At 43.5% G+C, this 60,948-nt stretch overlaps 2 protein-coding genes across 2 annotated transcripts; one reads left to right on the forward strand and one right to left on the reverse strand.

Moving 5' to 3' along the window:
- Positions 1 to 19,245: 19,245 nt before the first annotated feature.
- Positions 19,246 to 51,696, reverse strand: LOC136561850 (uncharacterized). The gene is made up of 12 exons (XM_066558357.1): positions 51,648 to 51,696; positions 47,993 to 48,152; positions 46,255 to 46,346; positions 45,004 to 45,236; positions 37,798 to 38,034; positions 37,113 to 37,175; positions 35,935 to 35,946; positions 35,667 to 35,883; positions 30,785 to 30,993; positions 30,200 to 30,272; positions 25,450 to 25,567; positions 19,246 to 19,441 (listed from the first exon to the last, which is right to left on the reverse strand). Exons 1-12 carry the CDS (start codon positions 51,694 to 51,696, stop codon positions 19,246 to 19,248), a joined length of 1,659 nt encoding a protein of 552 aa, XP_066414454.1.
- A 2,160-nt stretch (positions 51,697 to 53,856) lies between these two features.
- LOC136561487 (2-epi-5-epi-valiolone synthase-like) lies at positions 53,857 to 60,662 on the forward strand. The gene is made up of 5 exons (XM_066557787.1): positions 53,857 to 54,032; positions 56,305 to 56,938; positions 58,336 to 58,569; positions 59,224 to 59,476; positions 60,523 to 60,662. Exons 1-5 carry the CDS (start codon positions 53,857 to 53,859, stop codon positions 60,660 to 60,662), a joined length of 1,437 nt encoding a protein of 478 aa, XP_066413884.1.
- The last annotated feature ends 286 nt before the right edge of the window (positions 60,663 to 60,948 follow it).

Genomic DNA, 60,948 nt, shown 5'->3' on the forward strand with positions numbered 1-60,948 from the left:
CCTTTTGCCACCTTTCTACCTGGCTGACAATGTATAAAAAACATTTTTCCAGATCCTTCACTCACTACTGTTAATAACACCAGCTGATGGCAGAGGACCACTGAAATTAATGAGGCTATTCCCACTGATGTTTTTCAGGGTGGGTAGAAGATTCAGGAATTTGGTTAAAATGGGGCCAGCACAGCAGATTTTATATCCCAGCCAATGTAGTGAGAAAAAAATCCTGTTTGTGGAAGCAAAATGGGTGTGGAGGTTCAAGGAACCAACGAAGAGTTGCAAACTTGGTGGACAATATACAGCTTTTGGGAAATGTAAGCACAGAGAAACAATGAAGGGAGGACAAAGTGAAAGACCTGGTTGGTCCAGCACCTCTTGCACCCACGGGTCTTCTCTGGAAGGCAGCTGCCCTGTACTCTGTCTTCTTCAGCTGCTCCTTGGATATCTCCTTCAGCTACCTGCAAAGTCATCTTTGTGCAAAACAAATGTATTTAAACACACATGCAGCTACCCCAAGGGAGTCTTCGTTTGGGCATTTTTAAATATCAAAATCAATTCTATCATCCATTCAGTGCCTAATTTTATATCCTAAATCATATCTGCAGTAGTATTTATTTTGTTGGGTTTAGGCAAATTTCATGTAATATTTGACAATACAGAATAGAGGAGAGGGAGAAGCCTCTTTTCCAGAAATAATGGTTACTAGTCACATACCAGAATATATTCCAAAAACATTGAGCCTGAAATTATATATTTGATTTAAAACATGTCCTCTGTACCATTCATTAGTGTTCTCTCCACCTCTTGTTTTTAATTATAACCAATTTCACTGTGTTGATGCTTTCTTTGTAACCAAAACATGTCCACATAAAATTTCAGATGGGGCCATCTTTCTCTTTCAGTCATTTAAGCATTGTCTCCTCATTTGCAGCTTTGTGTCCCACCAGAATTTGGAATAAAGACTCTTGCTAGGCAGAAGTGCTTCACTCACTGATGTTTGCAGAGCAGTTGGATGTACCAAGGATCTAAGGTCCAGAGGATGTCTCCTGCATATATTCCTGCTTTCTTTATACCCAAGAGGAGCCCAGAACAGTTTTTTGTGTCTCCTGGAGGATGTAATATTGGTAACTTTAGTAAATCATTCAAAATACTGCCTAGCCCACAACATGAGTGAGTCTGCTGGACTCACTCCTCTCCTCCCAGGGCTCCACCCTCTCATTCTTCCAACCCATCTGGTTTAATGATGACTGATTTCCACTGCACATAAATCACCAGCTCCCCCTTGTTTTCCTTATTCTGTGGTACATACCTCCTTATCTGTTCCTGTAACCAGCTGTCCTTCCTTTGATGGTTTCTTCCAGAGCTGCTACACAAATCCCCAGACCATATAAATCCCATCCTGTGGAAATGCGGTGGTTTTGCCACCGGGGTGTCCAGCCCACTCCTGAGATGACAGAACTTGAGGAAGGGTCTGTAACAAGCCCTGGCTTTGATGTTGTCTTCCCACACACTCTGTCGCCTCGTGTCTGAGGCTGTTTGTCCCACAGGAGGGTACAGCAAGGGCAGCCTGAGGAGAGCTTGTCTGGTGGGGCTCATTCCAGGAAGATTCGTGTTTCTGGTCTCCATTATCTGCAGGAGTCAAACAGAGGACATGTCAGAGCAAGCTGCTGGGGAGTGCTGAGCTAGGGAGAACACAGCTGCCTCTGAACAAACACAGCTCCTGTGTGCCTTTAACAGCTTACACTTCACAGGCAAGGTCTGGCTAAGACAGGAAATTTCCCCAGCAGAGGCTGTAGCCCCTACCTGCACCACAGACCACACAGGGGATGAGAGCAGCTCTGGGTGAAGAACAGAGGGAGGCAAGGATGGGGTCACAGCTCCCCTCCTGCCTCCTGGCACTGCTGGGACAGTGACATCTCCTCTTCCTTCCCACCAACGTGTGACACATCCTCTTGCTTAAGGTACAAAGTGTAGCTCTGAGGTACAGAGGCACAAGGATGCTCTGAACTGCTGTACAATAAAAACAAGGGTGAACAAGAGAAATAGGAGCAATTCAGAGTTTGCAACTGTGCCTACTGTAGTGCCACAGGGCTGACAGAAATCCTGGAGGAAGCTTACATCCCTGCTAATCCCAACTGCTTTCTCTGGTCTTACTCAGGAGACAGCTCATGAGAACAGGCACTCAAAACCAGAACTTCCTGTAAGATTTAACATTTCCAGATTTTAGCACAGGTTTGAAACCTTGCTCAGACTAGGACAGGATGCCTGGAATATGCTCTCCTGAGTTAGCCCATTCTCTGCTCATCTGACTCCTTACTTGAGCACTGCCTAATAGCCATGAAGTAGGAGAGAGCATCCCAAGTTTTGTGCTACACTGCTGAACTGGTGGGTGAAGCATGAGCAATTAAAAATGCAGTCAGAAATAAGTTTTCAGTCGCAATAGATAAGATAAATGATATGCAAAGCAGCTACTTGTCCTTAATATTTACCTTGGTTTAGAAGCTGATGGCAACTCTCCAAAGAAATAAGTTTAAACTGAACACTGAACTCAGTTTAATTAGTTTTAAGGTATTGACACCACAGCAAGAACCATCAGACAAAAGTTCAGTGCTGGATCAAACATATGGCTTTATCTGTGTCCAATGTGAAGCTTTTGCTGCCTAAATCTGAAAACTTCTTATCACTTAATGGCTTGGCTCAAAAGAAAGCTGATTTGGGATGGTAAGTGGATTGACTGACCAGTTTGTGTTTTAAGACTAATCCACATGTGCTGTACTTCACAGTGCTCCTTGGTGAACTACTCACCTTGTTCTGAAGCTTTCAGTATAAGCTATCTTCTGTGACAAGTGCAGGGAGATGCAGTGAAGAGTTAAAAGTGAATCTCCTGCCTCTTTGAACTGTTTTCTCAGTACTTCATGTACACAGATACACTTTTGATGTGTTAACTAGAAAATCTGACTGAAAAAGAACAAAGCAGCTGTCACTGAAAGGAAGACACTGACGAAGAACCACACAGCCTTTTATTGAAGAACTGTCAAGATTGATCCTACAGCACTCAGTTTGTCTGTAGTATTTATCAAAGACCTAGATCAGATGAAGGAAATTAAAAAAAATAATAAAATTCTATCCACTGGACATTTATAAATGGTATCTGAAAATGCATCACCTATAAAACACCTATGAGAATGGTTTTTTTAACAGTTCAGGGACTGGAATGTAAGTGCACTGGCATTTTTCATTAGTTTTGGAAAACAATAATTTGCCATTGTTGAGCAAACCCCCTTAACTGCTTCCAAAGTTTTAAGCAGCAAACTTGATTAAAAATCATTCTGTGCTAGGAAATAAATTAACTCATAGAAAGTTCAAAATCTCTTGAAAAGAGAAGCAAAGCAAGAAATGCACTCTTTTAAGTACTGATATTCACATCACAGTTGCACGGCAAGAGCTGAAAACAAGATCAAGGCACAAGAGTGCCAGAACCCTCCCAAACATCTGGGCAGGGGGCAGATGGCCACATGAGCAGAGGGATTAAGGTGTTTGCCCAAGGTCACACAGGGAGCCCTTTGGACAGTGAAACCTGCATCCCTGAGGGTTTCAATCCAACATTCCACCACAAGGCCAGCTGCTAATTGAACACCCTTGCTGGCCTAGGGATGAAGCATGTGATGCATTTCTCACAGGACTGTCAATGAATGGCATTGAAAGGATATTGAAAGCCAAAACCCTCTCTGGATCAATACCACAAATCCTGATTCTGAGCTCCTGGAGAAGCCAACACTCCATGGTGGGTAGCACAGCAAAATCTGTGGTTACTGCTTGATGTCTCTTGGCAAATGCTGACAGTTTAATGGTGTCAGCTCTCGAGTTAGCTCCAACACAGAGAAAGACCTCTACTTAAAAGTAACAAAAATACCTTCTTTTCTTTCAAAAAAAGCAGTTGCTACACAAGGTGCTCTGAAGTATTATTCAAATGTTAATTAACACTCAGATTCTACTCATCTACACTCACATGCACTTCAGGAGAGCAGGACAGATTAGGGCTTCTGTCAGCCATGGGTAGAAATTGCACTGAATGGAAGTTGCACTAAGGAGATATGGAAACCTGCATTAAAAGAAAAAGTGTTTTGTGCCCTTGCCCTTTGTGAGTATGTACTCCTGGAAATTCTGGTGTGGAATTCCGCTTCCTGGGCTTTCTCTGGCACTGTTTCTCATGGACTACAAGAGGGGTTACTGGCCTTTCTTTAGCTAAGGATCACCTGAAGAAGTCAGTACAAATCTGCACCTCATTGAGTCCAGGTCCCTACACCACCCTCACAGATTTTCACTCATGATGGTTAACACCTCCTAGCTGCCAAGGCTGCCAAAATTCCCACCTCTCCTCCAGAACAGTAAACCCACATCCCCGAGCAGGGTAGGGCATATGGCCAAGAGAGGCAGATATGAGGTACATCTGAGAGCTGCCCACAGTGGGGTCAGGCACTTTCCTTGCACTGCCAGGAGGGATGTTTGCTAATAAGGAAGTCAGGCCTTCATCGTTAATTCATGTGCCTAGGGATGAGCACAGCTCTGGCCTGCCTCTCCCTTGAGAAGGGGCCCTGGGAGACGTGGCAGTGGGTTAGGCAAAGCAGGGGTTAAGGAGTTGGATTGGGAAGAGACGTGTGTCTCAGTTTGACAGTCATACGCTAACTGGGGATGGGTGAACAGATGCTCTCCGAATGCTAATGTCACTCATGGTGTTCTACTTTGGGCAGACTTTCTCCACCAGCACAAGTCATTTGGGAAGCAGCTGAGCTTGGAGGAGCTGGTGGCCATCCTCCTGGGGCACTGGGGCTCTGCCCAGCCAGAACTCAGCCCAGCACCTGTGGCCAGACTAAAACATTTTGCTCAAACATTGCTTAAGTGCCTTAAGCCAGCATTGCCCCTTTTTGCCAGCCCTTGGCAGGGGGGGTAATTTCTCTAAATCACCTGGGAATGTGGCCTAAGCCATTCAGATACTCTTGGAGGAATTAAAAAATACATTGGACTTGCCATGTACCTTGCAAAAGACATTTACAAGTCCTTAGCCAGCATATCGTCATCGATTTAGACACCAGTTCTGTATTCAGACCAGCTCCTACTCAGACTCCACTTCTGAAGCACCTTTTGAAGCTGAAGTGTCTGTGCTATCAAAGCCAGTGCACGGTCAAGACCTCAAATAAGAGGCTGCTTAGATCCAGGATGTACCACAGTGACCTGTGACATTGGATAGTGATCATTAACGAGGCTGGCTTAAACTGCACTGGGAGAAAATAGATATTTATATAAACTTTGAGCAGAAGACCCCGAAATTTTAAGATCACATTGGAGCTGTCCATAATAAACAAAATAGCAGAGCTCTTCCCTAGCTCTACCCATGTAAGAAGCAGGCAGAGGCTTTCTCACATATGATGCTGTCAGTGCAGTAACACTGATTTACACCACTGAGAATCTGTCCCAGAAATTTGACTTTTTCTGAAAAACACTTCCCGCTGTGGCAGACATAACGCCATATCAAAGGCATGTGCTGTAATACACAATAAAGATATAGCTTTCATAATTTTCAATTACACTTCCTCTGCAATGATGTTAGTGAATCTCACCCAAAAGTAAATTATTCAGTGCAGATGATATAGAAATCGTATGATGAGTGTCACTTTTCCATTTAAAGTTTTACTAAGATCTTCTTGGATAAAGGGTCTCTTTTTTTTTTTTCATATGACACATTTTATATTTTGTTTCTCTCCCTTACCTTCATTCAGCAGGCTTTTTCAACTTTTTAATGTACTTTTCTTACAAAACATTGAGTAGCCATTCAAATAGGTCTATTCAGGAGAAGTGCTCTTTCATTCTGGCAGAAATACTAATATATATGTTTTATTTAGTTTTAAGAATACTATTTTTTTCATTTTGAGAACTTTGAAAGCTGGAGCCAAATATGAAAAGGCAACCTTCTTTCAAGGCAGGCTTGGAGGGAGAAGTATTGTGGGCTGCACTGGAAATCCTTTTCTTTCATGTAAATAAATAGTTCATTTACAAGAGCTTTTTGAATGGAAAAAACATATCCAGTACACCAATACATTTAAACTCAATCATATGGTAAAATATAGCAAACCGAAAAGCTGAATTCCAGAATGTTTTTATCTTTCCTTTCATGAAGTTACAGATACATTGAAATCTAATTCCAAAAAAATTCAATGTCCCTTCAACTTCACAGGGTTTTTTCCTACTTGCTGTGCTTCAGAGATGTACAACAATTAATCATTTCTTTTTTTAACCATTTCATGTTTCAATCTAGTTTTTCTCTTTTACCAAGCTATTCAGAATCCTGCCTATGCGACATGACCAGTAAAGGATATCCGAGTAAACTTTTTATATGATTCAAACTCCTACTTTTATGTCTAGATGACTAAAACATTCCTTATTGCCTCAGTTATCCAGGTCAAGAAACAGGTACCAGTCCTGTAAAGGGTTCTGTCAATTATTCCTGGTTGGAAATGGGTGGGTAACCCTTTATTCCAGCCATAACTATTTTTTCAAGCATGGAAGCAAGGGAAGGGGCTGGAGGAAGAAAAGGAGTCTTATACATTATTACAGTGTTTAACCAACAGACAAGGAAGCCTCTGTTCCATTGTAGTAAGTCAGAAAAAAAAAGCTCCATCTCTATTTACTGGTGGAATGGTGGAATTCCACTGATGAACACAAGGTCAAGAGAGACCGAGAAGAGCCTTGAATAGGAAGAGCAGCAGCTTGTGTCTAACACCAAAAGGGGTAATGACAAAAGAAATAAAAAGGTGATGGATGTCTGGACAAGAGAGATTTAGCTTGTGTTGATGTACAGGAAAGGCTGCATCAGCCATGAGGTGAGGAGAGAGGACTTTATTCACTGTTTTCCTCCTTCTGCCTTGAGCACTGTGCCTGCCTGCATTTCCCTGACTCTAAAAAGGGCCTGGATCTATCTGCAGCTCATGACAGGTGACACATACCCATGAAAACCTCCAGGCTGCAGCATCTGTCACTGAACACATCCAAAGCTTAGCAAAGTGTACCTGTTCATCCTGGCATTTATCCTGTACTTGCCTTATTTTTGCTCTGCTCAGGCAGTGCAGTGCCAGTCTGGTTCCAGCTTCTTGTAAATAGCCCACAAGCAAAGGTCAAAAGCAGACTTTAATCTTGTGCCTTATACTAATGGTGTTTTTCTTGATGCTTGAGAAAAGCTTCCTGAAGATTAAGAATTCTCACTAGTGTGCAGATACGTACAAAATTTTATCCTCTACAGTGATAGTCTGGCAACAGAGACATGCAACGCCTTTTGAAAAAAAATCAGGGAGTTTTTCAGTAGGAAAATATACCATTAACTTCTGTAAGTCCTACTGAAGTTTTGCATATGCAAATGATGCACAACTTTTCCATAAGAAACCACAAAATTTGATGAATCGTTCCAGTGTATGGATCAGAACCTGTGCTATGGGCTAACACAGAGGTATTACTCAAAAGTAATTTATAGGTGAGTGATAGAATGATCAGACCTGTGCAAAAATCTTTATGGGAAAAGCTAGAAATGAGTTGAATTATTTACCTAAAAGGAAAGGACATACAAGAGAAGTAGGTAATAGAGATCAGCTAGGACTTTTGGTCTCCCTCAGTCAAAACATTAAAGGAACATAAAAATGGGAAATTAAAAACTGATGGTTACTTGTATTTTCCCAATTCCTTCAAGTGCAACAGAAAGCTCTTGAAACCTACAACCCTGTGAGATTCAAGAAGGGACTGGACATCTTGACAAACTTCACTATGCAGAGAAGCTTTAGCTCTGCTTAGCAGCCCTCTGGTAAACACAAAACATCATCATTTTAGCCATTCTCCGATTTTAAATGGCAGATCAGTGTGAAAATTGTAAATGGCAGATCAGTCTCCCTATTGCTGAGCTTTACAACACAAATGTGAGAGGTTCCAGACTCCTGGGGCCCATGGACCACCACAAAACCACTGATGTCCCTACAGATTGCCACCCTAGCAGTGGAGAACTGATAGACTTGCTAGTCCTGCCATCCAACTCAGACCCATCCATCAGCTACAGATCACATCCCCTTGCCATACAACCAGATTGACAGCCCATGCTGGGAAACCTGGTACAAACTTTGACTACTGTTGGCGTGCTCCTTGTGCAGACTTTGATTCAAATGTGCGCAGTACTCAGAGAAATAAGGCCGCAGCCCAAAAGACAACAGGACACCCCTTTCTGCAAGCCGGCTTATCTCCCTAAGCCAGTGATCTATCAGGAACATGATTCCTCTCTACCACAACCCCTCATCTCTGAAAGAGGATTTGTAATTCCCATTCTTGATTTCCTTTCAACCTGTTTCTCTAAAACAATCTTCCCCTCAGGCAACGTGAGTCTCCAGCCTTTGTTTGGCTGAAGATGTAAATATTTGGGCACTCACTGATTTGATATATATACATATTTGTTGGAACATTTACCACCTGCTATTCAAAGTTAAACCCATAGATTACAGAAAACAAGTTCTTTATCACTTTTTGTCTAATGTAAAATTAAAGACAGCTGAAAGCCTACAAGCTTTCTCTTGCTTGTGAATCACTTGTAGCATAATTACCCCTCCAAGGCTTGAATAGCAGTGAAGAGCCAGATCTCTGCAAAGGCCCATCATCCCAGCAAGAGCTTCAGGAGTTTCTCTGCTCCTCAGGATATTAAAGTAGAGGTCATTAAAGCAGAGGTCACAGACTAATGAAAACTCCTCGGCTGTGCTGTGTGTGAGCTCTCATCTGCCAGTGCTAAAAGCTCCCTTGTGTCCTGAAGCAGGGAGACCCAGGATCTCCACAGAGCATCATGTGCCTCCTTCTGAGATCAGTGCTGATACCACTGTAGTGTTGCTTTGCACAGGGTTTTCTCAGCCCCATTCCCAAAGCTGAAAGGAGTTTATAGAGGTCCATTAGATCTTTACACAGCTAAATCCTGCCTACATGTGAGGTCAGGTCTACCAAACCTGCATTGCTTTCCCAGGGTTGTTTTTCTTCCATAAGGCACTGAAGCAGTTCTAGGAACAAGGCCCACCCCTTGCTATGGGCAGTTTCTCCTCTCTCCAGGTTTTTTGGAAACTTCTCTAACTCAAAATTATCTGGAGACATTGCAGCGAAGTTCGGCCAGTGCTCAAAATCAAACTAACAAAACAACACCAATCAAAAATCCAAGGACATGTGTTTTCCAGGAAAATTTTGCTGTGTTCTTGTGCTTCTTGTTTACAGTAGGGTTTCAGATGGTGATCTGGGGTGGTATGAGCAGAGGAGAGCAAACTGCATGGGAGCAGGGTGTGTGTGGAGAGCAGGGTAAACTGGTACAAACTGCATCAATGGCATGACCTCCAGCATCAAACTTGGCTTGATGGTCAGTGCTACACACAGGCCTCTTTAGGCTTATTTCACTCTGGAAGGTTTCAAAATATGCTTGAATAAAAAAAAACTATGTCCCTAAAAGACACTAGACTTACTTCAGACATTTCAGAATTTCCCAGTCCCTTGTGACTCCTCCTAGCAAACAGGTACCAGCTCTGTTTCAATGCCCACATCCATCCAGACTCCAAGCACAAAACAAACTGGTCACCTGGTAACTCCTGGTTTGCACTTAATTTTATGTGTGACAATATTTTGGAATACCCAGCTCTGTGTATGGGATTGACACCACACACACCTTACGGGACACACAACAGCATAAGCAATATCCTTCAACCTGGAAGGTTTAGAAATCTGAGAAGCAGAAGAGCTGAAGGTTGGTCATTAAACTGACTGTTATAGGAGAGGAAGGGAACGTCTCTGCTCCCTAATGAAAAGGATAGACAGATATTGAAGTGGAGTAAGTTGGACTTTAATTACTGGTTTTGATGTCTGATCTATAACTCCCTAAAAGTTTTGTACGGGAGTAATAGGGAAGCATCAGAAAATTCCACTGGGATAGAGATGAGGTCCAGTTTGCAAAAATATCCTCTTCATAAAGAAGCTCAATGCCCTCTTTTACTTGGCAAACCATCATGAATTTATGATGCATTGCATTTGGAAGGCAACACGGCGCACAGCTGAGGCAAAGTAACTGAAACGCCGGGAGAGTAAAAGCAAAATGTTCTGAGAGTGAGGGTGCATATGGGGATGTATTTGGAAAAAAAAATTATATCTATATAAATATACACACACATTTGCTAGAGAAAATGTATATGTATTTATAAAAAAATCTAAACTTCTCACCAGTCAAAAGTTAGAAATGATGCAAAACGCATCTGCTTTGATAAGTCTGTTATAAATCTCTTAGCTTGAAGCTTTTAACTGACCCTTTCCAGTTCATGAATATTTTAAGGGAACCCAGTTTAATTTAAAACAACCCTGGATCAATATATGCATTTTTTCTGGCACTGTCCAAATTCCAGATCCTTGTATTATCAAAAATTGTATCATACATCTCAAGTTTGGCTCCAAATATAGGGTTCATTCAAGGCTGGATCTCAAATTGGGGGTAAACCTAATTGGACTGAAACCTAAAAATGTCTGTATGGAACCTGGGCTAAGAAGACAATTTGATGAACTATATTTAGAGCAATCCTGTGACAGCCTCCCCTATTGCCCTATGCTGACATTCAGAGAAGAACAGAAATGTCATGGGGAATGGGTCATTTCCATTACCACTTTGAGATGGCATTCAGCATTTCTGCATGCAGAGGAAGGCCACACTCCCCAGCTTCAGAAACTTCTCTGCTTGTTCCCCAGAGCAGTAATGGGGAGGGGAAACACCTGCCCCACCAAGAACTGGCATCTCCAACCTCACTGGGAGCACCTCCCATGTGAAAACCATTTCAACAGCCCAAAACTGCAACTTCCCTGTCCACCCTTTGGAAGAAGCCCAACATCAAGAACTGCAAGAAGGAGGCTGAGAGCAGCAAGGCTGATCTTCTAAAAATCTTCTTTGAAGATTTTTAGGCTCTTGGAGCACAGGCATGACTTTGCAAAGCTTGCAAAAAGCAGCTATTTATAAGAAGAACCCCAAACGTACTGCCCACTTTAAATATTAATGGCATTAACAACTCTTCACTGTCCCACAGATCAGTGTTCTCCACCTCTGATCTTCACATAAGTAAGAGGCATTTCTTAATAACTACAGTGAAAATTAAATCCTGCCTTCCTCTGAAAGTCAATGAGAGTTTTGCTCTGAGTCATGATTTATTGTGTACTTATGTTTTTCCTTCCTAGCACTGTTCGTTTTTTTAAAAGTTCTCTTGAAAGACACTAGCAAATATCCTACTGAAATAAATATGTTTTTAATTTTAGAACCTCTCTTTCCATACAACTCCATCCACTACAAAATTCATTTGGCGCTGCTAATACAACACAGATCCTGTATTAATCCAAGCAGGATACTTCTATCACCATTAGCTTTTATAGCAGTGATGGCTGCCTGGCAGTCACCCTCTTACCTGGAGACAGCTCCTGCACTGGGTCATCCTTCTGGGCACAGCATCCTTCAGAGGCTTCCCAAAGTCACGGGCACAGATTTACAGGTGACTCCGGGAAGGGCTGTGGTGTTTTTTTTTTCCTCAGGCATCATTTTGATGCCTGAAAAACATCGATTTCCACAGGAAGGGGAGCCTGAATCAGTTTCCAGATGCCTTGGTAAAAACAAAAGCTATTGGTCATTTTAAATGCAATGAATAACAGATATTAAGTCAAGACTGCATCACAACACCAACATCTCCACCTTATCACACATGCTACCCGTGATAAAAATGCAGAAACATGCACTGATTTTGCATTTGAGGTGTATCTGTGGGGGTTTATTCTGTGCACAGATTGTGTAACCAACCTCTAAGGAAATACCTACATAAACATCCAGCCTGTGACTTCATTAAGCTGCTCCCTGACTCCATGGGAAGTCCGGAATAATCTCTATAGAAAGAACACGATCAATATGTTATCGAGAAGATAAGTCAGTGTCAATGCTAATGTTTAAATATTCATCTACTTGTACCAACATCTTGTCTGTTACTGAAACAACAGGAATATTCAAAGATTAACTCTACATAAAAGATTCGGTAATTTTTTTCTCCAATTCCTTGTTTTTCTCTCGTCAGTTCCACGAACAGTTGTTAAGTAGAACAGGTTGGCATTTTTTCATCAAAACGTTACTTATTTGAAAAATGGGTCTTGGAACAAACCAAGACTTTTGCAGGAAATTTTCATTTGGGGAAATTTTTCAGCTTGTTGTCAAGAAAAGTGAAAACTGAAAAGAATTCCTTTTCCAGGATACACAATAGTTCTGAATATATAATCAAAAGAGCTAAAAGAACCAGACGGTATTTGTTTTAATCCAAAGAACTTGAAGGGAGAGAATATAAAAGGACTCATATTAACTGCAAGCACATTTATGAGGAGCTTCGGAAGAGAGAAGATTTGCTTCTTCATTCAGGACTACTTAGACTAACTCCAGAAAGTACCGGAGGAGAGAAGGAGGGAGGATGACTCCCGAGCATCTGCGACCCACTCAAGCCATTTCTAGCACTGAGAAGAGACTTTCCAACATTTCTGCAGTGAAAGATCTGTTTAAAATTAGAAATTTAGAAAAAAAAAAAATCTATGTAGACGATTCAGGAGCATGTGAAATGCTTGGACAGAAAGATGCTGAAGTTCATTGAAGCTTGTGTTCTGCGTGGTACTGCTTGGAGGATCTAAATATAACCAAAGTTTCTGCCACCAGAGGCAACAGTCCCCTGCAAAGGAGGAGAAAAGTGATCTCCCAGATGAACAACACACTGCCCTGAGAATTCCTGCTGAAAGGCATTGACGTGGTTTCATGCAAGATGATGAGTACATCTACCAGAGGTCTGGAAAAAGTAATATATAGTGGTGAACCAAGCCCCACATCTAATTCCTGTTACAGCATAGGCACTTTGCAGCATGCCAAAAGTAAACCAACACTTCCAACATCTTATTCACAGGTAAGCATTAAAGTAGAGCCTCTTACCATTTCTTAGTGGGATTTGAACATCAGAATTGGATGAGTGAAATGACAATAAGAGGAGTAACAGAGACAAACCACACTGTCATCAAAGAAAGACTTTTAATGAAACGGTGTAGTTTTGCCATTTTGCTATTTACCAAAAGCCTTGTTTCAATCAGGGTTGTAATTAAAGCCCTTAATCATTCTGAACAGTTTCAAGTGAATGGCTTCTCTCATGCGTTAACATATCATTTATGCAACAACTGTACATGTAAGGTAGCATCAGAAGTGTGTCTGGACATAAGAAGTAGCCTATGGAAACATAAATCTTTTCAATATTTTAATACAAATCTGAAAATGCCAGTTTACACATCTAAGAAGCTGTTACAAACTGTTGAGAAAAAAAAAATGTATCTTGTGAATTAATGAGGCTTCCTAAAGACACAAAGTGTGTCTGTACACAGCCTGCTACGCCGGAGAGAGAGGGGAGCAAATAGAGCATGGCAGAGAGCACTTGCAGCTGCAGTGTGGGGTTGTGTCCCAGAGGACATCTCCCAGGGGAGGGAATATCATCCCCACACCCAGCATATATTCAACAGCACCTTCATGTTTTCAAATAGGAAGGAACTGAAGTGGAGTTATTTGCACTCACTCATCAACAAGAGCCTTCCTGCTTTTACTACCACAGGAGTCCCAGTCGCAGGATACAACATGATAGAGTGGTTTAGGGGGAAAGTAAATGAAGATTAAATCCAGGCCTTGGTATTGAGAGGCATTTCTGGGCAACCTGCACTCTGCTTGGCCCCTCTACAGTGTTCTTTTCCCTGGTGTGACAGGGCGGCAGCAGCAGCACTGACAGCAGAGCAGAGGAAAGAGGTCAGGTAGGGAAGGTGGGGAAAGGAGAGCTCTAGAGAACAAGGAGACAGGTATGAATGGACAAAAGACACAAGGTAGATGAGAATCTAGCAGCAAACACTCACTGTTATTCAGGAATTTTGAAGAATTCCAATCTATTGTGGTGAGAAGGCATATGCTGTAGGACTGCATTAGGGTTCTCCAAGGAAGAGCGTTTCCTTCCCTGCTTTACAGAATTGAAACAGTGTGGAAATTAGTATATAATCAGATTTATAATTACAGTGTAAAACACTTATGATATTAGGCAAGGCTGGGAAAGTTATCTAATTTTCAGTCCTCAGCTCCTTGTGTTTTCCCTCCCAACAACTGTTTAACTCTCTTGAAGTTCATAACTTCCTTGTAACTGGGTACTACTGCTCCATTTTGTTCCTCTGAAAAGTTGCTGGAAAGGCAGCAAGAGCCTCCCAGAGCTTCCTGCTCCCTAAAGCAGTGAGAAGGGCAATCCCTTTCTAACTTGCTAGTCAAAGGTGTGGGATTTGCCAAAAAACCTTTTGACCTAATAAAGGCACTGCTGATTTCTTTAAGAAAATGTTCCAAAATAGGTTTTGCTGAACTTCCAGTAAAACACTGGCATGTTTCTGAGGAAGAACCAGTAGACTCACAGTGCTGTGCTGGACTTCACAGGGAAGCGCTGGCAAGGAGATGGACTCCACAGGGTGGGCGTGTCAGAGCCTGGGCCTCCCAAAAGCAGAAAACCGTGAGGACTTGTGTCCTCACAGCCCCTGGAAGGTCCAGTGTTCTTCACACACAGCAGCAAGCCCTGAGAGCCACATCTCACAGTGAAATGTCCCCTCTCCTGCTTCACACGGGAAATTTGAATGGTTCCCGCCACATGTGCTCCAGTCCTGTGCTAGAGCAGAAATCTGAAATGCACCTGGATGAAACACTTTACTGACCTGCTGCCCTTGGCCTTCCACACCCACATCCTTGAGACATCCTTCTCCCAGATGTTGTCCAGCACCAGAAACATCGTGTTGCACTCCGGGGCTGCAGCAGGGGGCACAATCAGCAGGTACTGCAGGTCACTGTTCTTGGGTCACCAGATGTCCCCCACAGCACCTCTGCCTTCAGAGGTACAACCTTAAAACTTTTCTTTCCATGTGAGCAATGATGGATGGACGAGCTAAAGGTACAAAATCCCCCTTTTTCTCACAGAGACCACAGTAACATTCAGCCCCACTTCCACGTCAAGCTCAGGTCTGCATTTTAACATATACATTAAGGAGACTGTATTTAAAAAAAAAAATCTAATATTATGCTTTTGAATAGAGAATTTACCTAAGTAAATAATTATTTTTAAACCCAAGATTTAAGCAGCTTTAGTAGTCCACATTATGCTAATGTTTGACAATTACTAAGTGTGGGTATCAGCCAGCATTTTTTTTAAGTTTAATTTAAAGCAATTTGACATGGAAAGGTTATTACTTTAGTTGCCAATAAAAGCTGTACTTTTAACATAAGTGTACACCAAGCCCTAGGGTATGTGACTATTATCTTTTCTGCAATTATGTGGTGTTCTACATAAATGTTTAAAAAAAAAAAAAAACTTAGAAATATCAAAAGTACTAACTTAGCTGCAGTATGAAAGTTGAATAGCAGAGCTGGGAAGCCCGGCTCCCGCAGACACAACACAGGTTGAGGTTTCCTCCTAGAGGTACCGCCGGGAACGGCGCCTCCGCCTGCACAGCATCGCATCCCCCGCTCTGCATCCCCCGCTCTGCATCCCCCGCTCTGCATCCCCCGCACAGCATCCCCCCTGCACCGCATCCCCGCACTGCATCCCCCCTGCACCGCATCCCCCGGCTCTGCATGCCCCCACACCGCATCCCCTGCACCCTGCTGGAGGGAGGAAGGCTTTCTCACATTCTTCACAGAATCACCACTGCAAGCTCTTCAGCCAACAGAACTGTATCAATATCACTTGAGCTGGCCTTGGTTTGCACCCAAGAGTTGTCTTCAGAATTTTACAAGTGGAAAAAGAAATTATTTGGAAGATGACCTTTGCTTACTTCTGTCTATCATGGAAAGCAAAGACCCAGTTGTATCAACACTTAAACATGCATTTAACTTAAAGTATATGAGCAGTCCCTTCTGTGGAAGGGACCACAGTGTGTCTCCTGGTCCCACCTCCATGATCAAGCAGGGTTATTCTAGAATACATAATACAGTGTTGAAGCCAGATAGTTCTGGAATATCCCCAATGAGGGAGAATCCACATCCTCTCCAGGTAGTCTGTTCCCATATTCCATCACTGCACAGCAAAGTTCTTCCTTGTGTTCAGGTGGAACTTCCTGGGAATCATTTTGTGCCCATTGTCTTTTGTCCTTTGACTTGGCATCACCACTATCCTCTCAATACCTTCCTTTTGGATACTTCTAGACATTGACATGAACTTCTTGAACTTTGCTTTTCCCTTTAAAGTGGAAACTGATGCTTCCACTTGGCCTTAGGGCTGCATCCCAGGAAGAGACCCCATGGCTGTAGCAATGAGGCTCCCCCACAGCACAAGGCAGAGTGTGGGGAGCCCCATGCCCAAGGAGCAGCCACCCCACAGCTCCCAACCCACATGCCAAGTTTGGTGCTACTAGACAGAAGCAGCACTGCATGGTCACAGCCCTGCCTTTGAGTGGAAATCAGCCATTTTCCTCAGGAAATTCTGTGGGAGAGGGTGGGGAGCCACACTGCCATTGCCAGAGCTCCCAAATGGATGAAGCCCTGGGTTCAAGGCCAGGTTGGATGGGGTTTTGAGCAACCTGGTCTCGGGCAAGGTGTCCCTGTCCATGGCAGGGGGGTTGGAACTAGAAGATCTTTAAGATCCCTTCAAACCCAAATCATTTGATGACTCAACAGGCCTGTGGAGGAGAGAGATGAAAGTGTTTGCTTAGGAAGAGACAGACCAGCTCATACATACAGAGAGAAAGACACTTCCCTTCTGACACCTGGTCTCCTCCAGGATGTTTCCTTGGCCAAAGCGAGGGTGCCATGAAAAACAAAAGTACTGTGAGGGTATTTGCCAATTAGCTTGGGGACTTGGCACCAAGTACCACATCCCCTTGGGCTGCTTAGTCCTGTGTCATGGAGGGAGAGACAGCCCCTTCCACCAGCCTCTCTGGGCCAACATGGGGCAGGGCCAGGGCCCACATGGGCACACAGCAATGCCCCCAGACAGGAGCCAAGCCCCACACCAGCCTGTGCAGGTAAGCTCATTCCTCTGCTCTGCCCACTCAGCCCTTCAAAGGCAGAGCCTGGGGGCAAACAGAGCAGGCGAGACAAGCTCTCATCCAAACACTGGAGGCTGCTTAGTTAAGAGATAATTTTGATTTTTTTTTTAAGTCTAGGTGATTTTTTTTTAATGTCTGGGTTTTGTTTTTAACTTGAAACTTGTGAAAATCACAGCATGACCTTTGCTGGCTGAAAGTCTTCCCGAAACCAGGGCAGTGAAGTTCAGCTTCCTTAAGTTCCCTGACAGTGCCTTTTGGTGCTGAACTTCAACCGTCTCCAGGCAAGGAATGGAAGTTCAGCCTTAGCAGTCCATTCAGTCTTTTGTCTTTCTGCTGAGAAAGTGAAAACACTGCTCATAGTTCCAGTGCCAACTGTAGTTCATGTTTCAAATTAACTAAAGTTCATTATTTTACACTTTAGGTAGAAGCTGCAACAAACTGTTCACCAGCAGTCCAAGCAATAGTATACAAGCCCCTCTAGGATCGCTTGGAAGAGCTCCTGATGAGTTCACCAATGTTTGCACATTAACCTCTGGGTGAAAAGCCAGCAAGAGGGATGTGAGAACTCCATCGAGCCCTCCAGAGCATGACACAAAATGATGCAAGTGTGGGAGCTAGGAGAGAAAAGGTTTTGTGAGCCCAGAAAAATAATAAAACATTTAAATCCTTAATTGTTTTTCTTGAAGATTTATCCAAAATCAAGCTCTGCTTAAGCCTGTGAGTTTGCAGAGCATTGTCAATAAATTAGATCATACACACAAGGCAAGGATTTCATCCAAAAATCTCTAGCCCTGAGTCGCTTAACAGCAGCACTCCCCAGAAAAACTACTCAAGATGAAACATGAGATATGTATTAATTATCAATGGTCTAATAGAAAATTTAATGAAGACAAGTATCTTCTTGCACTTTATCCACGATAACGATGATAGTACGTCAGCAAGGCGCATACCTTACAACGTAGCAGTGAATGTCAAGTCTGAAGCCATTACAGCAATTCCCCACAATAATGGCCAGCCAATGCATGGGCTTGTAGCACTTAATCAAAGTAATGACATCCATCCACAATTATTTATGTTATGGTAACAAAGAGCTGCCAAATGCAAAACAAATGACATGAGGATTTGCAAGTGAATTTCTTCCCGTAAATTCTCCTTAGGTTATGCTTTAGGGCCCTCAGGATGGAAGTCTGTCTTTATCCAGAGCAATATCAGAACCATGGGGTTATTGTGCCACATTTTACTGCCTGTAAGCAATGAACCCAAAGCTATCACTAAAACAAGTTCTTCAGCCAACAGAACTGTATCAATATCACTTGAGCTGGCCTTGGTTTGCACCCAAGAGTTGTCTTCAGAATTTTACAAGTGGAAAAAGAAATTATTTGGAAGATGACCTTTGCTTACTTCTGTCTACATGGAAAACAAAGACTCAGTTGTATCAACACTTAAACGCACATTTAACTTAAAGTATATGAGCAGTCCCTACTTACCTCAATAGGTTTGGATTAGAGCCATTATAATTACCAACCATGAATCTCTATTAAGTGCAGCACTGTTCTTTCAGGGGCATTTATGTGGGTGTTTGTATAAAAACACTGTCAAAAACTAAAGAACACCAGAAAATATTAAATGGCAACATTCAGGTTCAAATGTAATGAACTAATTTATTTTTTTTAACACTACATCCAACTGTTTTTCACCACTCACAGATGTCACTGGAACAACTTGAATACAAAAAAATTGCCTAAGAACAATAAACTACACAGACCAGCTAATATTGATTGCTTTTAAAATGCCCCCTGTTAAACTTAAATAATAGGCAAATCTCACTGCAGTAAATGTACTTTTATATCATTAAATACTAATTTAACAGAAATGTGACTGTGCAGTGAAAAACACGAAAATGCTGAAAAACTGAAAGATTGCCCTTTTTTTTTGCCTTATTCTTCCTGTGCATTATACAAGTCTCCAAATTAACACCTGAAAGAAGAAAACAATAATTTCATATTAGCTGGCTATGTAGTCACACAAGGCAAAGCTGAGGCTAAGCTTAACTTTAATACTCACTTTCCAAGGCCCATGAGAAGGGAGACTGCAGGACGCCTCTCACCACAGGCTCTGGCCACCCTCAATGACCAGGTTGTGGCCTGTCATGTAGTCGGAGGCTTCGGAGGCCAGGTAGACCACAGCAGCCTGCAGGTCCGTGGGCTGGGCCAGCCTTCCAGCAGGAATGTCAGCCAGCCAGCGCCGCACCAGCGGCCGCAGCTCCTGCGAGCGGATCAGCGGCGTGTCAACGATGCCCCTGCAGCGAGCACACCGACCAAGGGTTTAGCAACGAGTCCTGCCCAGAAGGAAAGGCAGCACCTAGAGGTGTTTTATGTTAATTCAGAATGTTAATTCAGAAGGAAAGCAGGGTAACAGCACAAAGGAGATGAGCACATCCAGCCTGCTCTGTCCTCGCTGAAAGTCACAGTGCAAACTTCCATAGCGCTCCTTTCCTATCATCGCCTTCCGCTGCTGATGGGCAGCTCAGGAGTTTCATTTCAAGTACGCATACACTCACACGATCTTCTCAGCTAATAGCACAACCCCCTTACTTTCAGGTTACCCATAATCACCAGTTTAAATTTCTTTTCCAGAAAACAAGTACAGCATTGGAAGTGAAAGTGCCTTGAATTGGGTCTGTCATGGCTCTTGGGAACTGTTGTCCTTCCACCAATTTCTCATCACTCTACAACTAATGTCATACAGCGTGCTTGTGTACAGCCCAGAAAGTGAAAACAGGCCAACACCCCATATGTTAAACAACAAGGGGAAAAAAAGCCAGCACCCTTCTGGGCACCAGAGCCTTTCCACACAAAAAAAGGAGGGGCAGAGATAAGCACAACACACCCAGTGTGATGCCCCTTAAACCAACAACTGACAAATCACACTGATTTACTTGTCATGCCTCTTTTACATTAATGACTGATTCCACTATTTACTAAAACTCTGCTAAGTTTGGTTTTTTTCCAGGTGCCCTAAAATGCTGCAGGAAGCACAATGCAGGGCAAAGATTTGGCTGGCTTTTATGACTTTAACTGCAACTGATTTGTCATACTCCTCCTTAACAACATATTTGTATTTTGCAAAATGTATAATTTTTTCAGCCCCTGAACAAATATATTTACATAACTGTGTCTAACGAGAAATTACATTTAACTTCTCAGAAATGACAATAACTAAAACCTGAACTGCCAATTCCACTTCATTAGTGTGGTAGAAATGCATTCCAAATGTTAATAAAAATTCCAACATGCTGATAAATTAGCGCTTCTAAGGAGCATGTGACACCTTGGTTAACATATTCAACCTCAATTATATTTCTCTTCAGCACCCTGTTATCTGGAACCTTTGCTGGCAATCAGAGGTGCTGTTTTTCAGCGGCCAATTTTCTAGATAATGTAGCTTATCAACACTGTGGGTAAACTTGCCAATGAAATCAGGCTGCACTGAACCACACACACGCTAATTGCATCTCTTTTTTATGCATATTTACAGACTGTCACTTCAAAGAAATCAGTGGCCCATTGAGGCAGCCAGTTAGCTGGAAGAATTGCCTCTTGCAAATGAAAATTAGCAAACAAGCTAGTGATAAATATGAAATGAACAAAGTATAAAAATACCCGTTTTGTTCTGAAACTTCATCGGCATCCCAATTTAGACTTCCAAGGAAATAATTTTTTGAGACAGACTGGATTCTGGGTATGAGATTTACCTTTTGTTTTAAATGAAGGCTGAAATCCACTATTTACTCTGTTATGAAGTGGAACTAATTCAGATTTTCCCCCAAACATTTCTGTTCGCACTAATCAGGCAGGATTTAAATATCAGCTTTATATTTTATTGTAATTGTCAATAAAGAGCAGAGCAGTTCAGAAACACTGAGCGATGCAGCTCACTTAAGTTCTGGCAATGTAGCAAAATCAAGCACATTCCAGTATAGGACTGTGAATGCTTTACTTATTTCCTTCAAGCAGAACCCCATAGTCTCCTTTGCTTTTCTAAACTCCTCAAGAACTGGTTTTCCTCAGAGAGAAACCTGCTCTGAGCAGCAGACATGAAATATATTGAACTCCTTTCCCTTACGTGCCTCTCACTGAGCTTACAAAACCATCACCATCGTCATCATCATTCTGGCTTTACACTAGCAGAGACCAGAATAAGATCCATATGATTTTCTTGTTTTTTTCATTTACAGATACATTTTAACCTCAAGGGAATGCAGATTAGGGAATAAAACACATAGTCCTCCAGCACAACAGATTTTGCTAAAAAGAGGACGTTTTTCAATCTGTTATGAAAAATGATCTTTGGTCTGATCACTGCAGTCTGTGAATCACCATGCTGTGCCTCTTGCTGGACCTTTCTTTAGGTTCACTCAACGTAGCAAAAATTTAGATGTGAAACCAAACTTCACTACAAATTTTTGTTATAGAAATGAGAAAAAAATACAGCGCAAAACTTAAAAGTTGCAAACACACATACTGATGGCACTATAAATATTAGGCATGTCATTGATACTACACATCTTCTGGGAAAGCTTGGTGCCAAGTTGGGCAATTTAACGTTGTCGAACCCTTTTAGGCAGATTTTAGTTGGCTCCTAACCAGTTCCAGCAAAGACAACTGCCAATGCATTAATTCCCTACCTCATCTCGTATTCAGTGCTGAGCCTATCAGTACTTTTCTGTTGCATGTCAATGTAATATCAAACTGCTGGTTTCTTAATGTTAGATATGAGCATCAATATTTCATTATTGATACACAGGACAATTTTGGACATGAAGGGAAAAAAAAAGACTGCTAAAAAAAAAGGAGAAAAAAACAATTGCCTGAAACATTTCCACTTCGAGAGACACATTAAGAAAAATATCACTTACCAGATACTTAACTGGAATTGTTACGTGCACTCAATCCCCAAATGAGAGCAAAAAAAGATTCCATCTGTGTGTAACTTGATTTCTTTCAGATGAGTTATTAATTTGAATGAGTTAAGTACACTCCACTTAATCAGGAAGTGTTTAATCACAAGATCCACTTAATTGGGACATCTCCCAAGGAATTAAGATTTAAGTCCAAAGATACTTACCAGCAACGACTGCTGCTTAATGGGGATAGTAATGCTGCTTAATTGGGATGCCTTCAGGTGATGCTGGGGTGCTCCTTCACCTGCCAGCTCTGCCTCTCCTTCCCCCTTATGGGGTGTTTCCCAAACCTGCAGTGATTCTGCTCTGCCTGCTTTCTGGGGCTACAAGCCTGGGGCAGCACTGTGTGGCTGCCTTCAGAGGAGCAGGGCAGGATGCTGGGCACACAAAGGCTCTTTGCCCAGCAGCCCAAACCCAAATCCCAGCAGCCCATCAGGAGGGAACATGGTTCATCCCCCAGGGCTGCTGGCCTGGCTGCGAGTTGACCTTAATATCAACTTCCACCTGCCCTTCCCAAAGATCATCACATAATGGTATTTCATGTCTTGCTAATCAAGAAGGCAGTAATTAGCCAAAAAAATGGACATTGATTCAGTGTAATAGCTGCAAAAATGACGTGTTCAATGCTGCACATGCCAAAAACCAGACACCTTCCAGAATTTCCTCTTCCATCACACCCAACACACTTCCATGTCCTGGAACCAGCAAAGAGACTAAATCCTATGAGCAGCTGGGCATCAGTCAGTGCTCTGTAAAGTTCCCTGATTACACCCTCTGCAGTTCAACCCCCACATCCATTTCAGGAATACTCCAAGACCACCTTCATTTTTTGGCATCAGCTGTGCAGCAGGCTATGAGGTGATGGCACTGGCACTGAGCACAGGTTCCACGACAGCAACAGCGTAAGTCAGCCAAAGCATCCAGGGAATCTCAGCCACCTTCTCTCCCTAGGCATCAGGTTTGCCTGGCCAGCAAGAGAAGCCTGCATGTTCAATTTTATAAAGGTAATAAATCATCCTAAGGACTCTGTCATAACATTTTATGCATTGCTAACTTTTATGCATTGCTCTGCATAAGTTTTATGCACTCATTAAGAAATTAAGTTGATAAAAAGTGACCAGATAGGAAGAGGGGGAAAAGGCCAAAAGGTTTGCATGGTGAAATAATGTTTAAGGCCAGACTGGAGCATTTGAAGCTTCAGACAGAGGCACACTGGGAGTGCCTTAAAGCTTTAATGCAACCATGACTGGGAGGGGCAAAGTACTTAAGGACACAGATATTTTACTTTTCCAGATCTTGGGTACCATAATGCCTTATATCTACATCTGTTCTCCTCAGACTCTTTAAAATCCCATCCTGTTATAAGATGACACTGAGGCTCCTGCTGGTGCTGGGTACTCAGATCAAGTGGGTCAAAGCTGTCCCTGGTCCTCGGTGAGTCACATCAAGAGACAGTGATACTAGTGGGGTCCACAGGTCTGAGGATGGGTCCAAATGTGCACTGAAATGCAGGTTCACATCTCACACAGACAGGACTATAAATGTGAATAGTTATTCACTCAGAAGCAGAAGTGGGTTTTGCTCATGTGATGAGGGATCTGAGCTCCGTGAACTGCTGCAGGCTCCTTCCTCGTGCCCAGGGGTCCCTGGGCAATCCCATCACGAGGGGCTCAACCAGAGCTTGGAGGCTCTGTGAGGGAAGTTCTGCTGGTCTCCAAAGCAGCTCAGTCCAGGTTCCCACCTGCATTAGGGAAAACTGTTCTGTCCACAACAGGGGACCTCAAAGACAGCAAAATATTTGTTCTCCATATGTCCTTCCTGGCTATTCCTCCAAAAAGGCAACACATCACCCCCTTTTTGTTGTAAAATTTTGAGCTCAGAGCTAGAGTTTAAGACAGGTAGAGATGATCAAAGTGCAACCCTGTGTTGCCTTAAAAATTAGAAAGAGAAGCTGTCTATTTTTTCTCCGTGCTCTGGCAACTGTCTCCAGAAATATAACTTCTCTAGAAGTGAGTGCTTGCTTCAAAGCTGTACAAAACAATGAGTTTTGATCATTTGGTAACTATTTTTTAAATTTATGTAAGCTCCTAAGAAATGGGTAATTCCTCCTGTAAGAGCCTTCTCATCCATAATTGCTGTGAATGTGGCACAACTATCCCACCTCTGCTGGTGCAGATTACCCGTATGTTTTCAGACACAATTCATGCCAGGTCCTGCTGAGCTTCCCTAATTCCCTTCATCTCCCCAGCTCCCGAAAGTCAGTGTAAATTCACTAGTGCTAGTTGTAGGAACACATTACAGTGCTGCTAGCATGGGCATGGGGAAAATCCCATTAGGAAGTAAGATGCTGTTGAAAGAATCTGTGGATCACGTAGAGTGACGGCTGGAGTCTCTGGTATAATTAGTAATAAATAATCATAAGGAAGACAGCTAGCACAAGCAAGGGGAGAGCAGACCAGCGGTAAAAACAGAAGCACTTGCCATTAAGCTCTGTGATTTTTTTCTTCCCCTCCACTTTGTGGATTAAAATATGTAATTTGTTTTCCCTAATTTGATCTACATTATTATCTTCATTATTACAATTTAACTCCTGGGTTAAAATCCTGCCCTTCTTAGTTACTCTGATTGACTTCAATGGTCTACAGAATTTGACCGCTTCCAATTAACGCTATCCACTTGGGTTTCTGCTCAGCACTATCATGCACTGCTAATTGTTTAATAAAATGACTGGTTGGGCATGTGTGTGAGAAACAGGGAGAGACAAAGTGGATCTGGTAGGAAAACTTTTCTTTGTGAATAAATACCCTAAAACATCGAGCTTGAAATCTCCAAAAATAAGGAAAATGCAATTTGTAATAAATAAATACATATATATTTACAAAACTACACCAGGCCTCCTGTGTCTGTTGGAGCTGAACAGTAGCTCAATAACAGCAATAAAATGTAGCTTTTAAATACAAATATGTGCCTACGTATTTGTATCAAGTAAAAAGGGAAAAGAAGTATTGCCTGTTAAGTGTCAAAAACCCTTTCTTTAACCACAGAAGGCTTGGACAGACTAAGGAAATATTTCATCTGGAAGGGAAATGCTAAAAACTACCCTTCACATTATTAGAAAACCTATTACCAAATGCTAAAACCTCTCCTTAAATCCCTGAGTATACACAGCAACAGAGCAGGCTCGGTTCTAAGTATTTAAACCTTTGTTAAGCAAAAGACAACATAAAAAGGGTTGCAATCCACCTGCTAATTAGAAACTTTATTTGCTGAGATAGTGTTCATTTGAGCTTTGTAGAACATTTCATTCCCTTTGTAGTTTCAAAATGAGACTACATTTTACTTACGGGGAAATGCAGTTGACTTTTACTCCTCTGTCAATCCACTCGGTTCCCAATGTCTGTGTTAATTTTACGACCCCGGCTTTGGAGGCGTTGTACGCCAACTGCTTCTGTGGGTGAGGGACTACAAGGGATTCAGAAGAAGAAAATTATTTATTCTTCCCAAATTAAAATAGCTCAGGCACTACACAGACAACTCCCTGCATTGAGATGAGCTATTTGCCCTTTTCCCAGGTACCAGGCAGGGAGCAGCAAGAATTCAGCCACCTACAACGCAAACCCCTAAATATGTATTTTGCCATCTAACAATTTTGTCTCAGCAGATGGGCTGCTGGAAAACAATGGTGAAAATAAAAATAAAGACATTTAAAAGATCCTATATTTGGGCAAAGAAAAAACTGATGTATTAAACATATACATGCAATACTTGACTGCTCTGAAGAAAAATAATCATACACATGCACATCCATATATTGTACACATATCCATGTTTATATACTTGTGCACTGTAATACTAATAAAATATATTATAATATAATTATAAAATATTGTATAATCAATGATATAATGTCTGACATATATATTCTGTGTTATGTAATATATTAATATTATTTATAATAATATGTGGTAGATAATATGTGATAGCTGAATGTAACAGTAAATTGTTTGATATGACATTATATGATAGAATATGATATAAGTGCATAAGAGATTTTATATAACATATTATATATAGCTTCTTGGAACAAATTATTCTCCCTAATTTTTAAATTATCCATAGTCTGAGGCAAACACATCTTATGATCTAATGAATGTTTGTGTGGATGTGAACACAGGTGCATCCCAAAAATTCAGAACACCCACCACTTTCAAAATCTGAAGCTTTTGAAAATGCTTCAGAGATGTCACATGTCAGTCAAAGACAGAAAATGATCAGCTTGCTAATTACAATGTTCAAGCTTGTTAGTGCCGTGTGCTCGGGTGGCTCTGCCCCTCTCCAGCTCAGTGAAAGCTACTTAAGGACAAATCCCCAGTGGGTGTAAAGTGCCTTAAACCCACAGGAGTCAATCCAAGTCAGTCCAGGTGCTGGGATTCACACCCACAAAGTATCTCTCCTGCCATTAGGACTTCATTAAAGAAATCCAGTGCAAAGCACCCATCCATAATTAGCTCTGTATCAGCACAGAGCTTCACTGAGCTGCTGACTCTGATGGAGGGAGAGAGGAGGAAATCAGCGCAAATATCAGTAGTCACAAAGACAGGCAATTCCAGCCTGTGGGGTTGGATAATGCTGAACCCTGGAAGAAAGGGAATCACTGGATTTGCACAGGGTTCATCAGCCAAACCCCAACTCCCAGCATTTTGATAAAAGCACATAAGCAGCACTGGTAGTTGGCATTAAATTGGTCTCAATAAATTAAGCTGATGCATCAGTTCTATATCACTCCTACCCATGGCATCCCAACACGCCCACTACTGATTTTATTGACTTAAACTCTTGGGATTGAATATGTCAATGTAAAGAGTGGAAAGAAGGCAATAACTGAGTTACCCAAACTCTGAAAAAGCCAAAAAGCCTTGCTGCAAATCAGTGAGTATGTGGACAAGGACCTTTGCCTTGAACAGAGGTGTTTATGAATGGATTTAAAGCACACACCTGAAGGCAGCAACAATTAGAGGGGTTTTTTTTTTTGCATATGCTGCAGGTTTGCTCAGAATTCAGAGTCCTTTTCCTTGCTAAAAAGAGTGTTCCCTACCATGGCCCTCCTCTGCCAGCATTTATTCTATGCTCTTTTTCGTTCAATATGAAATAATTTGCATTTTGACCAGCAGAACTGCCTTGCCCTCAGTGTGTGCCTGCTGCCCCTGACGCAGCGCGCCGTGGGGGCTCTCAAAGAGATGTGGAATGTAATTTCTTGATTAATTGCCATGCATCAGCTCCAAGTTACATACAACTTCGGTAGTTAACCTTGTAACCTCCCAAAAGCAGTTCTTTGCTAAACTTTCCAAACATGTCTGTCTGTGATAAATCATTTTGGTGGTCACTTGCTAAGAGGAGAGGAGTTCTGGCACTGGCTCTGCACCTACAGTGCATGTGGGTGAGATCAAGTTGCTGCAAGCCACGAGAATCAGCTTCTGACTTGGGTGATGAGATACAGCTATCAAAAGTCTTTCCATGGACTTTTGTCTTTATAAGAATATCTGAAGAAGGTAATTAGGAGCATGAAATTTTCCCCTGCTGAGACACTCAGCCCCTCTCAATTGGAAGAACTCAAGGAGAAGCCAACAGGTGCTGTGAATCTCTGGTGCTGGATGGGATTTCTGCAGCTAAGCATCCCCTGCCACCTCCTCTTCCCTCACCTAAGGTGGTCTTTTACAGAGAGAAGAGCAAATCTGTAAGCCTCCAAACTCATACCAAATGGGGCTTGTGAATAAAGCCATGCCTCCAGCAGTGTCACCAAAAAATCTGCATTGCTAATGCTTCTGAGAAGGACGCTCACTCCTATTCAAAACAGATGATAGGAGAAAGCAGATAAAAATTCTGCCAACATTAGCTGTATTATGTTTTAAACACCTTTGTTCTGACTTTGGCTGGGGTTTTTTTCCCAGAAGATTCTCTCTCCCATCCTTGGGGGAGAGAGGAAAGGGCTGTGGGGTTATACCACAACAACCTGACACTGCTGCTGCCCCCTTGTTTGGTGCATCAGGCTCCCAGCCTGACCTTGAAGCAGCCACACAATATTAATGAGAGGTGCCCGCAGAGCAGAGCAGACCACTTCCCACTGAAGATATTCACTCTAAAAATTACAGCTCTGAGTTACACCTGTGATAACGGCACTGCTGCTGGAGCGAACGCCTGGAATAATTCCATTGGAACACCAGAATCAAAACGCACATATGCAAAATGTATGCAGCTTATCTTCGATTAATTAAAGCTGATTCTGAGCAGTGTATCTGGAAAAATCACAAACAAAAACCTCCCTATCCTGCTAAGTGTCTCCTCATTTTCCTGTATTTCTGAGGAAGGACTCAACCTACAACAACAACAAAAAAAATATCCCCTAACTATTTCTAGAAACATTTCATACTATGCCAGTTGGCCAACGTACTTAAATAACCAACCAACCAACATATTTATTTAACATTCAGCAGATGGACATGATATGAACATCGTGGTTTTCAGTCGTAGTTTCATAACTACTAGATTTTCTCAATGCCAAGATTCAAACAGGTTCAGAAGGTAAACACATCTCTCCATCTCTTAACTTCTGGCCTAGCATGCATTAACTTTCACTGACATTTAAATGCATCTTGGGATGACCCTTCCAGGTTGCTCTCAGGGCTGCTTTCCAACGTTCCTTTCTGTTCCAGGACAGGTACTGCCTTCAGATGTGATCCCCGGGGCTTGGCTCACCAGCCAAGGAGGTGCAGCTCCAAGCTGGGGCTGGGATGGATGCTGAGTTGGAATGGCATCACCACCCAGCTCAGCAGAGCTGCGCCAAGCCCCGACTGAAAAGTTGGAAAAAGCCTCTGCTTAAGCAGAGCAGACCACTGCTGGGCTGCAGCAAGGCTGCGAGCTGTGTGCCAAACCAGCAGATCCCCAGTTTGTGCCAATTCCCAGAGCTTCCTACCTTTCTCCAGGATGGACTACATCCCAGGAAATTTTGCTTTGTGACAATGATGTGGATGGTGACAGCCCAAGCACAGACCAGAGCCTGACTGCTCAGAGCAGAGCAGGAAAGCCTGAGGTATTTGAAATTTAAAGCAACACAATCTTTTCAGAACTACTTTTCTTGGGGAGTTTTTGTAACTTTACAAAGTTGGGATGAAGGGGTGGTGCCTGTGTTTAAGCATAAGTAAAACAGCTGGTAAAGACACTTGAAAAAATATTAACAACAACATTATAAATGGATTTTTGAAGAACCATTTAAAGTTACTGTGCAATAAACTGAGTAGAATGACATTGAATGTCAAACTGGGCACAGTAAAAATAAACATTATTCCAAAGGAAAATAAAAAGACTGCATATTTATGTAACATTCAGCAGATGGACATGATATTAATACAGGGGTTTTCAGTTGTACTTTTATAGCTACTAGATTTTCTTGCCTAACTTGGCAACCCAAGGCACCATTTGATTTTTGGATTTGGACAATACTGCAACAGATGTCCAGACCAATAAAATAAATTCCTAAAGGGCTATGCTTAATTTGTGTAATTGATCAATTTTTGTTACATGGGCTTCAGCTCAGCAGCCTTCCAGATTAGCTCAGCAGTAGGGATTTCATTCCATATGTTACAATGGTTTATTGGTCCTTTTGATGACACTGCTGATTCAGCAGCATTGGTGCAGGCACCTGTTGGCAATGAGAATGTTATAAAATCCATGGGTACCAGGGCAAATATTGGCACAAAATCCTTTGGGTGGCTTGCAAGCATCTTGTGGGCTCAGCTTCCCACATGCCAAGGAGTTTGCCTGGAACAGCCTGGAGGGAACAGCACCTCTCCTGTGGTATCTGCTCCAGAGTCAGAGAAGGTGACTCCGCCTTTTCTATAAAAAGTAATAAGTGCTCTAAAACACTGAGGACAGATAAATGTTGAAAAATGATATCAATAAAAATTTTGTAGTACATTTCCTCTAATATGAAATGTCAGTGATTTACTCCTTCCCAATACAGGTTTAATTGATTCAAATAGCATCGGTAGTAATTAAAATATGGATTCTGAAGCACAACTGTTAGCTCTCATCACTCACCTATTAAACTTGCCATAGATGCTGTGTTAATTATCTTCCCATATCCTTGATTCAGCATAATGCGGCCTGCAGCCTGTGACAGAAATTAAAGGAAAGACCAGTGACCCTTTCTGTGATTGTGCTAATAATGACATGATAATAAATTAGTCTTTTCAGAAGAGTTGATGTGCTAACACATTTTTTTTAAGTACCTGATATAAAAACTTGGTATAAAAATGGCTGATGCAGGGAAAAATCCCATTGCCATTTCACACCTCTCCACTGTTGGCAATATTTTTTCAAAAAAATCACAAATGTTGGGAATTCCCCCCTCCAAGCTTTCTGGTTTTTCAAATAACCACCCTTCAAAAAAATTTTGGCTATTCTTTAATGCCTGGGCTCGGGTTGCCAATAAGTACCAGCTGCTTTTGAATGTATTGACCAAAATCTCTAATTAATATAAAGCAAATCTCTTCTAAACTCCACCAAAACTAGGACCAATTCTATTGTGATAATTATTAATAAAGTGCTATTATACCTTGAGATAAACACTTAGAATATTAATACCCATTTGCAAAACTAACCAGTGCAGTATTTCACACTTACTTGGCAGCACAAAAATAATCCTCGTAAATTAACATTAAAAGTTTTGTCCCATTCCTCCAGGGAAGTCTCTTCACTTGCAGAGTTCAGATTGATTCCTGCATTGTTGCATGCAATGTGGACTGTGCCCCAGTGAGCCACAATTGCATCCACCATCCTTTGCACATCCTCAGGCTTGCTTACATCTGCTGCCAGGGCAAGGCTTTTAATGCCTGCATAGAAATAAGAGTGATGGAGTCAGCACAGGAATTCACGGGGGGAAAAAATTTCTATTTTATGATTGTTTTTTAATTCATATATAGAGATATTTTATATATAGCTGTATTTTATACATACATGTGTGTGTGCAAATATTCCACCTTAATTCATTGCTCCACCAATAATAGCAAAAGGTGTGTTTGTTACTGCAATACCATTATAAAGTTGCTGACTGCTGTGAGGTTTGCTGGCTGGAGAGCAGCCTGGAGCCCAGGTGTGGGAGCCACAGCTGCCACTCGGGCAGGACGAAGCGTGGAACACTGCACCATCTTCTGTCCAAACCCTCAACTGCAGCTTCCCCAGCTCCCAGCCGCTCTACAGAGCCTTTTCTTCTGCCAGGTCCCCCTCAAAGATGCTACAGAAATCAAATTAATTTGTCCCAAACTGCTCTCTGGGTGAACTATAGCATGCAGAGAGATGGGAGACTCAGACAAAACCAAACCAGTTTTAGTGGGAGCTAAGTGGGAATACCTGCAGGTGCACAGGTATGGCAGTCATAGTGACTTATTTACTGCAAATCACACTGCCAGAATAATGCAGCCATCTGGAAGTGATTTGCCAAGTTTAAAATATTAAGAAGTTTTGCATTTTTTCCTAAAATAATCCAGCCATTGACTTTTGCACCAGGGCTGATCTGTAAATAACTTCATTTAATTCGTTATAAAAATCAGCTTTAAATAACCTTATTGTTAAACAGCATAAGAAGCCTGCTGAGGCCAGGGGGATTATACCAGACCTGGTGCCACTGGGATTATACCCATCCTCAAAACCAAACAAGGGTACACCAATAAGGGCTGTGGTGAAATGGGTCTTAATTAAGGAAAGAAGGAGGCACCCACTGGGGCTGGACCATGATCAGCAGTCTGGGTAAGAAGTTGCAGCTATTAAAGCAAGATCTTTTTCTTCTATATAAATGACAAATTTGTTCCACACTGGTACCTCTTTTAGATCATTCTGATGAAACATTTAAAAAAAGGGATAAGCCTTTTCCAGGAAGACTCTCCCAAAATGAAGCTGAGATAGAGGCTTCCAGGAAAGCAAGGCAAAGCAGGAATTGCCCAGTGGTGTGTGTGAAAAAGTGGCAGGAAAGAGGCTTTTGCATGGAAAAGCTCCTCCTCCTCTCCAGTGCCTCCAGGAGCCTGTCAGAGTGCACAGCCCAAAGTGATGCCACTCTGGGGTGCCAGGGCACAGGAGCTCCTGTCCCCTTTCACTGATGACACCATTCTCTTGATTTCCATGGCAGAGAAAAAACACAGACAACTAAAAAATGGATGCAATGATCTGCCACAAAACAAGACTTCTTATTTTATGGCAGGTTTTATGCTAAACATGCTGAAAGAATAAGAATAGCCAGACAGCCCCTGTTGCTACTCCTAATTGTTATCAAGACATGTAATGCACAGGGAGTTGCTGCAATCTTCCTTTTTAAATTTACAGATAAAATGGGTGCAAGTGTGTTACTAATGGTAACAGAAAGACTCTTCACCTGCCCTCCAACTCTCACCCCATTTAAAGCTTCATCTTACAGGTCAGTTTATAAAAATGAGACAAAAGGTGCCACATGTGAGTGTCTAGTGAAGAAGCAGTAAAACCACGCTCACTTCAAACCAGAGTCCCATACTCCACCTTAATCAATTCATCTGATATTCCTGCACTCTGAGAGGGGGGAGGAAATCACTTTCTGTCTCTCCACTGTCCCCTCAAACCACCTGTTAAAAATAACAAATAAAACAAACTGTGGGGAAAATAGCCTCAAATCTATAGACACAATCAGAGGCAAGACACCCAGCACAGGATGATGCACAGGATGATGCACAGGATGATGCCTCTCCACAGGGCTCAGCTCACTTTTGTGGGGCTCACGGAGGCAGGTTTGTGATGAGGGGGGCAGGAGAGGAGCCCAGGGGCTCTGTGCTGCAGACAATCACTGTGCTGGATATGCCTGAGGTGTCCTTCTGCAGGGACACACACACGTCCCCTGCCACAGGCTTCATCTCTGGTCTCTCGCTATAAATGGAAGTAACATGTTGCATATAGACAAGAAGATCAGGAGTGACATTGCACAAGACATTTGCATAGTTTACAGTGAAAATGCACATTTTAAAAATCCCATCAGACTAATTCTTCCCTTAGGGTACAGGCAGTGATTCCCCCTGAAGACAGAGGTGTGTGTAGTGGAAGGTAACCCTTAGGATTTTTTGGTTATATTTCATCATTTTTGGTTCTTCAGTCAAGATCCATTAGTAACTGTTGAAAAAGGTATTCACACAGGATCTAAAAACAAAGAGCCCTGCAGCCAAGGGACGTACACCCGAGCTGTCTAACAAAGCTAAAACTGAGATCACAGGCGTTCTGATGTTTAAAACTCATCATGAAATGATGGCACCATCCCAAAAGGCAGGAAAGGGCTCCTTGATATAAGAAGCAGAGCAGCTCTAAGCAAGCTAAGCAAAATGTTTTGAAAAAGTATCAGTATGGGAATGACTTGGGGCACTGAGCTTCCAACTTTGAGTTAGAGATCTACAGCCATAGAGGGGGAAAAAAATCACAGCCCCTTTGTCCTTGTTACAGCAGGAAAAATACGTATTAATGTTATGATTGCTTCAATTTACTCATGTGAATATTTTGAGAGTAAAGCTAGCTGAACCTTTTTGTCAAAATTTATTTCCAACAGAGCATGATACTTCTTTGAAGCCAAAATGTTTCATGGAAACATTGATTTCAACAAAAAGTTTTCAAGGGAAAGCTTCTGAGGTCCAGGCTAGAATCTCTAGTTACCTCTGGAGAGAAAGAGATTGAAAACCTGACCTTTTCAGATCCTTTCCAAAAACGGGCATTTGGATATAATTCCCTTTCACAAAAGCTTTACAAAGTTTGGGGGTTGTTCCAACAGGGAACGACAATAAATTCAAAACCTCAAAACCCATCATGAGATGGAAGAGATGTGCCCTGACCAGCTGCACTGGTCAAATTGATAGATAATATTTGACCTCAAAGGATAAAGATGTGAAAAGAGTAAGAAGTGAGATTTTCTTTACTTTAGACTGCAATAGTATTTGCTATGCCTCATGACCTCTATGACTGCATTTTGGAACAACCCCCCACCTTCTCCAGACTGGCAGCCCACTGCTGAAGGAGCAGAGATGTAGGGCAGCCATTGAAGGGTAGATGATCAAACTCCTACTGAAAATGCCCTGGAGATGAGTTAAGTTCATTTTCCAATAGGCTGTTGGCATCCAAAGTCTCATGGCTCTATCAAGTAGCCCATTTCTATCCGAATAGCTCTGCTTGATATGCAGGATCTCACAGGGAAAAAATGTCCAAAAGGAGAGTTAAGGTGTAGGGCAGAGCCACTTCGTGCCAAAACCATATGGCTCTGGTGCATAAGAGAGTGAAAAGCTTCAGGGAAGGAGGGACTGGATGACTAAAGAATTTGTAATAGGAGCTGGACACTTTCTTCTAGGTCATTATTTGGGATCAGAGCTTTAACCATTGCACTGACACGCCATGTGAAGTGTCTCCTGCTTAGCAGAGCTGGGGTTGTGCAGACAGGGATGTTTTGTTTTAAATGTTCTCTGGGGAGACTCAGGATGGTATCCAAACCAGAATGACACCAATCTTTGTCTCTTCCTGAGATTGGGTGATATAAATACATCTGCAGGGGCTGGTTTTGCTGGAGAATATGGTTTCTAATGGCCCAATCCTTTGCAGAAGTGAGAGTGGAAACAAATACTGGCGACTTTATTCATGTGGGAATGTGAAAATATCCTGCATAATTGTCCATCTTTAGAGACAATGAAGTACTGAACTTTGAAGAAGGCTCAGGTGCAATCACACAGAAGAAATTATAAAATGAGTAATACTTCCTTTCTTTTATCATTAAAATTATATTTCCAGTTTTCTTTTTCCCCTTTAAAATTGCAGTTTAGCACAGCTCTAGGGGGAAATTTGATTTTATGTTACATTTTCTGTTTTTACTGCTAAAACAGAAGTGGCTTGTAGAGGATTTTACCTCTTATTTGGGATTTTACTTATTATGTCTATTAGTATTTTGTTCCCATATCTGACCTTGCATGCATGTTTGAAGGAGGGCTTGAAAAATGACTTGTCGTCAATTTAAAGAGCACAGTGAGAGATTCAGACTGACAATACAACTACCCTGTTTGGGGGTTTTGGCTCGTGGTAAGGAAGAGGGTCTGGAAGAGAGGGTAGGTGAATTTGTGGGTGCATCTTTCATTCATCCAAACTGAAGCCTGCCTGATTTACTTTGAGCAGCACCATGTCTGTTCAGTGCTGGTCATACAGATCTCACTTGTACAAGGTGACTCTTCTCTGTTCTTGTCAGCCATGGCTCACCACTTTGGACATTTTTAGTGAGGAATTTTGTTTGGATCACTTTGTCTCTCTAGAAGAGTTTATATTGATAAATAACTCTCGGAGATGATGTGATATCAGTGACTGCTGGCACAACACTGACAGGGCAGGAGAAGCTTTGTGCCCGTGGCTTGAAAATCCTCTACTCTAACCACTTCCCAGGGCTGGATGGGAGGGGATTGCTCTACAGAGCAGTGTGAGGTTTGAAGGAGGAAAGCCACCCATTACAGCACCCACCACGCTCAGTGCTTACCTTTGAGGCTGAGCTCACATGCCACCGCTTCTGCCTTGGCAAGGACCAGATCCACCACAGCCACTTTAGCTCCAGCTTCCCCCAGGGCATGGGCAAAGGCCCTGCCAATTCCCTGCCCTCCTCCTGTGACATAGGCGACCCTGCCGTCCAAGCGCAGCCGCTCCAGGATGCGGCGCCTGTTGCAGCCCCAGAAAACCTCATCCTTCACCACTTGTGTCTGCAACAAGAACACAAACACCCTGCACAGTGAGGGGCAGAGCTCACTGACAGCTGTTAAGGACTCTGCTGGTGAGAACGAGGTGGGAGCATGAGCAGGGATCCATGTTTTCTTGGCCCATTGATTAATACAAAAAGCATCACTAATTCAAGCCAAAAAGCCCCCTTATCCATACAGATATTAAACTCAAACAGAGCACTAAGGTGCCAGACAATGGAGCAGAAGGGCTGTGCTTTAGGGAGATGCTACAACCATTTAATTTTCAGGAGAGTAGCGTATGGCATTTCCTAGCCTGGCTTGGGTACAAAGTCTTAGAAGTTGACTGATTAAGCCTTCCAGTTATTTCATCCCCAGGGCCCAATCTTGCCCTGAGGCTCAGCTAAGAGGCTAAAAACAAGGTTCCAAAGGCAGGATTTGGGTCAGGTAGAGTGCAATCAAAATATCTTCACAAGGCTGGTGCACAAATAAAGATATCGGCCAATAACTTAAACCAAGCTGTCATCTGATCAGCTGCCATACATCATTTCCCCCCAACTGGAATCAAAATGCAAAATACAAGATGTTTAAAATATTGAGTTTGAAATGCCAGGAATTACCAGTGGGCGTAGCTTTGGGAGTGCTCAGAAACTGCAAAACAACCAGGATGTTTGGGTCTGGGTTTACTGAGGTAGGCCATTATGATTCCAGATGGGAATTTCATTACAGCTGGATGAGGCCCACTACATAAAACAGAGACAGATAAAAGCACCATTTTTTCCTTAGGACAAACAAAATGTAAGGCCATGAAAACATCTAGCTCAGAGAGCACATGAGGGCATCCTGTGCTGCCTTTGAGCAAAAAAAATGAACTATTTCAGAAATGTTTTGGTTCATTACTGGTCCTCAGCTCCAAGCTCCATCTTCCCACATTCCTCTGCATGGGAAGGATGGGAGAGCACCAGGCACTGAAACCTGGTGGGCAGTACACCAGTCCTTCCAAAGACTCATCACAGGACCAGCTGATCTGAAAGGCTTTGCAAGGAATCAGCATTTATCAGCTTTAGTGCAACCCTGGACTGGAGATGCTAAAAGGTGCCCAGCTCTAAGCTGCTAAACCCATGATCACAGTACCCCATGTTTGGGTTCTTGCTATCAAATTACTGAAAATTGTTTTGTCCCTGTCCTTGGCAGAGTCAAAATTTTCCCAGAAACGCTCACAGAGAGGAAATACCCACCTTGGACTCAGTCACTGCATCTGGAGGCACAGGGCTCCTTCTGATGAGGCTCAGTCCACTCTGCACAGGCAAAATCACCTGCAAATATAACACAATTCTCATCTGCTTGGTACCTGGCTTTGTCACCCAAATTCCACTGATATGAAGGATAATCCTCAGGCCACAGTAGTTTTTCCCCTACTCCTATTCTTTAGCTGAAGCTCCCTCCAACACAAACATATCAGGCATTTGTATTTACTCCCATTCCTCTTCCAAACTCATTGCTTACACAAATGCTAGGGAAAAAAATGCAATCTTGTCTCTCCAGTTTCTAAAATCACAACATATTGTTTGTGCATCCTATTACTTCTTCTTTTTATTCTCTTTGCTGACTCCTGTTGTGCTGGTGATGCCCTACAGCCCCCAGAGCCTTTAAAGCAGAGTGGTGATTCTTTAGTTGTGCTGTAGAGCTGATTATTTACTCTTAAGTGCTCTCCTTTTATCTTGCCTTTAACACACTATAAGATGTAGACAGAGCAGGGACCACTCCTGAATATAGAAACTCATACCTAGAGCTCAAGTGAGGTGAATTATAATAAAATCTGAGTTCATTTTAGGTCCTTTGGATAATGGCACCAACAAAAGAAGCATTTTAAAGAGTACTTTGCAAAATCCATAGATACAGCACTGCAGGCACCTTAACCAATGGCATTGCACTAACCTGTTCAACACGAGGATCTGAATTAATCACTGCATTTAATTTTCTGACAGCTAGTACATTTTCATCTGTTACATTCTCCAGGTAGACTTGTCCTTTCATGAGTGTATTCTCTACACAGATCACTGCATCCATGCTCAGCAAGAGGCTATCCATGACAAAGCTGTAGTACTGAACAGCATTCCTTTGATCAGCATCAATAAAGACTATATCAAAGTGCTCGTCCTCAGCATGTAATGCCTGGGAAAAAAAATATATTAGAGAAAACACTAATTATTTACCTGAAAGTTTAACATGTTGCCATTAATTTGTTGTTTATATAAACCCCAAACCAGACAGAAACTTGTTCTTTTAAGGTAACACTGCTAGAAATGCTTCTGGAGATCTTGGGAGTTTTCCATGCTTTGCAAACAATTCTTCAGCAATGAATCTCTGAACTTCTCAAGGAAAATCAGAATATAAAAGAGGATGGCTCGTCCCAGCTTATGGTGTTGAGAGTCACAGCAGAAACACCTGCATACCTTGAGTCAAAGTAAATTGATCCATCAGGGTAAGACTGACATCAAACCCTGACACTGAGGTGCTGCAAGAAGTTCTCTCTTCTCAAAAGAGCAACTATCAACAAATTGAAGAGTGGCAATTATATTGGTCTGGGGAAAAAAAAGAGGCATAAAGCAGATCTGGGAATTGCAAAGTAGTGTGTCCCACTTCAGTAGCAGGAAAAAGGTTGAAATCCTAATTAATATAGAATTATAAAGCACATGAAAGAACAGGTCATGATAGAGATAAAGCAGCACAGCCCCTGTGAAGGAAAATGATGTTTCTTTAATCTAAAAAAATGCTTTGGATGGCTCAGCAACAGAGAGGATAAAAGAGAACTGGCTGCTATCATCTAATTGGATTTTCAGAAATGTGGCACACCTTCCCTCCAAGCAGGCTGCTGATGATAATGTATAAAAGTGTTGATGGATGACCAGATGGGAGCCTTTACAGCCTTCTCCTGTGGCAGTTAATGCACTCGCTGCCCAAGAGGCTGCTATGGAATATTTCAGATTCCATCTGGGACTATTTAACTGCATCTGTGTGTGTTGCAATGAAACAACAGCTCATCCACCTATCTCGGCGAGCAGAAATGCTTTCAAGTCTTTGCATTTAGAGGGAAAAGAGACACAGTTCTGTTTTCCAGAACTCACTGTCTCTACCACGACTTTTAATGGTGTTTCTTGCATCCAGATTTCCCTTTTGTGTTTAGAGACGTTGTGATGAGCCATCCCTTGGGATGCACCAGCAAAAGCATCAACAAAGGCAACAGAATGTGAAAAAATGGTTTGGTTTTGGGAGTAAGTAAGGTTAATGGCTCCCAAAGAGAGATTTCAGGAGCCTTTCTGAGGCAGGAGGGTGTGGATCAGACAAGGAAATCGAGGAAAGCAGATCACTGAAGCTCTGAACTCTTCTGTTGTGCAAACTGGTGTCACTGTGAGCTGGTCAGTGGTGGGGGAATTAAGTTTGGATAGTCCCATTTAACTGTGGATGCTTGTTAGCAGAGAAACTCTGCTGAAAGCATTCACGAGCCCACATTTAGGACACATTACACCATAATGAAAGAAGACCTTAAGGCCAAATATATGCTGGTTTGTTAAAAATGTAGTAGAAACTGGGACATCTGGATTCCTGGGATTCATCTTTTCATTTCATGACCAACAAGAAAATCTTGCCCTGGCTCCCTCTTGAGCCACATTGGTGGAAAGCAGCAGGAACATTTTTGGTACTGTGGAAGAGTATCCTATGTCAGGCTGCACCTCAGTCAGTCTGTCCAATGTAGGTACTTCAGGAAGGGGCAGAGGATGAAAGCTAGGTGCAGGAGAGCCCATCACAAAGAGAAGTTAGAGGTCTCATTCCTCAGGGAAAAGAGCCAAAGCCAAATTCAAGTAATTATCATGACTTATCACCACTTTCTGACTTGTAACCTTCCTGGGTAGAGGAGGTGGGGGGCAGACATTCAGAAACAGATGTGGCCATCACTGAACATATGTTACTCCTGCTCTGTGGGATGGCTCCCTAATGAAAAAGAATCTCACTTTTATGCATTGACTTCATTAGGTCCATATGGAGTTGTGCAGCTCTCTGGATATTAGCTGGACTTCTCATTTCAGCCCTCTTTCTGTACTGCCTACCTGCTGACAGCTTATCTCTCTCTTATCTGTCTTCTGATAGAGATAAACCACCTTTCAACATCACAGCATCCATCCCAGGAGGGTGCTTGGGTTGGATGTGTAACCACTGCACACCAGGCTTGTCCTTGGGTGTGCCAGGCCATGGTTTCCAAGGCATTCCTCTTCTGCCACTTCACTGAGTCCTGAATGGCCATCCAGAAAGGTCACTTGGGCATTCAGATACCTGACACATGGAAGGAATAACCTGAGTTTGTCCTGGGACCTGCCAACGGCTTCTTGTTTCCACAGCTTCATAATTGCTGCTGGGTTTTCCGTATTTAGCTAGAAACAGCTCCAGGGCTACAAGAGGAATCCATGAAATTCCTTAAACCAGCCTTACCATTAGAGCAGCCTCTAAACAGCAGGATAACAGCCACAGGGAGAGGGAAGTCCCTGTTTCCTGGAGCCCCTTGGCTAGCAATACACAGGTCACCCAGGCAGGTGGCCACCATGGCCAGGGCACCACACTGGAGACGGTTTCCTCACTGCCAGCACCCATTGCTGAACAAAAACAGCCAGAAAATTAAAAATCTGCTCTAACTGCAGAGCCAAGCACTGGAAACATTGGTACAGTGGTGGAGAGAATAACTCCATGCTGTCCAGTATGGATGAGGGAGTATAAAATAAGGGATTGACACCCTGGCCCTCCCAGCACAGACTGGGCCAGGCCCTGCCTGGGATCTCACAGCACTCTGGAGATGCCATTGTCCTTTGCCTGGAGAGGCAGAGCCCAAATGCCTCCAACTGTGAGGAAAGCTGAGACGCAGAAGGAAATAATCTGCCTGCAAAATATCCTGCTGAAACTAATTTCCTGAGTGTTTACAGTGCAATCCCTGCTCCTTGCTACAGAGTCATCATAGATGGTAACAGATGGCAATAAGAGTTTTAATTCAGAGCAAACTTGGCTAAAATTAATGCTTTTGCTTACAGTGAGTCATTAACTTCCTTTCAGATTAAAAAAAAAAAAAAAAAAAAAAAGGTGTAACACTGCATTCCATTGAGGAGATGTACCAAAAGTGACCATGAGAAAGGGCACAGCAGCACTGCTGATGGATACAGCAAAAGATCAGGGAGAGGACATCCCGAATAAAAATATGAATGAATCTTCTGCCAAAGCTCAGAGCAAACCTGATTGGAGTCCTGATCAGAGACAACTCTCTCATAAGGCACATACAAACTCAATCAGAAAAAAAATGACTGCCCAGTTCCTATGATATGGATCATACAGTCAGCATATTTGTAATAAAGATGTACTCAAAACTTATTACCTTTCCTGTGCCTTGTTCTTGACCTAAATGTAATAGCAATCCATCCTTGGGGTGCACAGAATACATGAAAAAGTACAGTTTCCTTTTAAAACACCATTAGAATATTTTACTGTGTGTGGACATACACTCTTGTTACTCCTAAATGCTATTCTATTGAGTACAGTTTATATTCACCAGCAAAGCGAAATCTCTAGGGAAGCCAGAGAGGGAATGCAATTTCTAGTAATAACAGCTCACAACAGTGAATACTATCCACTTATCCCCACAATTTCCAGCTATTTTGGACTCCTTTCTGAATTAACCTTTCATATCAAAAGGAGCAATTCTAGAGCACACTAGAGACTCCGACACAATTTCATGCATAATTTATTCACTCAGTTCAACATTAAACGCAGAGTCCTTGACTTTGTCAAGGTGGATTCTGTTGGCAGACTTCACAAGCAGCAAAACAGGAGAAATGAGATCTGCAGCTCAACCTCTTCACCTATTCTGTCTGCTAACAGGAGGGAAAAAAGAAGAAAGCAAACCCTGACATGTTTCCACAATGCCCTGCAATCAGCAGAATTGGCTGCAAACACCGTGTTATTTTTGTGTTGCATTTTCAATTTTAAAATGGAAAGATCAAAATAATGGATGGGAATAATTTCCTGATAGTTTGCATTCCCTCCAGACTCAATCCTGCATCCATTGTTCATCAAAAGTCCACTGGGATTTGAAGGAAGCTCTTTGTGCAGGATCAGGCTCTTGCTGGCAGCAGATCCATGGCAGGGCATATTACCCAGGCATGGCTCAGCAGAGTTCAGACTTAAGGGAAGATTTGTTGGGAAATGTTTTTAAACACTGGCCCAGGACATGTTGAATAGGTAGCTAATTCCTACCAAAGACACATACACCTGAGACTGAACCTGAAGAAAGGCTTCCCCTCAGTCCACATTTCAAAATATTACGTAGAATTCCTGAGGCCCTTGGGCACAGAGGGTTGTGTTGTGGTTTGTGTGAGCTCTGTGCTCTGCTGGGGACCTCACCCAGCTTGGCAGTGTTTGTCCCTCATGCATGGGGAAGGTGGAATTTTATCACCATGCCCTCAGGTACCAAGTGAACCCTACCATGCATTTGAGCTCTCTGGCTCCTGTCTGATACTTAGCATTTACAGGTCAAAATCCCTGATGTTTTGTGCTGGCTGTGATCTGGGACAAGAGGGAGGGAAACAGGCCAACCCCACCAGTGCTGAGTGATAATGCAAGGGAGCACCAAGAGGCTTCAGAGAGCCTGGCCAAGGTGCTGCCATGGACTGCTGTGCTGCCTTTGCTCTGCTGCTTGCTCCCAGCCCTGCTGAGCCATGGATTTAGGTGAAAGAGCCAAAGCCACAGGGGTGACATAATGGCCCCACTGTCAAAGGTGCACTGGCACAGATTTGCTGCATCCTTATGGCAACTGCTGCAAGATCTGGCAGCTTCCTTGTAAAGGGCAGAAGCAGTTGTGGGGGCAGCCCTGGACACATCCTGCAGCACCTGGATGATACCTGAGGCTGGGATGCAGCTCCTGGGTAGCCTACCTTTACAACTGAAGGGAGAGATCATACTCCTTGTGACAGTTTGGACATGCTGAATCACAGCTTCATGCAGCAGAGAAAGAGTTCCCTGACAGGTAGTTAATCTACAGACCAGATGACATTTTCCTGCTTTGAATGGGCCAGGGCAGTGAGGCAAATCCTGCTTCCAGGAGTTGTATTACTGCAAAAATTTGAGGAGCAGCAGAGAAGCAGAAATATTGCCTTGCTGTACTCAGCTTAGAAGTAAGATTCAGCCATCATCACCAAACAAGGAAGCTGAATCAGACACCTCCAAAGAGCAATTGGTGGGTGACCAGCTCTGCCCTCTAGTTTCTACAAAGGGACTAGAATGACACCTAGGGCTGCAGACTCTGTAGGCAGCAAGGGCAATCCTCACCAGAATCCAGCTCTTCTAAACCTCACTGTGCTCCTCAGCAAATGTTAGCCAGCTCTGCTCTAGACCAGCCTCCCTGCAGACCATGAGGGATAGAAATGTTCTCCACCTCCTCTGTGAAGTTGAGCTGTGAGAGCCCTGCTGTGCCATCCCTCCCCCATCTCCTGCCTTGTCCTCCTGCCTTTCAGCTGCCCATGAGGCAGCAAAGGAAGCCTGCTCAGTCTCCAACCTACGATGGTCATCAGCGAGGAGGGGAAAGGCAGCATGCTGTCCACAGGCTGAGCCTCTTCCACATACCCAGGCATTCCATGCAGCTGCCACACTCCAGCTGGGCAAACCTCAAGAAGCCCAAAATGTAAATGCACCAGAGAAGCCACCAAATTCATTGCTTCAGCATTTACAGCCATTGTGGATTAAAGCTGTAGGACAATCCTGACTGTCCTGATACTGATGACAAAACGCCTGTCACACTGAATAGCAAAAGTTCAGAGCCCAGTGCAGAAATCCTGCACAGAAAGGTGTCCCCATGCTGGGAGCTCTCCTGCCAAACACGAGCATCTCTGTTCCCAACAGCTCCAAGAGGTATTTGAAGTTCTGAGCACCTGCAGAACTGGGGTCAGGATGTGCCTTCATGTTGCAATTGGAGGATATAAAATCAATTGCAACATTCTGTTTTAAGGATTTAATTTTCATGTCTTTGCTCCCTTCTTTAATCTCTACACAGCATGTACTCTGCCTGCCTCTAGATATTTTAATTCAGTCACAGTAAGTCAGTTGCACAGAATGGGCACTAGGGAGCAACAGCAATTCAATTAATTTCACACTCACTGCGGGGAGCTGGGATTTTAAATGCTGCACATTGCAGGTGATCTGTAACATTTCGTTTTTTCGTATACTTGCAAAGCTCTTTGTTTCTTTCTTATCAAACTTGGAGGTCATGAAAACCAGAGGTCAGAAAGCTCCTGGCCATTTCATTTTAGAAATAAATATGGTTCCTGCTAATGCAAATAAAGTTACAATCAAGCTCACACTGACACATCCTGATTGAAAATGAAATCAGATCAAATTGATTTGTATTAATAATAGAAAGGCTTTTTAATGAACCTGGTATGGGCACCACCTCTCTCATGCTGGACCCCCAGCAGCATCCTGGAGATCCACAAACTGGAATTAAATGTGAGCTGCCAGCAATCATAAGATTTCTCTGTCTTGGAACAAAGTGACTAGTCAGAATGAAACAAGTACAGTAGTTATTTGTCTGAGGCTAATCACATTGCTCTGGTGGTGAGAAAGTGGGGTCTAATTCATCTAAGAGTTTGCTGTGTGGAAAAATAGCGAGAGGTTTGGCAGAATTGGAAACTTCTCCAGGAGTTTCCCAGCTCTTGTGAACATTGGGAGCAAGCTGTCCTTCTCAAAAGTTGGCTCAGCAGGGTACAGATCCATTCTTCCTGTTTGTTATATTTGGAATTAGGGACCCGAAACAAAGCCAACCCTTGTTGAGTTAAACTGCCATTGAAGCCTACCGACCTACATTGAGAGCCTGTGATCCCTCTGATCAAAAAGCTGCAGGATTTTAGTTAAAAGGGAGAAAAACTGTCTTGTGTGACAGAGCTGCCCCATCATACATTGAAAATAAGAAATAAGTGCAAGAGTGTGTTCGCACATTTGCAAGCAAGCCAGAGCCGCCACCCAGCATCGTGTGCGCAGGAAATAAGACCTGCCTGAAATTCTTTAATGTGTTCTTCACAAGAACTCCCAAACCCCCTTTCCAGCTGATTTTACCTCCAAGGTGTCTGCCACTGGTCCCACTCGCAGGCTAATCTTTTTGCCATCTGAGGAATAATCAAATGCCTCCTGGCTGTTCACTCCAAGATACGGCTCTTCTGCACAGGCAAAGATTTTGCCATTGTCTGGCAATTCCTCTGCAATAGCAAGGATACTGTAACCTTTAAGCTTGCCAATTAATAATATCTTCCTGGCTCTGATCATATGGACAAACATCCTAAAAATTTCGCCTGTGGAAAGACAAGAATGAAAATTTGAAAATAAAACCACGAGAAAGACTATACTTTGTTCACAATGAAAATTAAATGAGCCTTTTAAGTGATCATTAAAAAAACCCTAATCTTAAAACACTCTCAAATAAAGGTTTAACCACAGAGTCTGACAAAATTTCATCTAAAAATGCAGCTAAAAGACAACAGAATAAAAGGACTGATTTTAAATGTAGAACCTTTATCATCAATGCTGCTATTGTTCAAGTGCTTGTTAAATAGTGCTTGAAATATTGCATATTTTAACATTCCCCCCATATGAAAATGGCTTTGAGATGGCTCCATATTCTTTCTGGAATCCAGCATAAAAAAAAAAATCACTACATTACCTTGCATTTGCTCTTAGAGTCATTATCCCTAGACAGCACCATCATTTAAGAAATTTATCATCACTGGTGTCCTTCGAACAATGTATTAGTGTAATAGATTATAAGAGTACTTCACTGGGATGATATATTACTCCAAAGATGAGAACATCTGGGAAGAATGAATCTGGGAATAGATTTAGTGTAATAGGCTTTATAAGAGGATACAAGCCTGGGGATTTCTACTTGTAAAGGTGCAGTGCTTGGCCACAGCCACCTCCACCACAAAAAGCATATTAACCCCTATCAGACATCCCAAACCCAAACCAGAAGCATTTTTCCATCCCTTTCCCTTCCAGGAAGGATGATGATCTCTTTGCTATTGACTGAGGGTTGGGGCTGTCACTGGGAATTAAAGCACTCTTGTGTGGGTACATGTGAGAGAATACAAGGCCATGGAGGGCAGGGTACAGGAAAACTCGTGCCAGAGTTTTCAAAGCCCACAGAAAGCTCAGGTATTTCTTTATAAGTAATTTCCTACATTTTCTGAGCATTGCCATGGCATTCATCCTTCCCTTACTCGAGACAAAGTAGAGGATGATAGCTTCTCTTCAACTCCAGTGACAGCTTTACACCAATCTGGTGCATTTTACCCCCTTAGCTGAACAACTTGCCATTCAAAGAGCCAGAGGCATGTGTTTCCTGCAGCCTGACACTGCTTTCAACTCCTTCAGCATCCCCTGGGATGTGCTCAGGTGAAGTTTTTCTGGAAAAAAAAAAAAAGACATTTCAGTATTATGATAACAACCAAAATCTGAGCATCCAGCATAAAGAGCAACAACCAAGAGGGAACTCCTGGAAAAGCTCCATCTGTGCATGACCGTAAAAAATTAGCCCAGAAGCATCACAAGTATCCTAAATTCCAGTCCAAGAGAACCTAGTTTGGCAATAAGCACATCTCAGTGCTGGCAGCCACCCCAGCCATAGGGGCTTGGGAAGGAGGGAACATGGGACTAAAGGAAAGAATTTCCCCACTGTTCAACCCCAAACCTTTTCCATTTTCAGCTGGTCCCAGACAGATCTCTATCTATCTGCTGCTTTGGAGTGAATTACTCCAGTTATCCTGGCCAGGTTTTGTTCAGTTCTACAATTATTAGTTTTATTCCAGCCAAAAATAAGGTTTCTTTCAGAATAGAGGGAAAGATATAAAATCTAAATTTTTCTTACAAGGCAGGAAAAAGAAATGTTTTTTCTCACAAAGTGCTCAGAAAAGCAGGGTGCCTGCAGATGCTATTTCACAGAAGTCAGGCCTGTGACAATGTCTCTGGATGAAGTGAGATGCTACCTATTACATGGGGAAGGCAATAGAGGACTGGAAGTCCATAGCCTCCAGACAGGTTAGATTACCCTATGTGAACAAAGTAACCACCAGAAATGGATGGTGATCATTCTTTGGGCCAGAGTTTAGAGCCATTTCAGTGGGTTTATTCCTCCAGCTCCCCCCCTTCACTCCTCAGTAAAATGAGAAAGAATTCATAACCCGTGTCAGCCACAGTCAGATAATCCAAGACCTAAAGAGTAGAACATTTTATATAACCTCTTTTCTGCCCCTCACAAATGCTTTAACAACTTTAATAAGATAATGTATAGCTATTATCCTACAGCAAGTGTAAGTCAAACAACTATCAGCTATTATTTCAGCAACAGAGAGAACGCTCAGCGTTCCCATAATCCACAGCCTGGAACAGTTTACACATTGTCAATTTTAGACAGAACTGGCTTTTTCCACATATCAAAATGTACACTGATAAATGGGAATTGTTTAGCAGACCCCACATGGCTGAGTAATATACTGTAGCTCAAAAAAGAATAATGAGGGTATCAGTTGGACTTCTGAATTAATGATACCTTAAATTAGTTTAATTAATTAGTTTAGTTACCAGAGTAATTTCGTTAGCAGATTAATTAATGTTTGTTGAGTGCTTGGAGATAAAAGCCACATATAAAGGCTGTTATTAGAGGGTGGATCCAGAGGTGCAGGTTTTCTTCACTCCTAATTTATCCCAGCTGGATCCAGGGCCTCACTTTTCAAGCCTTCCAGCAAGCACAGTGTGGAGGTTGGTGTTCCCCAGGAAATGCTCCAACTCAGACACTTCCACAGTCAACAATCACTTGGGAGAATATCTCCAAAATTTTACACTTAAAGCTTTTTGTTCTCACCTCCTTTCTTGCAGGCTGTGGGCTCACACACATACATCCATGCACACTTTGCTACATGTTTGAGTGCACTTAAGTCTCATTCCACTTCCTGCTGCTGTCCCCCACGTTTCTGGCATGTTCTGGACAGAAAATCTAACAAGATATTCATCCCATCACAGACAAAAGCACCAGGTTACAAAGGACAATCTGTACCTCTTGGAAGCTGCCATTGCAGCCAGGTAAGGGTCTAGTCCAAGAGCAACATCAAGAGCTTTTTGTAAGTAATTCCTGAGCTGTTCAGGTACATGAGGGTCATTGAGGGCTATTTCTTTGGCTTTGAGAAGGTTCTCAGCAATGAGCCCAGACGGAGTTTCTGAAATGGAAATTAAAAGGAAGAATAATGATTTTGTAACTGCTCAATCAGTGGAAGTGGAGTTTAAAGAACATAAACACAGGTGTGCCTTTTTTTTTTAATACAAAATACAGGGTTTTGAAGGGCTATGAAAACAATCATGAAAACCTTTTCTAATATATACTTCTAATAGATTTTTGCTGCATGCATTCTCCCTTTTTCCCCTCAGAGCTGATCAAGAATAAGAATGTTTTAAACACATTTAATTTTGCTTTTAAAGCTCCAAGACAAACATCACACAACAAAGAACTGCATACAAACCCTGCTCCTCCAGGTCCAATTTTCCTTGGAGGAAACAGAATGCTTCCAAAACAGCTCTTGCCAAACCAGGCAGGAGATGCAGGCAGTGGGTGAAGCTTTGTAAAAATGGGGATTTGTGTGTCCATGGGATGCACAAGGGTCCCCAAGCTGCGTCTGGGCCAGGGAGGCTGCTGTGCACCACACAGCATGACAGCATTTCAAAGGCTGTGGAAACATCTGCAAGATCCAGATCACCTTGCTCTGGGAGCCAAATCAATGCTGCCCATGGCACTGAACCAGCCCTGAGATCCCAGAAAACCTTTCTGGCAGCAATCCACCATGGATCACAGCAAGCTGTGGCCCCAGAGGGTGAGGCAAGGTTCAGAGGAACTCCCCCACTCCTCAAGTGTGAGAGCACGTGCTGAGTTATGAAAGCACCTGTGAGACACAGGCCAAGAGGCTGGGGTGGAGCAGATTGCCCCTGGCAGGGTTTTATTGCCTGTGATAGAAAAGCTGCAGAGAACTACATGGAGTGAGTGAAAAAAGACATCTCTTTTACTTCTGTGGCTTTCCAGTGCCTGAAGGGAGCCTACAAGGATGAAAAGAGACCATTTACAAGGCATGTGGGGACAGGACAAGGGGGAATGGCTTCAGACAGAAAGAGGATAGGTTTAGATTAGCTATTAGGAAGAAATTCTATTCTGAGAGGGTGATGAGACCCTGGCACAGGGTGGCCAGAGAAGCTGTGGCTGCCCCTGGATCCCTGGAAGTGTCCAAGGCCAAGCTGGGCAGGGCTGGGAGCAACCTGGGATAGGGGGAGGTGTCCCTGCCCATGGCAGGGGGATGGAATGTGATGGGCTTTAACATCTTGTCAAACCAGCCCATTCAGTGATTCTGTGATACAATGCCATGATTTATATCTCATCCCAATCTCTAACCATCAGGGGAAGCTTTTATCTCCTCCAGCAGTTTTATAACTAATTGTAGCTGCAGGAATAGCCACCCCTTTCCCAAACCATGCTGGTTTGCTGACCTCAGCCCAGCTACACTTCCAGTGAAGAGGACACATACTCCTCTTGCAGCAGTTTCACCATTACATGAGGGAGCAACCCCAGGCTCCCACTGCTCAGCTGGAGAGTGCTGGAGGTTGGGATCTGCTCCTCCTCCCTGCCAAGCACTCTGAGGCTTTCTGCTAATTTAGGGGTAAAAACATGTTTATAATCCATGTCAGCTTTTAGTAATCTTCATGTTCTGCTTCTGGATAAGTAACAGACAGGGATTGCCTGTCACACAAAGGGGAGGAAACAAGACTTACCCTCAGCTGTTTTGTAAGCTGTGTTACAACACCAAATGTGAGAGCCAAGAGGTGCTGCAGGGAGAGGGCACAGGCAGGGCATGCCAGGAGCAACCCCCCATCCAAGCTTACACAACCTTTGCAGGGAGTGCTGCATTTTTTGCAGCTTGGTGATGCTTTGGGCCAACAGCAGAGGTCAGAATTGCCCTCATTTATGCAAGCACCAGACAAGTCAGTGCAGAGCTCCGGGCTGGCTGCCCAGCCCAAGGCTCTGAGCACTAAGGTGAGCTAAACTTTATGTAACTACTTTTTTTTAAGGTAATTCCAGGAAAAAGTGCTTCATTTCAGTGCATAGTTTTGCACAATCCCAGAAAAAACTGCTGGAGTATATTAAGCACTAAATTAGATTTCCTGATTTTGTGCCTATGGATCTATGTATGCACAGAGATCTTTTTCCATTTCCCATCTAGTTGTGCATTATCATCAATGGGAGAAAAGAAAAACAGCTCACTCAGAGGAAGAAAATGCTGAAAATAGTCCTACCACGAAAGAGCAGGAAAGGGCTGCTTTAGGTCTCCAGCAGCTTCATAAAGGAAGATAAGGTGGCAGTTCTTAAAATGGACCATTCTTGCCAGCAGAATGGTTCCCAGCATCTTCCTGGGCAGGTGCTGAGAGCACAGCCACCCTATTTTACAGCTAAGCTGAACAATAAATCACAGCTTCTACTCTGTCTGAAATCAGGAAATTTGATTCACACCAAAGTCAGGAGTTAGGATTGCAAGGTTGTACGTGTGGGACATCAGTGTCCCCTGGGCAGACAGGTAGTGCAGTGCCATGGAGGGACCTGCTGCTCCAGAATCTCAATTAAACTCTGCAGTTTGTGCTCAGATGTCACATTTTAGGTGGAGAAAAGAGGAGAACACTTTACTGTTTGCAGGGGCCACCCCGAAGGAGGCACAGAGACAAAAGATAGTCTGAATTTGGCAAAAACAAAGCAAAGACATGAGACCAAAAAGATCAAACCTATGGTTCCCATTTTAGAGTTATCCTTATTTTACCTTCCAGGCTCTAGATCTGTTCTGCAGCCCCAGAAATGCCTTCCAAAAGAGCCCTCTTCTCAGCCAGGGCAGAGCACTGAACCTGATCCACCTGAACACTTTGCTGCCAGACCGTTTGGTGCTGCTGTGCCAAGCACTTTGGCAGGAGCTGCTCAGTGCTAAGCACCTAGAAATCCAATCTGCTAAAACCATCCCCAACAGCTCCAGCCATCATATTCACCAGGGCACCTCAGGCTTTGACAACAGCTTATCCCAACCATCACCTCTTTGCCTTAGTGTGTAAACACATGTCTCAGCACAGGGCTTGTCATGGCCTGTGCGGGGACAGGGGTGGGTGGGCAGTGTGGCCAAAACCAGAGTGGCCATCAGACATTGCAGGGGGCATGTCCCAGCAGAGCTCAGCCTGCTCAGCCTTAGCCTCAGCATCCACAGTGCCAGAGCCTGCAGCAAGCCAGCAGTGATGGCCTGGGACAGGTAGGAGCTTAGGGATGGAGTGGGTGCATGAGGAAGCAGCCAGAGAGAGGATGCTGCTACTCATGGCAGGAACCAGGGATCTAAACCCTGACTGAACTTCAAGGGAAAGCAAGGAAAATACACACTAGCTGATGCATTTTCTACAGGCTCTACTGCTGGAAAATAAGTTGAAAAGTTGAATCTCCCCAGTGCTCCATTAGGGAGATAAATTATTTCTGAAAAAAGCATGACAATCCATCAGAAATTAGTCACAGCCAAAGCTCTCTTGACATTGCAAGCATCCACCACCCCACCATTCCTTTCTCCTGGGATTGTCCCACTCCCTCCGCTCCAGGCTCCTACAAATCCATCTCCTGTGCTGAGCCTCTCTCCTCTCCCTGACAAACCTACCCTCTGCTTCTTGCTGCCAAGCCACAGAGCTTGCAGGCACCCTCTCCATGGGGAAGGTGGGCACCCAGGACTAGGGCATCACACGGTGTCCCCTCCTGTCACACCGCTCTCCTGGAGTCCCCACCCCACACAGGGAGTTTACCTGAAGGGCTGTGCATGTTCCTTCTTGTCCCCTGGCCTCAGAGGATGCTGTGGTGGGTTTGCTGCCTCTGCAGAGCAGGAGGTCGGTGCTTGGGTGCCTGGTGAGGGGACAAAGTCTCCTCCCTCAATCACCAGGGCAGAGCCCCAGCCCTGGGGAGAGGCTGTGTGGGGAGGATGGCTCCAGGCTGGGGCTGCACCCTCCTGTCCCACCCAGAGCACAGGCAGCAGGTGAGATCCAACAGCCTCTGACATGAGAAAGGCACAACAAAGGAGCCGACTTTCAGTGCCTTTGCTTTACATAAGAGTAAGTTCACATCCTGACCTTGGGAAGCTGCTGGCTCTCAAGAAAGTAATTGGCAGTTTCATAACCTTCTAGTTACATATCACAGACATGCCCCAGCTAAACCACCAGGTATGGGGCCAAAAATGTCCCAGAACTCTGAACCCCCTTCAGATTATCTACAAGGAGTCCTTAGCCACAAGGTCACCGCTGCCCTGTACAGCCACACACTGGAGTAACCAATGTAAATTTGTCAACTTCTCAAATGCAACAGAAGATATTTCAGTGTCCCCAGAATAGAATAGGGAAGTATAAATAGAAAATAAGTAAATGCATATGATGAAAGAGTAAAAGAAAAGCAAATAAAAGAAGATTCAATGCTGACTGTATTGTTATTAGTTAAAACAAATAAACAAGATGAAAAAGACAGACCTCCTGGCATACCTAAGATTGTTCTATTTTATGATTTAGTAAACAACAAACTGCATTAGAATTGCAGTTCCTGCAGAAAGCAATAAAAATTGTATTTAGATTGGGAGTTAAAATTTCAGACAAGTATTTGGTAAACAGGCTACGAGCTTTAGTGTGCCATCTAAACGGGACTAGCTTTAAGGTGACTTTGGGAAAGTTGTTTCACTTCTGAGAGTCTATTTTCTTCTTCTACAAAATGGGGTTAACAGCCTGTCCTCTTTAAAAAGCACTTTGCCCTCTGGAGATGAAGCCAGCAGTGAGGACTGGAGTCAGGAGTCAGGCACTTCTTGGAGCAGGGCTACATGGCTTTGGAAGTTTTTCTTGCAACTTTTCCTCGATATTAGTTTTGAGATAGATGAAGGTTCCAAAGTGAGTTTGGCTGCAATTAAGCCTTCAAAGCAATGACACAGTGTTGTCCAATGGGTTCTTTAAGACTCATTTTTTCCTGCCTCTGCTTTTACATCTGATTTTGGTTTTCTTGATCTTTGTTTCTGAACAAGGACAGCTTTCAGAAACACGGCTGAGAAGGTGGCAAAGACAGGTTTGTGCCTTCAGGCACTGCTGGTGAAATCAAAGGAAGATCTTCCTGTGCTCAGCACACAGAGCTGTATGCCAAGGGAATACTTTGTGTGGCAACCTGAGCCTGGGGCCCTCCAAAAGCCCCAGCTGGAAGATCACATGGAAAAGTGAATTGTGCATCTCCCAGTCACGTGAGGATCAAAACCCAGCTCATGCCCCAAACAGCCCTTCAGGAGATAAATGCTCTCTGATAATTTTTTTTAACCCACCATAAAAGCAAAAATATCTATTATATATATAGTTTTTTTCCTTAATTCAAGAAAATCCCAGGGAATGTGAACTCAAAAGAGGTTTTAACCAGCTGGTATTGATCCCCACGCTTCTGCTCCTGTCTCATCCCATAAGAGCAGCATAGAGCTGCAGCCAGATCAGAGGCTCTGCTCAGCAAAGGAGGTTCCTGAATGATGTGAAGAATCACACAAACTGCCTTTCATAACTTTAAATTTGCTGTAGGGCATCATGTTGGAAGTTAATATATGCACTTCTATTGTACATCTTAAGCATTATAAAACCAGCTGATTACACAACCCCATCCTGGTAGTCGCACGTGTCTTCAAACATCCCTGCCACCCCTCACATGCATCCCAGATTAGGTAATCTCAGTTTTGTAATTAGTCTCTCACATGGAGACGAGACCTCCCCTCCTGATACCTGGTCAACCTGGAGCCTTTAAAAAGCACCTCAAAGGCACCCAGTGATGGGAGATCTCTGGGTAGGGAGATTTCACCTTCTGGAAGCATGCTGGTGACAGAGGAGGTGTGTGCTGCAGCAGTCCCAGGAGCCACCATGGCCCAGGAGCCCCGGCAGACAGATTTCCAGCTGGTAAGAGTCAAGAGCACATGGATCCGCATCAAGAAAGGAGAAACCCTCTCCAACAACAGTGAGGACGAGGTCACTCTCTCTGAGGCGACAATGTGAGTATAGGAAGGGGCCTGTGTTTTTCTGGCCAGCCAAACTGGGCAGTCTTCTTGGTGGGATGGAAAAATCGTCTTGGGTGCCATGGCGGCTTCAACCCGCAATGACAGAATGACAGAATTACAGAATAGTTCAGGCTGCAAGGGATCTTTGAAGGTCTCCAAATCCAAACCACTGAGATGGGCAGGGACACCTTCCACTGGACCAGGGTGTTGCAACCCCCATCCAACCTGACCTATGCATACAAACCTGGAAACATGGCTTGGGAACATGGGCAGTATGGCAGCACGGGCGGTTGCAGTGCTCTTTGACATAGCTCAGAGTTACAGAGGGAATTTTATCAACAGCCTCCATTTTTGTAGACAGGAATTTTCTTTAAACTTCTGAGAAGCTTACGCAAGGACATCTGTGTGCTGCACTTGGGCTCATTTTCTCCATTTCTGTGAAAATTCAATCTGTGTGTGCGCAAAATCTCACGCCGAGGCATGGGAGACAGATGGGTTTATAGAGGTGGTTGCAGACAAATGAAATGGGTAGGTGGGAAAAATAAACTGTCACTGACAGGAGCAAAACCCTTAACACATCCCTCAAACTGCAGAAGTCACCTAATGCTGTTTCAGATAGAGCAAAGACAAAACTTTCCCCCAGGGATACACACAGCTCTTTGCTGATAGCATGTCTCCCCAGTTAATTATCTTTTAATTACAGCATACTCCTCAAAAGCACATGGAGCTCCATTCATGATGCAGATCTTTTTTAATACAGTTCTTTTCTGCATGTCAGAAGTTTTCCAGCCCTTGTCATTCTCAGATTCTAATGGCACAAGTCTAACCCTTTTCTCAGCCAGGCCAGAGGGACCTTCACCAGCACCTGCAGTGACCGCACACGAGCATCACCCAGGCAGAGCTGCAGCAGGTAGAGCAGGATTTTGGCAGACCCAAAACCAGCCTAATGGACCTCAGTTGATAGAAGGATGAACCTAAGGCCCAAGAACATGCAGAAAAATCCTCAGCTGATATATACTCCCACAAGGGCATGTTCAGCCCCAAATTCCCTATGATTTTCATAGAGCAGAGGGGTTGCAATGGGTACTGGTTGTACCATCCAGTACCCAAAGCTGATTCCACCAAATAATATTCCAAACCATCCTGTCTCTTAGAAGGGTCACACACCAGAGATGAATGCACATGGAGTTAAGTACAGCTATAAGATGGTGCATTGAAATGTACACAATGTTTTTTCTGATACCATATTTGAGAAGCCCAGAAGAAATTTTCTGGAAGGTGAAAATCCTCACTGGTTTTGTTTAACAGCTTTGGAGTTTAAGGGCTTAGAGACTTTAAGAGTTTAAAACTTAGAGTTAATTTGGTAAAGAAAGCAGAGAAGCATCTATTTTGACCTCTAAGTGAATGTTCAGGCATGTGAAAAGTAATTGGGCATGTAGGGAAATCTGATTATCCAATGAATATCACAGAAACTCATTTTTTACCAAAATGCAGCTCAAATAACAGTCTTATATAAAATACATCTGCCTTTTTTTTTCTGATTCCCAACTTGTTTTTTCCCTGGTTTGCCCATCCCACAGAAGGAAGGGGTTGTAGGATTGTGTTTTTCATTAGTTTAGATAGATAACTAATTTTGGCTTTTATTTACCCTGGAAAACTCCAATGTGGAATTGTTTCCCAACCCCCAGATCATTTTCTTTCCCTCTCCAGGAGCACTTCCTATTTCTATCACACCTATTTTGAGGTAGAGATCTGCTAGTTCAACTAAGGCATTGTAGAAACACTGGTCTGAATGGAGATGTGATGTGTAGCTGTGTATAGATAGGAATAAATTTACTCCTACCATCTAGATACACCATCAGAGGATGCTTCTTCAATGAATGTGGAAAATTTTGGCAACCTCTTCTCTTCCCCACTCCCTTTCTGAAAGCAGAAATGATTGGGCTGGCTCATTCTTTATGGGTTTTCAACTTCTAGCATGAAAAACATGCCCCAGCCCTTCTGGACTGTATCTTTTTTATGTTATGTATGAATTCAAGCATTTAACTCCTCACTTAGACCTCAGAGAGCTTCTCCAGGAATAAAATTGGTGAGCCCTGACACCCATGGGGGTGTCCCACCCTCACAGCCCCATGTTTCTGCAGTGCATGGGCAAGAGACTCTACATTCTTTATCTCCCAGCAATATCCTATAATTAGCTCAGACATGCAAAGATCAAGCTAGGAATATATAGTGATTTCAAACCATGTTTTCTGATCCTTGCCAGAGGTGAGTGCATCTCCGAAGGTGGGATTTCCTGGATCATTGAAGCTCCCATCTATTTTTGCTACAAAGTGGTAGAAACATACAACATCCTGGAGCCCTCTAATACCACTCTGCTCTGGGGCCACATCACTGACCCCCAGCAAACAGAGCCGGCCACGGCCAGCAAGAGGAAACTGCGGCGCTTCATCGTCATAGACGAAGTCGTCGACAAACTTTACGGCTCCAAAGTCAGAAAATACTTTGAAGAGAACAACGTCCAGCACAAAATCCTTGCCCTGCCCACCACCGAGGAAACAAAATCCATGGACTTGGTGTTGAACATCTTGCACGAGGTCCAGAGCTTCAGCCTGGACCGGCGCACGGAGCCCATCATTGCCATCGGCGGGGGCGTGTGCCTGGACATCGTGGGGCTTGCCGCGTCGCTCTACAGGAGACGCACCCCCTACATTCGGGTCCCCACCACCCTCCTCTCCTACGTGGATGCCAGCGTGGGGGCCAAGAACGGGGTGAACTTTCTGCAGTGTAAAAACAAGCTCGGGGGCTACACCCCCCCCGTGGCGAGTTTCCTGGACAGGTCCTTCCTCCAGAGCATCCCTCGGCGACACATTTCCAATGGCCTCGGGGAAATTTTAAAGGTATGAACTTTTGCAGGTGCAGTTTTTCAAAACTGAAAAGTCATACAATGGTTTAGGTTGGAAGGGACCTTTGAAGGTCACCAAATCTGACCCCCTTGATGAGGAGGGATATCTTTCACTCGGTCAGGTTGCTCAAAGCCCCATCCAACATCTTCTTGAGTATTTCCAGGAATGGGGACATCTACCAGTCCCTGGAAAACTCCTTCCAGGGTTTCACTATCCCCATGGTAAAAAATTTCTTCCTCACAACTAGCCTGAATGTATCTTCTTTCAGTTTAAACCACTATCCCTGTTCTAGCATAACAGGCCCTACTAAAAAGTCTGTCCTCATCTTTCTTGCCCCTTTTAAGTATTGGAAAGTAAAATGTCCAGCAGCATCCGTGGCATTCTATAAACAACTTAGAGGAATCAAGGTGGGCCATCAAGGGTGCATGAGGACTTTTAACTCTCATTGAGTCTATATATATATATATTTTATACAGCTGCTGAATTTGTTAGAACATGCCTTACACTCAGTGCCCAGTGCTAACCCTGCAGAGGAAACTCCAAAACTCATAGCCAGAAACAGCAAACACTCACAGGAGACACAGCAAAACCAGGGAAGAAAAGCCTCATCTCTCCATTGAGGCTGATCCATAGCACTCTGTAATGAACTCCTGGCAGAGAATCTGAGGCTCATTATGCTGGGGATTAATAATCTGCAAGATCATTTGCACCTACCTCAGTGGGTATGTCAAGTGTGGTCAATCAATCTCCTGCGAGGCAAATTCTACTCCTAAATTTACCTGGAAAGTGCTCAGTAAATGGCTTTATGTCTGGAGAGCTTTGGAAACTTTTGATAAAGCAGAGTTCAAGCTATTAAAGTGTATTAGAGATGAGTTCATCAACAGCAATTTTCAGTGCTTGCACAGTGAGAAATCCCCAGGATATCTGGAGGTTTCTGGCAGGCACTGGGAAACCCTCAGGTCACCATTCCCCACTGCAGGGGTGGGGCTAATGCATGAGTCAGAGAGGGAAAAAATATGCACTTCTAACAAGGACATCACTTCTAAGCCCTCATATTCTCTATACTGCAGTGTTTTCCCTCCTTCCATTGCCCTAAGAGCAACTCCAAGGTGGTGGTCCCCACTGCCCAGTCCCTGTCCTGGGGATGGCCACCATCCAGTCCCAAGTTCTCTTCCAGGCACAGCAGGCACAGAAATAACCAAAGCTCATTACAAACCAGCTGCTGGGCTATGGGAGCATGTAGCAAGCCCCCAGCACGGGCAGAGCTGCCCAGCAGCAGGGGAACTAGTGTATAACATGTTATTGCAGTCCAATCTATTGAAACACTCAAGTTTCCAACAGCAAATACAAGTATCAGACAATTATCCTTAATTATGTCTTCTTTGTCCCAGATGGCCCTCATGAAACACAAAGGGCTGTTTGACCTGCTCAAGAACCATGGAAAATACCTACTGGACACCAAGTTCCAGTCCTGCAATGGCTTTGCTCACCATGGGGATGCTGCACTGCAGACTACCAGGATTGCCATTGAAACCATGCTGGAAGAGCTGGCTCCCAACCTCTGGGAGGATGACCTGGACAGACTGGTTGATTTTGGCCACCTTATTAGCCCAGAGCTGGAAATGGTGAGTGACAAACTTTATATTGCAATATCCACTTCAAAGACAAAATAAAAAAATTCAATAGGCTTCATGAAAACCTTGTGAAAAGGAGTTGAAACTCCAGATTTGCACATGCTAGGTCACCCAACACACCGGCCTGGTGTCAAAGGGACTCCTTCTCCTGCCCCATTTCCCCCACACCTCCACCCATTTCCAATTCAGACCTCGATCCAGTTGCTGCTTCTTACTAGGCACTTACTGAAGCTCAAAGAAAACCAGACTGCAGTGAAGCCACTAGAAATCACCAACATGAGCTGTAGCAGCAGAAAGGCATGGAGGCCATAGCTCATATTGCTGGGGAGAAATTTCCGCTGAGGAATGAGGGGGGACACCTACATCTTATCCAATATCCAGATCCCATCCCTCCATCTCATGGTGCTCTATCAGTGATTTAGATGGGAGGAGAATTAGATCCTAGATCCCTATGGAAGATTTTAGTTGCGATTAATCATGTGCAAAACGGATCATCCTAGCAACCCATAAATCACAAGACGCCAACATCCAGCAACAGCAGTGAGTCAAATGTCGATTTGCAGGGACACTTTTAGCAATAAACCCCACTTGTTTCCTGTTTGCCACCCCAAACCCGTTGTGCCACCCACCTTTGATATTCTGCAGAGGGTTCTGCCGTCGCTGATGCACGGGGAAGCCGTGAACATCGACATGGCCTTCATGACGTACGTGGCCCACGCGCGCGGGCTGCTGGCCACCGAGGACAAGGAGCAGATCCTGCAGTGCATGCGGGGCCTGGAGCTGCCGGTCTGGCACAGCGGCTGCAGCTGGGCCCTCATCCAGAGAGCCCTGAGGGAGCGCCTCAAGCACAGCGGGGGACAGCTGAGGATGCCCCTGCCCACAGGCCTCGGCGTGGCAGGTACGGCCTCAGGGACCCCGGGGAGCCCCCCGAGGGGACATTTAACCAATTCATTTTGCAAAGGGACATGCAAAGCTCTGTCCGCTGACCTCTGAGGGACACTAGGGAGCCCCACAAGGGGACACTTGGCACCTCGAGGGGACACAACCAATTCATTTTACAAAGGGAAATGCACTGCTCTGCCCACAGCCTTGGCATGGCAGGTACGGCCTGAGGAACTCCAGGGAGTCCCTCAGGGGACACTTGGCACCCCGAGGGGACACAACCAATTCATTTTACAAAGGGAAATGCACTGCTCTGCCCACAGCCTTGGCGTGGCAGGTATGGCCTGAGGGTCCTGGGGAGCCCCCCGAGGGGACACAACCAATTCATTTTACAAAGGGAAATGCACTGCTCTGCCCACAGCCTTGGCATGGCAGGTACGGCCTGAGGGACTCCAGGGAGTCCCTGAGGGGACACTTGGCAGGCACTGACAGCCTGAAAAATGCGCTCCGTGGTTTGCAGTCGTGCATTTCTTGCACTCTTTTTTGCATCTTGGTAAACCGATCGAGAGATAGAGTCCCTCCTGTGTACAAGCCCAGAACTCTGTTAAGGACTGAAGTCTAATTAATTGCATTATGATTAACCAATTCATTTTGCAAAGGGAAATGCAATGCTCTGGCAGAAAAACCAGCAAGGGGAAAAGACAAAAACAATTCTTCTACTATACTTGAAAACATTTGTTAAATATCCTTGGCAAAAGGAATTTAATTTTTTACTGTGCCTAGAAATTGTATTTGCAAATTAAATAATATCTGTTCAATATCAGGTATGAAATACTCATAAGATTTAAAAATAAAAGCTAACCAGCCCCTAACACAGAAGCAATGCATGGTACCAGGCTGTGATCTCTGCCATCTCTTTCCTTTTCACACCAATTCCATGAAGCTCAGTCTCTACACACAAGACAAAAGGCTCCCACAAACTGGAGTGACAGCCACAGTCAGTGTGTGCAGGCAGGAAAAGGTCCTCTGGATGTCCTATTAACTACAACTCTTATTTTCCAGACATATTCAATGACACCAGTGAAGAGACCCTGGAAAGAGCATACAAGCTGTGGGTCAAGGACTGCAAGATGGGGCTGGAGGAAGAGCTGCAAGCCCAAGGTGACAGTCCTGCCCCAAGCCTGAGCTGTGTGCCACTGTAAGGCAGAACTGATTTTTGAACAAGATAAATCCAGAAGCACCTGCGACACTGCATACACTCCAGAGCTGCGTGGAACAAGCAGAATATTGGCATCTGTTGGGATTTGCCTTTTTCAATTGCTTTCTTTGAAAGGGAATCTATTATTGCTGAAGGAGTGATTGTTCACAAGTGAAACCACAGTGTGCCAGTAGTGTAGTTTATAGCAAATGGTCTTTCAGGGAAAGTGACCAGGATTATTCATTTGTGTAGTTAATCCAAGCTGGTAACTGCCATGGCCCTTGCCACTG

The sequence above is a fragment of the Molothrus aeneus genome, chromosome 12, assembly GCF_037042795.1.
Source record: "Molothrus aeneus isolate 106 chromosome 12, BPBGC_Maene_1.0, whole genome shotgun sequence".
NCBI classification, from domain to species: Eukaryota; Metazoa; Chordata; class Aves; order Passeriformes; family Icteridae; genus Molothrus; species Molothrus aeneus.

Coding starts and splice junctions, on each gene's coding strand:
- LOC136561487 (XM_066557787.1), top strand. CDS start 53,857: ATGCTGGTGACAGAGGAGGTGTGTGCTGCAGCAGTCCCAGGAGCCACC. Junction 56,939..58,335: donor GCCTCGGGGAAATTTTAAAG/GTATGAACTTTT, acceptor TCTTTGTCCCAG/ATGGCCCTCATGAAACACAA. Junction 59,477..60,522: donor CACAGGCCTCGGCGTGGCAG/GTACGGCCTCAG, acceptor CTTATTTTCCAG/ACATATTCAATGACACCAGT.
- LOC136561850 (XM_066558357.1), bottom strand. CDS start 51,696: ATGGAGAGGGTGCCTGCAAGCTCTGTGGCTTGGCAGCAAGAAGCAGAG. Junction 37,176..37,797: donor CAGATCCTCGTGTTGAACAG/GTTAGTGCAATG, acceptor TTATATTTGCAG/GTGATTTTGCCTGTGCAGAG. Junction 19,442..25,449: donor AAAGTCAACTGCATTTCCCC/GTAAGTAAAATG, acceptor TGCTCGCTGCAG/GGGCATCGTTGACACGCCGC.